Source organism: Eptesicus fuscus, chromosome 21, assembly GCF_027574615.1.
Source record: "Eptesicus fuscus isolate TK198812 chromosome 21, DD_ASM_mEF_20220401, whole genome shotgun sequence".
Classification (NCBI taxonomy): Eukaryota; Metazoa; Chordata; class Mammalia; order Chiroptera; family Vespertilionidae; genus Eptesicus; species Eptesicus fuscus.
The window spans coordinates 41,005,970-41,066,917 of record NC_072493.1 but is presented as its reverse complement, the minus strand read 5'-3'; the positions used below and the strand labels follow the sequence as shown (position 1 = coordinate 41,066,917).

The 60,948-nt window shown below is 51.9% G+C and overlaps 2 protein-coding genes across 3 annotated transcripts; both read right to left on the bottom strand.

Moving 5' to 3' along the window:
* Window positions 1-4,284: 4,284 nt before the first annotated feature.
* HIF3A (hypoxia inducible factor 3 subunit alpha) lies at window positions 4,285-33,698 on the bottom strand. 2 transcript variants are annotated; one of them, XM_054710808.1, is made up of 15 exons: window positions 33,673-33,698; window positions 28,052-28,242; window positions 26,904-27,049; window positions 25,395-25,479; window positions 25,005-25,117; window positions 23,875-24,083; window positions 21,911-22,017; window positions 21,582-21,729; window positions 16,742-16,860; window positions 15,387-15,577; window positions 14,394-14,498; window positions 11,681-11,949; window positions 10,350-10,467; window positions 8,415-8,493; window positions 4,285-4,476 (listed from the first exon to the last, which is right to left on the bottom strand). In XM_054710808.1, the coding sequence occupies exons 1-15, from the start codon at window positions 33,696-33,698 to the stop codon at window positions 4,379-4,381; spliced, it is 2,004 nt and encodes a 667-aa protein (XP_054566783.1). In that variant the 3' UTR covers window positions 4,285-4,378. The 2 variants fall into 2 exon arrangements, with proteins under 2 accessions (XP_054566783.1, XP_054566782.1); XM_054710807.1 differs by lacking the exon at window positions 33,673-33,698 and having other exon boundaries at window positions 28,052-28,325.
* Window positions 33,699-53,743: 20,045 nt separating this feature from the next.
* LOC129147696 (insulin growth factor-like family member 1) lies at window positions 53,744-55,362 on the bottom strand. The gene is made up of 4 exons (XM_054710839.1): window positions 55,261-55,362; window positions 54,715-54,768; window positions 54,343-54,604; window positions 53,744-54,090 (listed from the first exon to the last, which is right to left on the bottom strand). Exons 1-4 carry the CDS (start codon window positions 55,283-55,285, stop codon window positions 54,081-54,083), a joined length of 351 nt encoding a protein of 116 aa, XP_054566814.1. The 5' UTR covers window positions 55,286-55,362; the 3' UTR covers window positions 53,744-54,080.
* Between the last annotated feature and the right edge of the window lie 5,586 nt (window positions 55,363-60,948).

The window sequence follows — 60,948 nt, the reverse complement described above, 5'->3', positions numbered from 1 at the left end:
GATGAACAAGGGAAGAGAGGGGTAGAGTGAAAGCTATTTAGGGCAGAGGGAGCAGCAAATGCCAAGTCTTGAATGTGGTTTTTATCCCTTTAAAATATTCCTATGTGGAACGCCGGAGAGGGATTATGAGGGTGATACACAGAGACATGACAGAAGAGGCACAGCCGTCTGCACATGAATCTATAGACATGCAATCTCACACACACACACACACACAAGTACAGAAAATCATGTCACACAGATATCAGTACATAGAATTATAGTGTCAAACAGTTCTATGCATGTACACAGAATCTCACCACACACACACCAGAACCAAAAAATAAACAAAAACCAAACAAATCACAATACTCACATATTCAGGAACACAGAAACCCGAAGTAACTAGAAACACATTAGGCAAAAGTATTTCACTCATACTAATATATACATGTAGAAGGAATTACAATGCCCTCCTCACACAGGTTCATAGAATTATGTCACAAAGACACATACGGTATGATATCATCACCAGACACGTTACATAGACCCACATAGGAAAGAATCACATACATGTATACAAAACCACAAAGTGACGTGGACACCTGTCACCCAGGGCAACCACACCCCCTAAAGTAAACTCCACAGATGAGCCCACACACACAGTTCTGGTGCCCACCAAGGCGAGGTCTTTATGGTGGTACAGAGATTAGTGGGTTTCAGAGCCAGTGTGGCTGGCCCAGTCCCTTCCCGTCCCCCAGCCTAGCACAGTTTTATTTATTGAGGGCCCTGTGGGAGGGAGGGGTGAGTGAGACCCTTCTCCCCCTATAGCACCCATCTGGACAGGCAATTCCCTGAAAAACAAAGTGAAAAGTGCCCTTCAGAAAGGGGGTGAATTGGGCTGAGGGAGGAAGGCCTTTTCCTGTGGAAGACCAAGAGTAGCACCATCGTAGAAGGGGGTCTAGGGACACGAGTGGTGGCAGAGAACTGAGGAGTCTTAGCCTCACTCCCCACCTCGAGATACATGGATAGGGCTGTGCGTGTGCCTGTGCGGCTGGGGAAGTCTGGGTTGTGAACCCCCCAAAGGGTGAGGGAGCCCTAGGTTCCCCACATACCTGGGGTAAAATAAAAGTAAATGCATATCTGGAGGGCTGAGGTGGGGAGTCGAGAGAATTTAAGGATATGAGATTGAGAATGGAAAGGTTTGAGCATGAAGTCCACGAGAAGAGAAACCTGGAGTATAGGGATCTTGAGTGGGAAGACTTAAGAGAGTAGGGTCCTAATTGGTGGCTGGGTGGTAAGGGCATCAGCCAGGCACCTAAGGGGTTCTGTTTTTTTTTTAAATTCTATATATACTAGAGGCCCGGTGCATGAAATTTGTGAAAGAGTAGGTCTCCCCCAGGCTGCTGGCACTGGCTTCCCTCTGGCACCCGGGACCTGGGTTTCCCTTGCAGCCCTGGCCTTGTTGGGAAGGACCTCCGGTCTAATTAGGATAGTATGCTTTTATTATTATAATTGATTTCAGAGTGGAAGGGAGAGGGAGAAAGAGAGAAACATCAATGATGAGAGAGAATCATTGATGGGTTGCCTCCTGCACACCCCACACTGGGGATCGAGCCCGCAACCCGGGCATGTGCCCTGATCGGGAATCGAACTGTGACCTGGTTTATAGATTGACGCTCAACCAGTGAGCCACACCAGCCAGACTGGGGTTCAGTTTGATTCCTGGTCAAGGGCAAGTTACCTGGGTTGCAGGTTTGCTCCTTGCTCCTGGTCAGGGCACGTGCAGGAGGCAACCAGTCAATGTGTCTCTCTCACATTGATTCTCTCTCCCCTCTTCTCCCTCCTTTCCACTCTCTCTGAAAAGCCGTGGAAAGAAATATCCTCAGATGAGGATTAAAAGCAAGAAAGAGAGTAGGAATTGGGGCAAGTTGAGTGGAGTGAGAAGACCAAAATAAAGTGAGGTGGTTGGAGTCTGGAATCAGGGAGGCAGGAGTTGTAAGATTCAGAACTAGAGGAATCTATAGGGTGAGGTTCAGATTCTAGAATCAGAAGCATTTGGAGTCCGAGTTCTAGAACCAGAATTTGGGTCTGAAATCAGAGGCAGTTGGCAGCTGTGAGACCTAGCACCAGAAGAATTGATACTAGTAGAGTAAGGACTAGAATTAGAAAAAGCCTGAAGACCAAGTTCTAGAGGGGTTTTGGAGTCATACGATCTAGAATCAAGAGTTGGGAGTTGTAAGGCCTAGAACCAGAGAAATTTAGAAGGCAAGTTCTATAATCAGAAGATGTTTGAAGTCTGGGTTCTAAACTCAGGGTAATTTGGAATAATAAGATCTGGAGTGAGGGGGAATTAGAGACTGTCTAGGACCAAGGGACTTTATAGTATGAGGTCTGGAATCAGACACGTTTGAGGCCAAGTCCTAGAACCAGAGAAAAGGGAGATAGATAATCAGATCTAGAATCAGAGGGCCCTGGAACTTGCAATGTCTAGAGGTTGTGTGGTCTAGAACCAGTGAATGGTAAAGGTCATAAGATCTAGAATAAAAAAGAACTAGAACATAGACTGATGAACAAGAACAGAACCAGAAACAAGGAGGCATCGATCGGACTATCGGGCCTCAGAAGGAGGATAGGGGAGGTTGGGGGGAGGGGGGAGAGATCAACCAAAGGACTTGTGTGCATGCATATGAGCCTATCCAGCGGTTAAGTTCAACAGGGGGTTGGGGCATCCGTGGGGAGGGGTGTGGGATGGGAATGGGGGGATGAGGACAAATATGTGACCCCTTAATCAATAAAGAAATTAAAAAAAAAAAAAAAGAACTAGAGCATGGTGTCCGGTTTTGGAGGTATTGGTTTTAAGATCAAGACATAGAGCCCAGCCGGCATGGCTCAGTGGTTGAATATCCACCTATGACCCAGGAGGTCATGGTTCGATTCCCAATCAAGGCATATGCCCGGGTTGTGGGCTTGATTCCCAGTGTGGGGCATGCAGGAGGCAGCCAACCAATGACTATTTCTCATCAATGATGTTTCTATCTCTCTCCCTCTCCCTTCCTCTCTGAAATCAATAAAAAATATATATTTTTAAAAGACATACAACTCAATTTTCTTCTTTTTGATGAGAAAAGCAAATCTTGAGTGTAGAAAGTTTAAAGGAATGAGCTGGGAATCATGGGATTTAGAAATTAGAAAGTCTGGATTTGGCACCAAATGTGTTACAGATTAGGAAGAGTAGAGCCAATAGGAAGCATGGGGTTGTGAGGTCCAGAATCAGAGAAAACACAGTTGTAAGATCTGGAACCAGCAGGAATTGGAGAGTGTGACATCCAGAACAAAGGAGTTTACAGGGAGAGGTCTAGAACCAGAGAAAGAGCTTGAGTTCTAGAACCAGGGTATTCTAATGGTCAGAGGCTCTAGAGCCAGAGGGAGTTAGAGGTTGTGAGGTCTAGAATCAGACAACTTTGGAGACCATGGGGTATGAAAATAAGAGTTGGAGGTAATGAAGTCCAGAATGAGAAAGAGCAGAAGACAGATCTAGAATCAGAGGGGTTGGGAGGGTGCTAGGCCTACACCAGACCATGTTGGAGGTTGTGCAGTCTGGAAAGAGAAGGTAGGGAGTTGTGCATTCCAGAACCAGAAAGGTCTGAGGTTGTGCAGTCGGGAGCCAAAGACAGTCTGAAATCGTGTGGTCTAGAACTGGAGAAGGCTGGAGGTTGTTTTGTCTGGAAGCAGAGGAAGTTGGAGGCTACACCTAGAATAGATTCAAGAATAAAGTCAGTGACCAGGCAAGGCTGGGGGCAACAGAAGTCCAGAGTGGAGGAGGTAGCCAGGCAGGCAGAGCTAGGTGGCCGCTTGGGAGGCTAAGGGCTCAGTGAGAAATCACTGGGTCGCGGGGAGGTCTGGCCCCGAGGCTCCCCTCCCCATTGAACCCTGAGTGGGGGTGTGAAGATCAGAGTCCCACATTCTTATGGACTCCAGGCGATTCATAGCAATTAAAAACATAGCATGAAAAACAAAAATAACAGAAAGATGGGAAGAAATGTGATTGATTGTGGTTATCAACACACCCCAGGGCCTAGAAACACAGACCCCACCCCCAGCCTCCCACCCCTAATTACCCAAAATGAAGCCAAGAGAGTTGGAGAAAGAAATGAGGTAACCAGTATTAAGAACCCCAAGGGAAGTCCTGAGAGACAGAGGAGGAAGGGGCCAGAGACCGCCCTCCCAGAGGTCACTGGGCTGAGACCACCCCAAAGAGCCCCCGGCTGGGGGAGGGGGACAGGGGTGACGACTGAGGTAGGCCCGAGGTGGGCAGGGGCCACTGTTCATTGGCTGCCAGCTTGGAGTGTGGTTGAGGTCCTTTCTGGGAAGAAGAGAGATGGGAAGAGGAGCCGGCTCAGTGGGCCTGGGTCAAGCTTGTCATCGGCTGGAAGTGGCTTTTGGGTTGGGTGGCGTCCTCATCCGAGTAGAGACAGAGCAGTGAAGGGCCCAGGCCTGTGGCGGAAGAGAGAAGGTAAACCGGTGGGGAATTACCACCCCCACCCGTCAGCCCTTCTTGGCAGTTAAAGTGGGTGGTGAGGCAGGCACTCCTGGATTCAGATGGCAGTGAAGTCTTGGGCAAGTTCTGCTTCTCAGGTGTCCAGGACATTTAGGACAGTAGGTAAGGAGCCAGGCTCTACCTGAGTTTGAATCCAGGCTCTGCTGTTTACTTGCTGTGTGACCTGGGGCAAGTGGCTCGACCTCTCGGTGTCTCAGTTACCTCATCTGTACAATGGGCTCATAACAGTGCCTCTCTCCCAAGACTGGCGTGAGGAGTGAATGAGTGAATCCACGTGAAGTGCTCTGAACAGTAACTAGTGCTGTTGCTGCCTGGAAAACCGAGATACTTCTGTCTGCCTCATTCACTGAGCACTGGACAAGACATGCCTCTAAGGTTCATCTTCATAGAAAAGAAACAGCATGTGGCCAGTCGGTTACTGAATTTCCCCAGAGCAAACAGGATGTGGGGGGTGGGGAGAGGGTATGAGAGCTGTGCACGTGGCTGTGTTCCAGGAAGATCCCCCTAGCCTAGACAAAGGGAGGTGGAGACAGCTAGAAAAGGCCTCAGCCCATTTTTTTTTTTTTTAAATAACCCAATAGGAGACCATAAGACCCAGGCGACATTCGGAATAGGTTGTAAACTCCACAGTACTCAGCCGATGAGTACTCGCGCAATAGGATAAATACTGCCTGTGCTAGCGAATTCCAGTGTGCCTGCCTCAGCGGGCAGCTCCCCACCCTCGGGTCTGTCATCTGAATTCGGACAGGTGAGCACCGGGGACACAGCAGCGAACAGGATGGATGAAACGCCATAACCTTGTGGGGCTGGCATTCCAGTTCGGGGAGTCCATTAGGTCATGTATGTAAATTTAGCACACATCTTGGCAGGGTGAGTGTTAGATAAATGTTAGCTCTTCCTTTACAAATGTATACTGACGATCTGCTCTGGGCCCAGCCACTGGCCAGCCTGCCCACACAGCAGTGACCAAGACGGGCCTGGCCCTTGCCTTCACAGGGCTCACACCCACAGGCAGAGGGAGAAGGCGGCCGGTTACCAAATAGCTACCCAAACCCCTATGTAAATAGGGTCTGTGATGAGTGCTATGAGCCCTGAAAGGATGCAGTCAGTCCTGGCCTGTTTGGCTCAGTGGATAGAGCGTTGGCCTTCAGACCTCAGGGTCCCAGGTTCAATTCCGGTCAAGGGCATGTACCTCGGTTGCAGGCTCCTCCCTGGTTGGTGTGCGTGCAGGAGGCAACCAGTCGATGTGTTTCTCTCACATTGATATTTCTCTCTCTTTCCCTCTCTCCCACTCTCTCTAAAAATAAATGGAAAAAAAGAAGGAAAAAATCCTTAAGTGAGGTTTTAAAAATAATAATAATAATTTAAAAAAAACTTAAAAATAAAGGATGCAGTCATTAGGCAAAGAATAGATGGAAAAGCATTTCAGGTACCCAGATCAGCACATGCAAAGGCCCTGAGGCAGCCTCCACAAGCAAGATGATTTAAAAGTCATTGCAATGCCCCTACAGAGGCCCTGTGTAATCTGCCTTACACCTCTCTCCCCTCCTCTCTCTGTTCCCACACACTGGTCTTATTTCCCCCAAATAAGACAGATGCACCCCCACCCCAGACCTTTGTATTCACCGTTCCCTCCCTCTGGAACGCTCTACCCCCAGAAACTGTCACGGCTCCCTCACCTCCATCAGGATTTTGTTCAAACGTCACCTTCTCAAGGAGACCGTGCCTAATCATAAAATTGAAATCCCCCCACCCCGGACTCCCTTTCCCTTTGTATGCATTATTTTCTCCAGTAGCACTTCTTGTCTCCTGCACGCTTTACTGTATTTGTTTCTTCGTTCTGTGGACGGAAAAAGGCCACATGCTGACCTGACTAGCTCAGGGGAGGCCTGCATGGCAGTCTTGCAAACTCAGAGACCTAAAGTAACCACAAAGGATGGTCTGAAATGAAAACTAACTAAAAGCGGTTATGGTGGCTCGTCATGTCCTAGGCCTGTATCTTCCCTGACAAGGTCAACCTTTACCTTAACGGAGCCCATTGTCCTTTTGCATCTATGGTAACATATAAAGAAATGTCAGGGTAACTTGTAACTGCCCTGTTTTCCAGACTCCTCAGGGCACAACCTAATGCCCTGGGTGCCAGAACAGAGACCACAAATTCCTTCCTTGTTATTGTTATCACGTTAATTATTGACGGTTAACTATCCTGCACCCACCTAAGTAAAAGAAGTATGCCTATCATTTTACTTTCTATCCAATCCCAGAGGTGTTCCCCGCCCCCCCCCCCCCCCCCCGCGCCCCCTTTGCTTTCTCCTGCCTCTCTAATCTATCACCAATGGATTTCATGTAACCCACTTACACTCTTCCTTTTAATGTAATGTATAAAACAAGGTGGAAAACCACCATTCTCCGGAGCATTATCCCAATACCTTGAGATTTTGCTTCCTGGCAATTGTCATGAGTTTGGCTCAAACTCACAAAAATTCTTGACAGGTTTGCTCTAGCCCAGTGGTCGGCAAACTCATTAGTCAACAGAGCCAAATATCAACAGTACAACGATTGAAATTTCTTTTGAGAGCCAAATTTTTTAAACTTAAACTTCTTCCAACGCCACTTCTTCAACATAGACTCGCCCAGGCCGTGGTATTTTGTGGAAGAGCCACACTCAAGGGGCCAAAGAGCCGCAGGTGGCTCGCGAGCCGCAGTTTGCCGACCAAGGCCCTAGCCAGTTTTGCTCAGTGGATAGAGCGCCAGCCGGCGGACTGAAGGGTCCCAGGTTCCATTCGGGTCAAGGGCACATGCCCTGGGTTGTGGGCTTGATCCCTGGTGGGGGACTTGCAGGAGGCAGCTGATCAATGACTCTCATCATTGATGTTTCTCTCTCGCCCTCTCCCTTCCTCTCTGAAATCAATAAAAATATATTTTTAAAAAACTTGACAGGTTTGAATGTTTTTAGGTTAACAATTCGGAACCGTCTCCCTCACTAGAATGTCAGCTCTGCAAAGGCAGAGATTGCTGTGTTTTGTTCATAGCGTGTCTCTGGCTGCTAGGACCGTGTCCGGCATTTCCTGTGTGTTCTCTCTATATACACATTTGTTACGTGTATAAAAGGACAGAATGACTCAAAAGACAGTAACTGTGGCTGAAACAGAGGATGTGAAGCAGAGTGTGGTCTGGGATGAGGCAGCAGTCGGACCCCGGAGACTTGTCTCTCTGAAGGGCACTAGGGGGCCACGGAAGGATTCGGAGCAGAGGCAGCCAGGGTCAGCTGGGTGCTTTGAAAAGGCCTCTCTGGCCGATGCCTGGAGGTTTCAGGCGGAGCTCCGGCTGCTGGCAGCTGTGCCGGAAGATGGTGTAATAGTTCACAGGCCGGAGAGCAGGTTGTCCCGCTCGCTGCCCTCTGCGGAGGTGCGTGGAAGCAGCGTGGCACTGAGGCAGGCGTTTAAGTGTTTACTATAAAACAGGGCTCGTGCTAAACCTGTCCCGTGTCACGGGTCCTCCAGCCTCTCCCTGAGGTAAATGGATGGGGTGGGGGTGGAACTGAGACTCCAGAAGCAAAAATTGTTTCCCCTAACCACACAGCTGGTAATGACTGAGGTGTGACTCAGCCCCACCGCGTAATCAGACACAGGCCTCAGGAGGTCTAGGCGTGGGGCTGGGCCCAGATTCCATGCCTCCCTCAGGCCGCCCCTCCCACCTCGTCCCCCCCAGAGCCCCTGAGAGGAGGGAGGGGCTGCATATTTCCAGCAAGGTCACCTCCAGGCACTGACAGCTGCCCATCACCTTCAGGCTTGCCTCACCCCTTTTTCAGGCCCCAGGCACCTCCCCTCCCAGAGGGGACCCAGAGCGTCTGCAGAGCTGGGCTGCTACTCACCCAGGGGCTCATTCAGTTCCAGGAGGTGGGTGCTGGGATCCTGCTGCCTCCCTGGGGCCGGTCCTGTCAGGAGGAAATTCTGCAGGGCAGAGACAAAACCAGCATCATCATATCACTATCCTAGGAGGCAGGATGGTGCAGTGGTTAAGGGCACTGTGGGGTTCAGTGGCTGCTCATCAGCTGTGTGACTTTGGGAAGTCACCGTCCCAGACCCCCTCCGCATGTCCCTCCAGCCTCGTGGCCCCCTCTGTGCCCAGCAGGCTGTGTGTGGACTCCATCAATGCGCAACCGCGCTCTGAGTGTTCCTGTTGGGTTCATGCAATGGGAGATGCCGGCAGGTGGGAGGAGGGAGAGGAGGGTGTTTGATGTTCCAGCTGCTGGGTCATTGTGGGTTGGCTGTGTCCCTCCACAGAAGGTTTCTGCTCTTATGAGGCAGAGACCCCCTTCTCCAAGATCCAGTTGTTAGGGGCAAGAATAGGGTATTGGGGACTAGCCAGGGTTATTAATCATGCTCTGTTAACCATGATTGCCTTGTGTTGGTTAAAGAAAGGACATTCTGACCTGGTTGGGAGTTGTATGCCCCAGGGACCTGGGAGTCAACCTTGGAATGCGGTCCATTCTCATGGAAAGAGTAACACCCTTGTTGCCCAAACAGTGGAGTCCCACCCCAGCCTGCAATCCCTGCTTCCCCACGTAATCCTGTCCTACCCAATGTGAGCAGCTGGCTTAGGGGGGCTGCGGAGCAGATTCTTGTGGGTGACCTGCTGCTCCCCCATGCTGCCGGCAGGATTGGAATAAACACTCATGTATGTTCAACCCTGTCCCTGCTGAATTGGCTCAAGCAGCGACAGGCAACATGGACCCATTGATTGGACCCAGTGACCATCCCCTGCTCTGTGCCTTCAGGCGAGGGGTGGTGCCAGCTCCCTACACTGCACCAGCCCTTGCTGCCCACACCATTGCCAACAGTCCTGTTAGATTCTCCTCAACACCCCCTGTGAGCGTGCCGGTTCTTGCCCAGCCGGTAACGGATGCAGTTACCTAAACTCCCCATTGTAAGTGTGGGTGACGATGGTGATATTTCAAGAATGGTCATGGGGATTGAATAATTTAATCATGCAAGGCGTTAGTGCAGGCAGTGTCTGGCCTGGGGTAGGCACTCATAAATATAAGCTATTGGTATTACCCATCACACGCCTCATGTCCAAACAGCCCTGTTGGGCGAGGAGCCAGAGAGCTCTTCTGTGGGCAGTAGGGAGCCATGGACGGTCCTGGGGGGAGGCCTTGTGGAGGTCACACAGTCTAGGCTGGTTCTTAGAAAGGGTTGCTGTGGTGCAGAATTAACAACCAGGGCCAGACGAGGCAGGGAGAATGCAGGGGAAGGGATGCTGTTCTCGTGTGCTTTGCTTTTCTGTCCCATTTATCTATTGCCCGCTGAGGATCAGTGAAGGGCCTGGTTTTCTTTTGCTTCTCATGGCAGTCCTGTGAGATGTAACTCTCCCACTTTCCAGATGAGGAAACTGAGGCTCAGATTGGGGACATCACCTGCCCAAGGTCTCAGTCACTAGGTGGCTGACCGGAACCCAAGTCAGTCAGGCTTCAGTGTCTGTACACTTAACACTACACGAATCATCCAAGGCCAAAACCTGCTCTAGGTTTGAAAGGGGGCCTACAGGGGCAGATACTAACCCTTGTCATTTCCCCCTTCCCCTGCTTAAGTGTCTTCTTAGTACTTCCTTCCAACTTACCTAAATGTCCAAAGCCCTTTCATACCCCTCACCTGAGCTAAAATATCAAGGTCCTAGCTCCAGCTGGGTTACCGACCTTCTCTCTGACTATCGGCCCTGCCCCCTCTGGTTCTCCCATCCATAGAAGAGCAAGCTTAAGCCTGCTGGGTTCTGAGGGCCAGAGAACCCCACAAATCCCCACACATACCAGGCTGAGAGGAGGCAGTAGGAAGTTTTCGGGTCTTAGGCTAGGGGACCGTTTAGGGGGTCTCACCCCCAGCAGCTCCGCCCCCTCGGCCTCATCCTCCGAGCTCTGGGCCAAGGTCCTGGAGGAAAACAGGCAAGAATCTCAGAACACAGCAAACATGGGCAGGTGTGGGCCCTGGTGTGAGTAGATGGTGAGTATTCATTCCCTCCCCCAAGCACCTATTTATCTTCTCATCCATCCACCTGCCCATTCATCCATCCACCCCTCCATCCATTGATTCATCCATCCATCCACCAATCTATCTTCCCATTCATCTAGCCAATGATCCATCACCCACCCACACAACCTCCATCTATCTATCCTTCCATTCATTCACATATCTATCCATCCACTCACTCACCCACTTACCATCCATCCATCATCTATCCCTCCACCTACTATATTCATTAATTTCCTCCCTCCCTCATTTTAACAAGTTTTTAAAAATATATATATATTTTCATTGATTTCAGAGAGGAAGGGAGAGAGAGAGAGAGAGAGAGATAGAAACATCAATGATGAGAGAGAATCATCGATCAGCTGCCTCCTGCACGCCCCACACCGGGGACCGAGCCCACAACCTGGGCATATGTCCCGACTGGGAATCGAACCGTGACCCCCCTGGTTCACAGGTTGACCCTCAACCACTGAGCCACGCCGGCTGCGCTTAACAAGTTTTTATTAGGCACCCGCTGTGTACCCAGTGTTAAGCTGGGAGCCTTGGGGAATGCTGAGATGTATGCATAAAAGCCTCACATGGACAGTAGAGGCCACTCTGGAGACCAACTGGGCATGTGCCCACAGCGTGGAAAGCCAAAGCTTGAGTATTAGGAATCTAACGTCTTTGGAAGAGGGACACGGGCCCTCTGACATTACATGAAAAGTATGTGTCTCCATGTGTATGTCCATTTTCTTGGGAAAGAGTCCATAGTTTTCAATAGATTCTCAAAGGAATTAGAAACTTAGCTCTAGACAGTGTCTCTGACATTGTGGCGAGTCCTCTTAACTGTGACAAAAACCGTCAGGAGGCCAGATACAAATATGTCCCAAAGGAGGGGCCTGGTTGACGGGTGGGCTTGGACTAGACGGTGAGCACGGTGAAGTGCACTCCAGGGGGAGGGCACGGCCTAGGCAAAGGCATAGAGGCCGGGACAAGCATGCCACACGGGGCTCACTGTGGGTACGGCCTGGGCAGGGCAGTGTAGGAGGGCTGCTGAGAATGAGGCCGGAGCAAGACGGGGGCTCAGGGACCCTCCACTCTCCCTTGGGATCCCTCCTCTACTGTGGCTCACCTCTTCCGAGCCCCAGCCCTGGATGGGCCGGAGGTGTCCCTTCTGGAAGGGCTGGAGCAGCTCAGCCGGGGGTCACTCCCCCAGCGGGGCAGCAGGGAGGGCTCAGGAGTTGGGGGAGACAGGCCGTGGAAGCTCCGAGCGCGAGGCCGGGGGGCCACCCCCAGGGGTCTGTGGTAGAGCCTGGGCAGGTGCTCACTGGAGCTGAGCTGGAAGTCATCGTCCATGGAGATGTAGGGGGCCAGCATCTCCAAATCCAGGGCATCGACGTCCTGCGGAGGGCAGCGGGGGGTTAGAGCAGGAGCCGTGGCCTCGGATGGGCCTGGGCTGGAGTCCCAGCTCCACCACTTCAGAGCTGTGTGCCTGCGTTCTGAGCTTCAGGGTTCCCGTCTGTAAAGTGGGTATAAGGACGCTGTGGTAACCAGTCGCCAACATGGCCCCCGAGGATCTTCTCGTCTTGGTGCTCACGCCCTAGTGGAGTCCCTGGCACAGTGACTAGGGTTGCCTTGGGAACAATAGGTTTTTGACGAGATGAGGGTGTGTGACTTCCAACATTAGGCTATAAAGACACCATGGCTTTTGTTGCCCTCTCTTTCTCGGATCACTTGCTCTGGGGCAGTGGTCGGCAAACTCATTAGTCAACAGAGCCAAATATCAACAGTACAACGACTGAAATTTCTTTTGAGAGACAAATTATTTAAACTTGAACTTCTTCTAACGCCACTTCTTCAAAATAGACTCTCCCAGGCCGTGGTGTTTTGTGGAAGAGCCACACTCAAGGGGCCAAAGAGCCGCATGTAGCTCGCGAGCCGCCATTTGCCGACCACTGCTCTGGGGAAAGCCGTGTCGTGAGCAGCCCTACGGAGAGGCCCACTTTGCCAACAGCCAGCGAGTGACCTTGGAAATGAATTGTCTAGTCTAGTCAAGCCTTCAAATGACTGCAACCCTGGATGACCTCTTGACTGCAATCTCGTGAGAGACCCTGAGCCAAAGCCACCCAGCTAAGTGGCTTCCAGACTCCTGACCCTCAGAAATTATGTGAGGTAATACATGATTCCTGGGGTTTTTTAAAGTATATTTTTATTGGTTTCAGAGAGGACGGGAGAGGGAGAGAAGAGAGAAACATGAATGATGAGAGAGAATCATCAATCAGCTGCCTCCTGCACACCCCCGCTGGGGATCGAGCCCACAACCCGGGCATGTGCCCTGACCAGGAATTGAACCGTGACCTCCTGGTTCATAGGCCGACGTTTAATCCCTGAGCCACTCTGGCCAGGCACACAATTGGTTTTTAAAATTTCTAATGTATAAGGTAACGTGATCCAGAAGTAGATTACACGTAAGATCTTGGTACTGAGGGTGCAGTACTGCTGTAACAAAGCCCACGGCCCCGAAGAGCCCGGGAGAGAAGACCTAGGTTGCCTTGAAAAAATGTTAGTAAAAACCAAAGCCAGGAGGAGCGTGCCGGGGAGGGCTTCAGGGGAAGTGAGGGGCATGTTCTTTGAAAACGGAGGAGAGGGGATTTTTGATGTGTAGTGTTTGAAAGTTTAGCAACACTGCCACCTGCAGTTGTGTGGAAAGCAAAAAAAAAAACAAAAAAAAACGTAACTAGTGACCTGGGTGATCTAGCTAAGGAGATTTCTAGCCAGACTGTCGAAGGAGGTGCCCGATTTCTTCTTGCTACTTGGAGTAGAAGGCAAGAGGAGAGAGAAGTTAAAGAAAGAAATGTTGCCCTAGCCAGTTTTGCTCAGTGGATAGAGCGTCGACCTTCGGACTGAAGGGACCTGGGTTTGATTTCGGTCAAGGGCACATGCCAGGGTTGCGGGCTCGATCCCCAGTGGGGGGCATGCGGGAGGCAGCCGATCAATGATTCTCTCTCATCATTGATGTTTCTAGCTCTCTCTCCTTCTCCCTTCCTCTCTGAAATCAATAAGAACAGATTTAAAAAAGAAAGAAGGAAATGTTAAACATGAAGGAGCTGGGACTTGAAAATCTTGAGAATTCTCCATCTCCCTGCATACTGCAGAATTAACTTTACCCCAAAAGAGGTTTGGCCTTTGACCTGGCACCTGGGAGGTCACATAGAAACCAATGGAATTCCCTGAGTGATAGGTGTGTCTTTGCTGTTCATGGTGGGCCCCTGGGACCAGGACCATGCCTGATGGTTTACGCTAACACGATGACTCAGGGTGAGGGCTGGCTATGCCAGGAATGTCAACCAACAACCATGTGCATGAGTTTGGAAGTGGCTCCTCTACAGCCCCAGGTGCCTGCAGCCTTGACTGAGAGCTTGACTCCAGCCTCATGAGACACTCTGAGCAAAAACCACCGTCTAAGCAGCTCCCAGATCCCTGATTCTCAGGAACGGTGTGACGTAATAAATGTGAGCTGTTTGAAGGTGCTGAGTGTGGGGGCAATTGGTTATACAGAAACACATAATTAACACATCATGCCATTATCATTTATCTATCCACTCAGTAATTCAAACATTATCCACCCGTCATCCATCCAATGAACCAAAGGTCTTTCTACCCAACTACCCATCCAAACATTCCATCCATCCAAACATCGGTCTGAACACCACCCACCCATCTATCCACCACCACCCACCTAATGAATACAATGGCCAGTCCATCTCTCCACCCACTCATCCCTTCCACCACCCCACTACCTTTCTTTAAAGCCCAGCTATGTCGGCCCCCACGCCTGCCCTTACCTGAGCTACAGCTGGATCTGTCTCCACTGCCTCCAGGTCTTTCCCAGAGGCCAGCACTTCGTGTGCATTCCCCACGTCCACCAGTGGCTCATCCGGGAGATCGGCCTGGGAGGGGGCAGAGTAGAGACAGCGCTTGAGCCTGGGAGATGTCCACAGGAAGGCGGTCTAAACAGCTGGACACCAAGAGGGTCAAATAGCAAATGCAAATGAGGTCTGAACCTGGGTGTTCAAAGTGTCGGGAATAGGTCACCAGGAAAAACATCAAAGGTTTGAAAGACCAGAGCCCGAGGCCAAGACAGGCAGGCCCTCTGGGGTTAAAGGTCTTGGAGTCCGGGGGCGGGGGGGGCGGGGGGGACCATGCAGAGTACTGCTATCCCAGGAGCGAAGAGGGAGGTCCAAGGTCACGACCTAGTTTTGTGGTGGAGAGAAGATATTTGGGGGCAGAGGGTCGGGATGAGGAAAGTGAATATGGACCCGAGTCAAAGGTCAGACTATCTGGACTCTTATGTACAAACAGTAACCGCTGTGGTCTATTGAGCACCTACTGGGTGTCAGGTTCCTACTAAGGTCTTCCCATGAGCCCTCACAATAACCAGTGAGGCGGCTATTTGCCATGATCCAAACTGTGCAGGTGAAGAAACTGAAACCCACTTGTCCGGGGTAACACAGCTGGTAAGTGGCAGACTCAGGGTTTGAATGCAGAGTTGTGGAATTTAAGACATTAGGTGTTCTTGCGTCTTTGAAGGCCACGTTCAGAGGGCCTGGTGCTTTGTCACAAGCCAGGAGGGGGTCACCCCCGCCAATCCAAGCACATCCCAGGTTTTGGTCCAGATCACAGTTGAACAATCTGGAATCCAGGTCTTAAGGAAACCCATGTCACCCCAACCTGCCCACTACAGAGATGGAGAAACGGAGGCCCGGAGAACAGCAAGGTTCACGTCAAAGGACAAAGCAGCCTGGATCCTCAGGGCTCCAGTGTGAGGGATCGCTTACCGGCAGGGGGCTCGGGGGGCGCCGTGTGGCTGGGGGTGCGCTGGGGGTGGCAGCTACCGAAGTCCCATCGAGGATAGGTGCCAGGAGGCGACGGAGGTCCGGGCTGCAGAAGCGGCGGGGGTCAGCGGCCAGGGTGGCCTCGCTCAGGGCAGGGGGGTGTAGGAAGGCCAGGATCCGGGGACCAGACATGTCTGCAGGGCACATGGAGAGGGGGAGGATACAGGATGGTACCCAGGGCTGAGGGGCAGAGTCCTCCACCCCAGCCCCAGGGAGCATAGTTGACATCTTCAACAACCAATCAGGGTGGACACCATTCACAGCGCTGGGGAGCTGGGTCCTGGGAACCCTTGCTGGGCCAGGAGTCTTCCCTTTGGCTGTCAGGGGGCAACGTGGGGTGGGGAGGGCACACAGTAGGCCTGACAGAGTAGCAGTTGCCCAGTGGTGGGGAAATACTCGACTGTTTAAAATCGACGTGGCTGGCCCTAACCGGTTTGGCTCAGTGGATAAAGCGTCGGCCTGCGGACTCAAGGGTCCCAGGTTCGATTCCGGTCAAGGGCATGTACCTTGGTTGCAGGCACATCCCCAGTGGGGAGTGTGCAGGAGGCAGCTGATCGATGTTTCTCTCTCATCGATGTTTCTAACTCTCTATCCCTCTCCTTTCCTCTCTGCAAAAAATCAATAAAATATATTTTAAAATCGACGTGGCTGGACCCAATTCTCCAGCGGCACAGAACAGCATTCAGCCACTTGGCTCTGGAGGGAAAAGACTGGCCCAAGGCCCTCAAAGAGGTGCTAACGTCCCTGCAGGCCAAGGCATCGCCCAAGCCAGTTCTGAGCCAGAAAAGGAAAGGATGTTGCCCACCCCACACCACACCCAGGAGCCTGGTCCGCCAGCAACAGCTTGGAGCAGGTGAGGCCTTGAAGAATAAGCAGAGAGGGAAGCTCATCCCGGGCTGGGGGGACTTGGGCCGGGAGAAGGGAGAGGTAGAAGGGAACCAGATCAGGGAGGGTCAAGATGACTGGAAGCCAAAGAGCAGTGAAGCGGGAGGCGGGAAGGGAAGGGCGGGCGCAGTGGGGAGCCACAGCAGGTTTCAGAGCAGAGAGCACCAGACTGAAGCAATCATCCCAGGGGCACAGGAAAGGAGGGAGGACAGGAGAGAGCAGAGCTTTCTGGGCAGAGGAAACGGCATGTGCAAAGGCCCTGAGGCATGAAAGGAGAGCTGGTGTGGTCTTAAGGAAAGAAAAGGAAGGAGGCAGGAGGCAGGCCACACGGGGTGAACCATGTTAAGGCACCTGGGCTTTCTCCTAAGCATCCTGGGGACACCACCCCTCCCAGCCCCAGCCCTGTCCCATACCAAGGCTGCCCCGAGGATTAGGGGTGTCCTTCTGGGAGGGGGTGGCCCGCTGCGTGGGTCTGCGAGGACGTCGCTCCGTTTGCTCCAGGGACAGCACCACTCCGGTCTCTTCCACCCGGCTGGGTACAGGGCAGAAAGGGGAGTGGGAGTCAGGGGGGACCCGGCCCAGGCAGCCCCCTCGGATGATGTCCTGTCTTAGGAGGCAATCCCATCGGGGGCAGGAGGGCATCGTGCAGAAAATAATTGGCCACATTTACATGTTTCTGAATTTAAGGATTTGACTTGTCTCGAATGCTTTTTATTATAGTAGCGTTTAAAAGAAAGTTACGTGTGTCTTCCCAAGCTCCCTCTGTGGAAGGAACGACAGAAAAAAGAGTTGGCACTTAGTACAGCTTGGGTAGAGAGAGGAGGCCGAGGGGGGATGGGGAACTGAGGGGCAGAGACGGGGAAAGTAAAAGGCATAAAAATGAAATATCCTCTTTATAGATATTTATTCATAAACATTCATTAAAATGTATTCATGAAGAATATATATTTAACAGTCCTATGTTACCAAATATGAAGACTTGATAGGGATATATTTTAATGAATAAGATTTTATTTATGAAGATTCTATTCATAGACGTTCAAGGGAATGGCCTTATAAATACATCCTTCTTACGTCCCCCGTGCCTCCCCTCCCCGCAGACTCTAGCTGTAGAGACAATCCAAATGTTCCCCAGCAAACTGGCTTCTGGAGAATTGGTCTGTGGTCTGGTTGAGGACCAGGCCCTCATTTGCATCTCATTTGCATGACGGTCTCCAGGACACAATGTGGGTGGTCCTCCTGCCAGCTCTTAGGGCAGCTATGATCCTTTCCCCCCCTTACCAAACCCCTTCTGGGCTGGAAACATCCCCATGTAGGCTGCACCAAAGCCACCCATCCCCTTTGAAAAGCACAGGCATACACAGTACACACGCACACACACTCGTACACACAGGCACAAACAACAACACTCATATATGCCCATGGATGTACAAGGACAGATAAGTGCACATGTTCCATACACTCAGGCTGACACATGGAGTCCACTCGTTCATTCTTTCCACAAACATTTCCTAGACCAGTGGTCGGCAAACTGCGGCTCGCGAGCCACATGCGGCTCTTTGGCCCCTTGAGTTTTTAGCAAAGGCCAGCTTAGGAGTACCCTAATTAAGTTAATAACAATGTACCTACCTATATAGTTAAGTTTAAAAAATTTGGCTCTCAAAAGAAATATCAATCATTGTAGTGTTGATATTTGGCTCTGTTGACTAATGAGTTTGCCGACCACTGTTTGCAGGATCTAGATAATCAGTACTGCTTAGTAGTTAAGAGCAAGGGCTCTGCAGTCAGTATGGCCTGGGTTCAAATCCCAGCTCTGCCACTTATGAGCTGTGTGACCTTGAGCATGTGGCTGAACCTCTCTGGGCCTCTGTTTCCTCCTCTATAAAGATGGAATAATAATAGTACCTTCTCCCCAGGTTGCTATGGGGCTTAAATGAGTTAATATATGTACAAGGGGAGGGGAATAGACTTTACAAAGTATAAGCAACAATAACCACACAGTCGCGCGCTATACAATATGTACACAGCACTAAGGATGATAAACACCACATGCTCCTCAATTCACTGTTACTACGTAAACGCCTGTCATTCCTCACCCATTTTCTGCCGGTAAAACCGAAATCTCCAGGCCTGCTCTTTGCTTAGAGTGCAAAACTATGGAAGCCCAGCGCCCGGCCATAAAAAGGCGAATCTTCCTAATGAATCAAAGGAGTTTCCGGGAGAGATGGAGGCAGGTCTCTTCTCTTTCATTGTAAGTTATTCAAAGATTCTGCTTTGAAAAGGTGTTGAAGCGAGAACATTTGAAAGATGATCGGCTTGTTTTCGTGTGCAATATAAAGACATATACGAATACTCCTGTTACCAACTTCTGTTTTCTAATAGAATATCTCCTTGATCAAAAAGACCTGCAAAAGCCCTAGCTGGTTTGGCTCAGTGGATAGAGCATCAGCCTATGGACTGAAGGGTCCCAGGTTCGATTCCGGTCAAGGGCACATGCCCTGGTTGCAGGCTTGATCCCCAGTAGGGGACATGTAGGAGGCAGCTGATCAATGATTCACTGTCATTAATGTTTCTATCTCTCTCTCACTTTCCCTTCCTCTCTGAAATCAATAAAAATACATATTAAAAAAAACAAACCCTGGGAAAATTCCTAAGACTTCAGAAATTGGTGCCATGTCCCAGAAGGTTATCATCAAAGAAAAACTGTCATTCTCGCCTGGCTGGAGTAGCTCAATGGCTGAGCGTTGACCTATGAACCAGGGAGGTCACGGTTCAATTCCCGGTCAGAGCACATGCCTCAGGGTTGCAGGCTCAATCCCCGGTGGGAGGCATGCAGGAGGCAGCTGATCAGTGATTCTCTCTCATCATTGATGTTTCTCTCTCCCTCTCCCTTCCTCTCTGAAATCAATCCTACCTAATAAAAGGGTAATATGTAAATTACCATCACTCCGATACACCCATGACTGGGCCAGCGGGAGGCGCAGGGGGCGGGACTCGGGGTGGCCGGGGTAGCCGATTGGGCCGCTGCTGGCGACGCGAGCTCAGCGTCTGCGCCATGGCTGTGCTGCGGCACAGAAGGGGCCTCTGGGGCAGCGAGCTCATGTCCACCGTGGACCATCAAAAGCGTGGGAGCTGGGTGCGGCGGAGGCTTCCGAAAGGCCTGGTGCACCATCGGACAGGCACCCAGCTCCCCTGCGATCGAAAGCGAAAGCGTGTAGGGGACCCTACACGTGCATGATTCAATCATGCACTGGGCCTCTAGTAAAATATATTTAAAAAAGAAAAGGAAAGCTGTCATTCTCTCTGTCTTATGTGATTAACCAGAGGCCCAGTGCACAAAATTCGTGCATAGATAGGGTCCATAGAGGCTGCCAGCTGCTGGCCAGGGCCTCCCTTTCCCCAGCTGCCTGCTGCCTCCGACCAGGGTGGGGCTGGCTGGGGGGAGGGGCCATGGGCGGTTGGCTGGCTGGCCCCACCCCCTGGTCAAACTCCTGGTTGAACTCCCAGTCGAGGGGACAATTTGCATATTAGGCTTTTATTATAGAGCATGTGATATCTTTGTTACCACGTTGTTATGGTAGAAAACTTCTAAGATACACAATGGGGGGTGGGTATGGTTTACTATGACACTTCCATTAGAATGGTTAAAATGAAAACCAAGCAAGCTCTGACCAGAGTGGCTCAGTTGGTTGAGCATTGTCCTGTGCACTGAAAGTTTGCCAGTTTGACCCCCCAGTCAGGGCATATGCTCAGGTTTCAGGTTAGGTCCCTGGTCGGGGTGCGTATGGAAGGCAACCAATCGGTGTTTCTCTCTCCCTCCTCCTTCCTCTTTGTCTCAAATCAATAAAAACATATTTTCATGTTTTAAAAGAAAATTGATAAAACCAAACAAGACAAAAAGAGCCAATACTAAATGCTGTGCAGCTGTCAAGGATACAACTGGAAGCCTCCTACACGGCTGATGGGATGCAAAATGGTAAGCCACTCTGGAAAAACAGTTGGGTAGTTTCTTACGAGGTTAAATATACATTGACCACATGACCCATTCATTCCACTCCTCGGGGTTTGCCGAAGAGAACTGAAAACATATGGTTTCACAAAGTCTTGTGTGAGAATGTTTACAGTAGCTTTTTTCATAATCACCCAAAATAGGAAACAGCCCAAATATCCTCCAACCGGTGAATGGATAAACAGACTGGGGTCCATTCAGATTCAAACCACAGACGACTACTCAGCATTAAAAAGGAACTAGTCATATATACCACAACATAAATCTTAAATGCATTATGCTGCCTGGCTGGTGTGGCTCCGTGGCTGAGCATCGACCTAGGAACCAGGAGGTCACAGTTTGATTCACAGTTCTGGTCAGGGCACGTGCCCAGGTTTCAGGCTCGATATCCCCATCTGGGGGCCTGCAGGAGGCAGCCGACGGATGATGTTTCTCTCTCGTTCTCCCTCTCCTTTCCTCTCTGAAATCAATAAAAATAAATTTTAAAAATACATCATGCTAAGTTAAAGATGTTTCACCCTCATCAATGATTAGACTCAACAGGCTACATATTGTAGAATTCCATGTACATGACATTCTGAAAAAGGCAAAATTCTAGGGTCAGAGAACAGATCAGTGGTTGCCAGGGATTAGGGGTGGGGTGGGGTTCACTATGAGAGAATTTGTTTGGGCGATGGTTGTGGTAATGGTTACACAATCCCATGCATTTGTCAAAACTCATAGAACCATATGCCCCAAAGAATGAGTGTTCTAAATGTAAATGACGCCTCAATTTTTAAAATATATTTTATTGATTTTTTACAGAGAGGAAGAGAGGGATAGAGAGTTAGAAACATCGATGAGAGGGAAACATTGATCAGCTGCCTCCTGCACACCCCCCACTGGGGATGTGCCCGCAACCAAGGTACATGCCCTTGACCGGAATCGAACCCAGGACTCCCCTGAGCCAAAACAGCTAGGGCGACCCCTCAATTTTTTAAAAAAGCAAAACAAGTCCCCACGAATCTACTAGAATTCTTATTTTAACTTGAATATAGTCCTTTTAATTTAAGAGAATGGCATATGTACTTATGACATTCATATGCACACACAGACCCCTGTGGGTGTTCAGTCACACATGTTCCATATACATGTATGCGTGTACACTCACGCATGTGTGCACAATATACAGCCACACTTGTGCACGCACACATATACACACATACACCTGTTCACACACACAGACCAGACCCAGGTGCACTTACCTGATCAGGAAGTGGACGCAGACGATACTCTCAGACTGGGGGCCCCGGCCCCCTGACACCACTGTGGCCTGGGTCTGGGTCCACAGGTAGCCACCACTCCGTGCCAGGAAGCGATACCGCCCGGTTACTGCCTGTCCCTTGCTCAGCACTGGGGAGGGGGACGGGGAGGACTCAGGGCCACGGAAGGGGCAACCGGGGAGAGAAGGCTCTGGGGGCAGGGGGTTCGGTATGAGGAGCCAGGGAGGCCCAGGTTCCTTGGGGAGCGGGGAGCGGGGAGCTAGCTGGTATTGGCAGGCTCAGGCCCAGGGAAACAGAACCGGAACACATACAGGTGTGGATGCTCTGGCCGACGGCATCAGAGTCCAGCGCGTGGATGTACTCGTAAGCGGAACAGCCAATCAGATCATCGGGGCTGTAGCCAGCGACGTCAGCAATCCTGGGGTGGGTACAGTGGAGCCTGGTCAGTTCAACTCGCTGAGGGAAGGGGCAGGGGACCCAGGGACCAAGCCAGCAAGACAGACAGAGTCGGGCTTGTCATGTAGAGAAAGGGAGAGAGTGAGGAATAGAAAAAGAGGCGTGTGGCAGGCTGCCCGTCCTCACTCCTGAACCTGGGACTATGTGAGCTCACATGGCAAAAGGGACTTTTACGGGGGCTCTTAGAAGAGAGATGCAGGAGCCCTGACCGGTTTGGCTCAATGGATAGAGCAGGCGTCCTCAAACCACGGCCCGCGGGCCACACGTGGGTGTTTTTGCCGTTTTGTTTTTTTACTTCAAAATAAGATATGTGCAGTGTGCATAGGATTTGTTCATAGTATTTTTTAAACTATAGTCCGGCCCTCCAACGGTCTGAGGGACAGTGAACTGGCCCCCTGTTTAAAAAGTTTGAGGACCCCTGGGATAGAGCGTCGGCCTGTGGACTGAAGGGTCCCAGGTTCGTTTCCGGTCAAGGGCATGTACCTTGGTTGCGGGTACATCCCCAGTGGGGGGTGTGCAGGAGGCAGCTGATCGATGTTTCTCTCTCATCATTGATGTTGCTAACTATCTCTCTCCCTTCCTCTCTGTAAAATATCAATAAAATATATTTAAAAAAAGAAAAAAGAGGGATGCAGGAGGCCAGAGTGAGCACGGACGTGATGGTGGAGGAAGAGGTTGGCGTGATGTGCTTTGAGGCTGGAGAAAGGGGCCACGAGCCAAGGAATGCAGGGCCTCCTCAGAAGCTGGAAACGGCGAGGAGGCGGATTCCTCCCGGGAGCTCCAGTAGGAACACAGCCCTGGATTTTAGCCCCAAGAGACTCATTTGAGACTTCTCGCCTCCAGAACTCGCGATAAGGCCTTTGAGTTGTTTGGAGACACTGCGTTTGTGGTACTGTTACAGCAGCCACAGGAAACTAGTCCGGGGGGAGAGACAGGTTGGGAATGGGACAAGCAGAGCAAAGAAAAGGGGGAAAAATAATGTGAAAGAAATAGGAGAGGGGACGAGAGAGGATGGAAGAAAGTCACAAAAAGAAAGATCAGCCCTAATCGGTTTGGCTCAGTGGATAGAGCGTCGGCCTGCAGACTGAAAGGTCCCAGGTTTGATTCCGGTCAAGGGCATGTACCTTGGTTGCGGGCACATCCCCAGTAGGAGGTGTGCAGGAGGCAGCTGATTGATGTTTCTCTCTCATCGATGTTTCTAACTCCTTCTCCCTTCCTCTGTGTAAAAAATCAATAAAAAAGAGAAAGATCAGAAAGAATGAATAGAAATAGAAAGTAATAATGATGTTCATGACTTTAAAAAAAATAGACACTTCTGTAGTGCTTTGCACCAGGCAACTCACTGAGCGCTCAGAACAGCTGCGCACAGTAGGTTCTGTTAGCATTCCGTAGGGCAGGTGGCACAAGTGTGGCACAGAGAGTGAAACCATTTGGCCAGGGACACACAGCCAGGATTTAAACCCAAGCAGTCTGAACCCCGAGTACAACGCCAGGGTGAGGAAAAAGGGGGAAGATGCAGAAAAAATGAAGGGAGGAAGGAAGGAAATGAAGAGCAGAAGGAAGAGAGAAAAAGAGAGAAAGAGAAAGCTAGAGTGAGAACGAATGACAGCTTGTTGAGTGCTTACTGCCTGTTGGGCACGGTCCTAACTTTTTCACATGGATTGACCCGTTTCAGGAGAGCAACAGACAGGGAGGGAGAAACCAAGAGAGAGAGGCAGAGAGAGAATCAAAGATAAAGACTTGGGCAGACAGGAAGAGGAGGAGCTGGGCAGCAGGGAGGGCGGGGGGGGGGGGGGGGGGGCGGCGGGCTCCTGCCCACCTGTCATCGCAGTAGGTGAACTTCATGTCCAGGCTGTGGCGGCTGAGGAAGGCCCCCCGGCCCAGCGGGGGCTCCAGGCTGTCGGGGTGCGGGATGGCTTCACAGATGAGCACCAGGCACTGCAGGGGGGGCTCTAGGTGGGGGCTCCCGGCTGAGGAAGTCTGTGCAGGGGGCTTGTAGACCCTCAGGTGTCCAGAGCAGTGTAGCACCTGGAGGCGGAGGGGCGAGGCGTGATGCGCAGGGGCCTGGGGAAGCCACGGGGCTGGGAGGCATGCCTCTGTGGGCCCCTCGGGGAGCACAGCAGAAATCCCTGAGGACTGCGGAGTCCCAGCCCAGAGAGCTCTGGGACCCCAGCCCCAACCCCACAGGGACCCATCCTCAGGGGGTTCTGAAGAGCTCCAGATTTTAAGACGCAGGGAGGTCTGAGGGCCCAGATACCAACCCCAGGGAGACTCTAGGCCAGTGGTTCCCAACGTGGGGCACACGCCCCACAGGGGAGCAATTTGATTTTTAAGGGGGGCAATTCGAGAATGAGTTATTAACAGTGAATTTTTTGCATGTCTTATGGTTCGAGGGCCTCATGTACAGTATATAAATATGTATTATGACATATTTATGCATTTCGGTTCTCTATTATATGTTTTGAAACTTTACTATTTTTTCACATCACTTCATATTATTATTATTATTTTAAAACAATTTCTTCATGATTTCTTCCTCAGTCCTTCAGCTGTCCTTTCATTCTTTTATTTTTCTCTTTCATGGATGCCACGTTCTTTGGAAGCTTGTGTAGACCAAGTTCATGGCCTTTTAGGCTTCCTCCACGGGAATAGGAGCTCACTTTTTGAATAAGAATTACATGTCACAGGGGGCATGGCCAAAGAAAGGTTGGGAACCGCTGCTCTAGGCCCATCCGTCTGGGACACCCCAGGCCCACAGAGATTTGGGCTAAGAAGGGATACAGGGATCCCCAGCACCCCAACTCCACAGACACCCAACCTCCCAGACACCCAAGAGACCCACCAGCCCCACTCTGAGAGAGCCCACAGCATCCTCGGCCTAGGAGACCCCTGGACTCCAACCCCCGGCAAGACTTGGGGGTCAGCCTCGCCCCAGCAGGCCCTGCCCACCTTCCAGGTGGCCGCCTTGAGGTTGAGGGTGCGCCCGCGGCTGGTGAGGGTGCTCTTCATGCGCAGGGAGAAGCTCCGCTCCGTGGGGGCCTCTGGCTTCCGTTTGGACAGGCCTGGGGCGGGCCGCGGGGCGGGGAGAGGCAGGTCACCGGGCAGCTCCAGTCGGGGCCCAGCTCCCTCCAGAGTCCTGGGCGCTAACGTCTCCCAGCCTCATCCCCACACTCAGACCTGGACCCGGTGAGGTGGGGTCTGCTCCTGCCGACCCCAGGGCAGGGCCACAGCCGCTTCCCATTTTTTTCAATCCAACACCCCAGAGGCAGAGGGGCCGTGCTGAGGGCTGGCGAAGCCTCAGTTCCTGTAATCTGGGGACAGAGGCCTCCGGGAACTCACTGAGCCGGGGCATCAGGGCGTCCTGGAGCTCCTCTTGGTCGCAGGGATGGATGAAGTCAAAGGCACTGTGTCCAATGAGCTCAAGCTGAGGGCGGGAAGCAGGGCGTCAGCGGGGGGACATTTCACCAAGGCCTCCGGCCCATCTCCGCCTTCCCGGCTCACCACCCAGCCTAAATCAGGAGCCTGGGCTATGTCAGCTGTCTCCCTATTCCTTCCTTCCTTCCTTCCTTCCTTCCTTCCTTCCTTCCTTCCTTCCTCCCTCCCTCCCTCCTTCCCTCCCTCCCTCCCTCCCTCCCTCCCTCCCTCCCTTCTTCCCTCCCTCCCTTCCTCCAGCATATTGCTTCCCAGGCCCTCGTCTAGATGTGGCCTCATCACAGTGACCACAAAGACGAAGTCCCTGCCTCTCAGAGCTTGCTGGCTAGTGAGGGGAGATGGCCCAGCAGACAAAACAAAACACATATTTATAAAATAACGTAATAAGAAACATGAAGAAAAATAAAGCAGGGTAAGGTGATGGAATGAAGGGATGCTATTTTATTTATTTATGTTTGGGGGATGCTATTTTAGAGACAGTAAGTCAGGGACGGTTTCTTTGAGGAGGTAATATGGCCGAACAAAGCCAGCGAGGTGGTCTTGTGGGTCCCGGGAGCAGAGTGTTCTGGGAAGCAGAACAGCAAGTGCAAAGGCCCTGAGGTGAGACCCCATTTGAATCCCACCTGTTTGGCCAGCCCAAGACCCAACTCCTTTTTCCAGTTCAGACAATGAGCCTGGTGCTGGGGGTGGGGGTTGGGGCGTTGGGGGGGGTGAGGGGGTGGAGGGTAGGGAGGTGGGCACAGATGAAAAGGGAACCACATAGCTCATAACCCAGTGGCGATGGTGAACAGGGGTGGGTGAGACCTCCCTCCTCTGACAGCACCTCTTTTTAAAAAAATCACTTTTATTTATTGATTTAACCTTTTGCACTCGGATGTTGAGTGTGACTCGACACGGTTAGCATCGGTAGCAGGAATCGAGAAAAAAGCAAGCGAGTGCAAAGGGTTAATATATTTTATTGATTTTACAGAGAGGGAGAGGGATACTTAGAAACATGGATCAGCTGCCTTGCACGCCCCCTGCTGGGGATCGAGGCTGCAGCCAAGGTACATGCCCTTGACCAGAACTGAACCTGGGACCTTTCAGTCTGCAGGCTGATGCTCTATCCACTGAGCCAAACCAGTTAGGGGTATTCTCCAAACCTTTGACTAGCTTAAGTCCTTCAGATTTCAGCTCAGATGTTTTCTCCTGGAAACCCTAGCTTCTCCTCCCCCCACTCCACCCCCAGCAAGGTCAGGTCAGGTATGCACCCTCCCCGGGCCTGCCCAGACCCCTTGGCTGCCCCATCCCAGCCCTGAGCATTCTGAGTCTCCTGTACTGTGAGCCCCACAAAGGCAGAGCTAAGGCAGTCCTGGTCACCTCTGTATCCCAGCATCACCCGCACGGACCAGGCACAAAGCAGGCAGCGCGCCTCACCTGACTGAGGCCCAGGTGTTTGCTGACATTCTCCGACAGGTAGGCCATGTCCCCCTCGGCGGTGAGCACCATGACGAAACCCTCCAGGGCCTTCAGGTAGCAGGCGTCCAGCGGCTCCAGCCCTGCTCCCACCTGGCTCCACTCCCCTGGCGTCCAGGCCAGCATGGGTGGGCATCTCCCGTCAGCCATAGGCCCCCTGGCCAGCTCCCTTCTGCCTTCCCTCTCTCAGAGGACGTTAACCCTAACCCCCAGGTGAGGGGGACACACCCCAGTGGCTTGGAATCCCGAGGAAGAGGGCAGGGCCACCGAAGACGGGAATTCTTAGGGAGCAGGGCCTCTCAGGGGGACAGATTCTAAGGCGGTGGGGTCTCCCAAGGGACTGGAACTCTTAGGGGGACAGAATTCTATGGGGATGATGTTCCAAGTGGTCAAAATGCTAAGGGGCCAGGGCTTAGAGGGGGAGTCAGAATTTTAAGGGTGCCCGGATTCTTGGGGCAGGGCCTTCCGGTGGGCAGAGTTCTAAAGGAGCAGAGAGGCCCAGGTGACAGCATTCTAAGGGGGCAGAGCCTCCCAGAGACGTAAAGCTCTTCCGGGCACAGAAATGTAATGGGCGGAGCCTGAGAGGATGACTCCGCTTTCCACATAAAGCGATCTTTTCAAGGGCCCTGGGGTTCCCAGGGGTGTGTGTGTGTGTGTGTGAGCCTCCTGCAGAGCGGAATTCTAATGGGACAAGCAATAGAACTAGGGATCTGGGAGGGGGAGGGGGACTTTCTCAAGTAATTAAAAACTGGGCAGAGACGCTCCCAGGGATACGTATTATAGGGGGACGAGGCCCTGCCTAGGAGGTCTACCTGCAGCCCAAATCCTAAGGGCTAAGGAGCTTTAGGGAGTGAGCCCGCCTCCTAGTCCGCAGATTTCTAAGGAGGCAAAGCTTCCCACGGGTGCATCCCAGGGGGCGGGGCCTCACTAGTCATAGCCGTCTAAGGGAGCGAGCGCCGACGGCCCGCCCGTGGGGCCTCACCGGGGAAGTGAATTCCAGGGGGGCTGGGGATCCGCAGGGAAGACGTCAAGGGGCGGGGCCTCGCCGGGACCTGGCTTCCCGGGGGCGGGGCCTCCCTGAGGTGGGGATTCCCAGGGGCGGGGCTCACCTGCGGCGCAGAGGCGGTGCATGCGCAGGTAGCTGATGGTGAGGCGCATGATGGAGGCCTTGTCCAGGTGCGCGCTGACCCCGCGCGCGAAGGGCAGCGTGTGCGCCAGCTGGTACAGCACCTCGGTCTCCTGGCTGCGCCGGCTGCGAGCCGCATCCCGCGACTTCTCCTTGCGCAGCTCCGTGCTCGACCTGCGGGCAGGGGCAGCGTTCGCGGGCGGCCCCCCGGGAAGGGGAAGAGGTGGACGGGACAGGCACGTGGGGCGCTGCCACATGGGGCGCGGGCTCGCTGCACGGCCGGGGCCAGTTCCCGAAGCGCTCAGGGCCTGGAAGGGCTTCGCTGAGGGGCTGCTTCTAGCGGCGGGTTTTATCTGCCCTCCAGTGCCTCGCAGGCCCGTTTGGTCCCCTCCCAGATTATCTGCTGTTTCTTCCCCGGCCTGGGACGCCTGGGGGACAGGGAGGCCTCCTGCGGGGAGGGGGCTGGCCGAGCTGGCCCGGAGCCAGGGAAGGGAAGCCGCGGGAAGAAGCTGCCTGCAGCTAGCCAGACCCCCTGCCCTCCAGCCTCCCAGAACCACCTCTGCTGACCTTCCCCTCCTCAGCTGAGCTGAGTCCTCAGAATCTTGGAGAACACATCTCAAAGTCCAGGGACCCGCCAGCAGGGGCCCCGCAGGGCGGGCGACGCAGCACACCAACCTCCGTGCAGCCAGCAGCTCCCCGCTCCCCCCTGCCCTTGCACCCGCTTCTAATGCCTGAATTCTGCGAGTCGAGTGGGAGGGGGGGTAGAAGGATGAGCATGTTTCTGTCAGAAATATATGTCACTTATTCCGCTTCTACTATTATGTCAGTCCACACGCCACGTGTGTTACTTATATTAACCCATCTAGAGCTCAGACAACCCTAGACGGAAAGTCACACCCCCATCGAACAGATGAGGAAACCGAGGCGCAGAGCGGGGCGGCGTTTGCCCGTAAGGAGTGGAGCCAGGGTATTAACACTTCTGTTTTCTCTGTCTCTCTGGCTCTGGGTTTATCTCCAGGTTTTAGTGCTTCTCTCTGTGTCTACCGCTGTCTCAAACTCCAGGTCTATCTGAATCCAAACTCTATAGTTTAAAAAATATATATTTTTATTGATTTCAGAGAGGAAGGAAGAGGAAGAGAGGTAGAAGCATCAATGATGAGAGATAATCATGGATCAGCGGCCTCCTGCACACCTCCTACGGGGGATGGAACCTGCAACCTGGGCATGTGCCTCGGGAATGGAACCGTGACCTCCTGGTTCATAGGTCGGTGCTCAACCACTGAGCCACACCGGCCAGGCCAAACTCTATAGTTGTTATTTTTTTAAGTTGTAGAGTACATTACACATAGCATCTATAATTGTATCTATATTTATAATAGCGATAAAACCATTAATAATAAGCAGCTGTGATTTGCTAAGCGTTTCTGTGTCTGGCACTGTACTAAGTGCTTTGCCTGTCTGTACATATTCACTCCTAGGAGAGCTCTAGGCAGGAGGCAGCTTAAGCCTCCACTTCACAATGGGGAAACTGAGGTTCTGAAAGGTGAACTCCTTTGCTCCAGGAGTCACAAAGCCAGAAACTGGCAGAGCTGGGATTCGAACTCAGGCAGGGAGGTTCCTAAGCCTTCATGCTTCTACCAGTAATTCCTGCCGTGTGACCCACCCCAGGGGAGCAGGCCTCTAAGCGGGGAGGCTGACCTTCCCTAGAAACCAGAGGCCACTTCTGGGGGTGGCATCAACCTCACTCCCCAGCAGGAGACCTGCAGCCCCCGCCCCCACAGACACCCATCGAGCGGGGAGGAGACTGTCCTATGGACTGCAGAGGGCAAAGACTTCTCTGGCCGGGCGGGGGGGGGGGGTGGAGGGAGCCAGCGATCGCCCCCATCCCTTCCCTCCCAGCTGGTGGGGGGAGCAGGGGCCTCCAGTCCTGCTCTGCCTGGAGGACATTCCGTCCTGTCCCGTTGGTTCTGTTCCAGCCGTTTGTCATCCTGCCCTGGGGGTAGGGGTGGGCGGGCCTCACGGAGCTGGAGGCCTGGGGGAGGGAACAGGGGGTGGGAACGGGGTGAGGCCGGCCCCCACCGCCCAGGCAGCTGGGCTCTGTAATCTTCTCTATGGCCGACTTCTCCCTCCACAGAAGGAACCAGCTGGTGCTGCCGCAGACCCTCCTTCCAGCTCCCAACTGGTTCTCTGACAGGAAGTTGGGCCTCTCGGGCGGCTTCACAGATGCCTGGGTCCCCGGCCTCTCCCACGGCACAGAGTCGGGGCTAGCTCCTCTGGCTCAGGGTTCCAGCCTGGACAACATTACTAATGAGCTGTGTGGCTTCGGATAAATTGCACAGCCTCCCCGAGCATAATAACAACACCTACCTCACAGGGTTCTTGTATTTATTTATTTTTAAATGTTTTTATTGATTTAAGAAAGAGAGGAAGGGAGGGAGGGAGGGAGGAAGAGAGGGAGAGAGAGAGAGAGAGAGAGAGAGAGAGAGAGAGAGAGAGAGAGAGGACATGGATGTTGCCTCCTGCATGCCCCCAACTGGGGATCAACCCAGCAACCTTTGGGTGCATGGGATGATGCTCAACCAACTGAGCCACATTGGCCAGGGCCTCACATGATTCTTTTAAACATTAAATGAGTTAATATATATCAAGGGCTTAAAAGAGGGCCTGGCAACTGGTGAGTGCTCCAGTTATATGTATATGTGTGTATATATATATGTGTGTGTGTGTGTGTATGTGTGTGTGTATATATATATATATATATATATATATATATATATATATATATATTATCCCCTCCCCTTTGTCCACATCAGAGATGGAAGGCTTAGAAGCCTCTTGGGCGCAGGAGGAACTGGAAGCTTTGGTGCTCATTCCGAGGCGAGGTGTATGCACCATTACCTCCAGGACTTTCACACAAGCACTTTTGGGAAAGACTAAATAATAGCCATAGTAATACTATCGATAGTGTTGCTGTATTGAGCACTCATGGAGCTAGAGACCTCATTAAGTCCTTTCAACAGGCGGAGTGACCTCCCTGTCACAGGGGCATCACAGCCCCGGGGGACCCAGCTGAAATACCAGATCCTCCGCCAATGGCCAGCCGTGCTCCAGGTGGCTCAGTTAGTCGGACCCTGAAGCTACTAGTATTTTCCCTGAAAAGAAAGCAGGGAGGTGCTGGAACTCGCCCGGGGCCACACCGCTTTTAGCAGCAGCGCCACCTTAACCACCAGGGCTGTCTGTTTCCACCCAGAGCTCTGTCTGAGTGGAACACGGTTTATTGCATACCAATGGGGTGTCCAGGTCCCAGGATCTGTTCCCTCTCTGCTCTTCAGCTTGATGAGGGGTGGGGGAGGGGGGGCATGGCTGATATTTTTCCAGGATACGAAACTGAGAGGCTCAGAGAGACAGTCGCTGGCACAAAGCCACACAGCCAGGAAGCGGGGGAACTGGGATTTGAACCCTGGCTCTAGGGGCCTGGGCTCTTAAATGCCTGGGCAGGTGTGCCCACCCAAGGGATCCCTGCCCTGCCCCTCCGTTGCCCAGGGGCCGCAGTCCCTTCCCCCTGTCCCATCCCCGCTGCCTCCGGATTTCCCCAGCTGGACAGCCTCCCCAGCTGGCCCGGTGCCCGGCCCTGCTCCAGCCCCCTGGCACCCTGCCCAGCTTGGGACGTGCAGCTGGAACCCTGCCACCCTTCCTGTTCCAGCAGAGAACAGGGGGCGGGGCCGGGGCCTGGAGGCCCCAGGGTGAGGCCCCAACACAGGGACTGGAGCCCAGCACTCCGCCCCTCCTCCCCCAACCGGGAGAGGGAGAAGCGGATCTCTTCCCCGTCCTGGTCCTGGAGAACCGGCCCCCTGTGAGCGAAGGCCCCGAGAAAGTGGGGAGACCCTGCCCATAGTCAGGGCTGCTCCCGGGCCTCTCCTCTGACCCCAAGCTGGGTATTGGGGGTCTTGCAAAAAAGTGGAGAGGATCTGGGAGGTTTAGCCTGTATGTGGGCAAAACCTCTTGGCACTGCCCAGAGGTGGCCTGAGCGGCCAGCGTCAGGGGATGGATTTGAGAAGGGATTTGGGGTGTGGGCCAAGAGGAGTCTCCCGGCTCCCCGACTTGCTCATTCCCGGGGACACGGTAATCCAGTGGGGTGCCCATAGCAGAAGACAGGGCTTGTGGGCAGTGAGCCCATCAGGAACGTCCCAAAAACATCCCTGATCAAGGTGGATGGCATAAGCCCAAGCTGGAAGAAAGGAAGGGGGTGAGAGGCTGTGGGGGTCCCACTCACCATCACCCAGCCCCGCTTTGGCCCAAGAGCCATCCTAGGGGTGCGGAGGGGACGGAGTGTGGCTGGGACCCAGGTGCGAATTATGAGTGGGGGGTGTGCGGCGATGGGATGACACCACGGGAGAGAATTGGCCTTCAGTGGGGAGGGGAGAGCACTCCTGCTCAGCCAAGAGGGGCCCCACCCAGCTGGGAGGGGTAGGGCCAGGCTGGCTCATTAGGGATGGGATGGAGTTCCCTAATGGGCCCAGAGCCAGAGACTGGAATGGATTTGGGGTTGGGGGGAGGAGGGAGATTGCTTAAGGGGGAGGGTGAAAAACATGGGGGTGTGGACTGATCCAATCAGACCTGGGAATCCAGGGAGGAGGGAACGGGGTGAGGCTTCCCAGATGCCTCAGATAGGACAGGGGAAACCAAGGGCCTGGGGCACTTTCTGGGGTCCCCATGCAAACGTAGCCAGGTCGGCCCCTTGGCAGAGGACCCAGAGCACAGGTTCCCCCCCCCCCCTTCACCCCCTGTCCCGGCATATCTGCACCTGCTGGGAGCTGAACCGCCCTCTGCCCAGGATGACCCGCTGAGCAATGGTCACAGGAACTGGGTGGGTTGGAGGAGGGACAGGAAGGTCTTTGGCAAGTGGGTCAGGCTGTTCCTCGGTTATCAAAGGGGGTGACCCCACCTTTCAAAAGGCTACAGAAAGGCCCCTGCGGGGGGGGGGGGGTGTCCCAGGTAGCTTTTGAAAGGTGACCCCTTCTGAGTATTTCTAGGGAGCCCAAGTTTGGGAGACGGTGCCAGGAAGGGTCCAATTAAAGGGGAATCTCTCTTCTCTTGAACTCAGGAGCTGAGTCCCTGTTCCAAGGAATTCCCTGTGTCTGGGAAGGCTCAAGTTGTGTGTGCCCTATACCCCTTAGGATCTCAAGGATCTGGTGGCAAAGGACAACCTCAATGTTGGGGGTTCAGAGGCCAGAGGGGTCAATATGTGGAGCGAGAATGCCTTCCGGAGAAGCCCAGGAACCGCTCAAACAAAACACCCCCCTTTCCATGGGGACCCCGAGTTTCATCCCCAACCAGGAGGGGTAACGAATTCGCAGCAGCAAGAAATCAGGGATCGCGACTCTGAAGTCGCTCCTGGCGGCAAGAGAGGCGGGGCAGCCAGGGTCTTGGGGAAACCCCCGCACCCCTGCAACCCCCTAAGGTGGAGGGTGCGGCAGAGACGTGCCCCCCACCGCTCTTTCCCGGGCGTCCTTGTCTTGCACCCACTCATCCCCCACCCGGGTCAGGGGTCCCTAAAAGGAGAGCCCCCAATTTTCATCATTCCGGCCCCTGAAATCCCAGTACCTTGCGCGCTGCAGCCCCAGCGCCATGGCTCGCGCGTCGCAGCTCGGGCGCCCTCGGAGGCCCCTAGCCCCCTCCCCTGCCCGGCGAGCCCCCTCCCCAGCTCCTCCCCCGCCGCGGTATTGGCTGCCCTGCGCCCGGCTAGCGGCTCTGATTGGTCCAACAGTCTGTCACTTCCGAGAAAGAGGCGGGACCAGAGGCGAAGTCTTGGAAGGCCGGGGGGGGGGGGAACACACCCCCTCCCAACCACGCCCCTTTCTCGGCGGAGTCGCCTGCCGGGTCAGTGGCCGCGCCTCCTGGCCCAGCCTCCGTCGCGACGTTCCCACACCAATACTCTTCGGATGCACCCGGTTAATTCTGTTCCTCACACCCGAGTCCCCACCCTCTAACCCCACCCCCGCTCACCCCTCCATTTCCTCCCGCTCCCTCCGTTGGGCCCCTTCGACCTCCAGTCTCACCCCCTCCAGTCGCCCCGCTCTGCCTCCTCTCGCCTCTTCCTTATCCACTGAGTCCCCACTTCTCCCCGCCACCTCCCACCCCACCTCCCACCCCGTCCCAGTTCCGCCAACTCCCTCTGCACCTCACCATCGCCTCTCAGTCCCCAGGAGCTGCTCCCACCCCTGCATTCCGCCCCCACTCCTCCCCTTTGGCAGCCCCCGTGGCCCCAGCCCGACCTGCGTGCCCCTCTCACCCCCTTTGCAGGTTCCCACAGCTGAATGTGTAAAATTCAATCACTCACTTACTTTAAAGAGCAGAGAAATGGTCATTTCTGCCAGTGAATTAAAGAGGGAGAAGTACAAGGTCACCAAGGAGTGGGGGACGCGTTACAGTTGGATAGGAACAGGGGATGTGAGGGGGTGGGGTGGGGTGGGGTGGGAGGGGGTACTCTGCAGCTGACCAATACTATGGGTGCAGATTGGGGCCGGGAAAGGGACACTCTAGCAGAAGCCTGTGGGTTTTGCCCACCCCCGCACGCATCCCACTCAGCTTTCTCCCGGGGAATCACTGCTCTCCCCTCTCAGTCTAATTCCTTTGAACAGGGCTGGCCACAGCCCCCACCAGCCCCAGGGACACAGGACCCAGACCCAGCCAATCAGTTTGTTCTGCTTCCCTGGGCACAGTGACCGGTTCGGGGAAGGCGTGAGCCCTAACCTAGCTCGGGCAGAACCGACGTGGAGACATTTGATGCAACGACCAAGAAAGAGGTTTTCTATTTCTGCGGGCGTTGCCAAGCCAGCGGGAAGTGAGCCAGAGCCGATGGGCTCAGCCTGCCACCAAGAGAGGAGAGGACTTGGGAGACGAAAGTCAATACCGAGGAAAGCAGAAACGAAAGCGTGTGAAGGACATTCTCGACACCAGCACCTGGGTGTCTGGGTTCATCCATACCTGAACTCCAAATGAATCCTTAGAACATTTGTGTGTGTGTGTGTGTGTGTGTGTGTGTGTGTGTGTGTGTGTTTCATTGATTTCAGAGCGGAAGGGAGAGGGAGAAGCATCAATAACGGAGAGAATCATTGATCGGCTGCCTCCTGCATGCCCCCTACTGGGGATTGAGCCTGCAACCCAGGCATTGCCCTTGACCGGAATTGAACCTGGGACCCTTCAGTCTGCAGGCTGACACTCTATCCACTGAGCCAAACCGGCTAGGGCTGACCCTTTATGGTCTGTGTTTGTTTGTTGCTGTTGTTATAAGTATTGCTTTATTTATTGACTGCGTGCTTAGGTTGGTTTGAGTTGACTTCATCTGCTTGCACCCCAAAGAACCAAGAGATACTCAGAGAAGATATCTCCCAAGCCTCAGTGTGGAGGCATGCGGAGTGTGAGAAAACGAGAGGCCCAAATTAGAAAGGGCTGCAGGGGAAGCGTGTGCTATTCCGGGAAGCGGGGGCGATCCAGTCCTGGCAGGTAGCCAACCCGAGGGATTTACAGTGCCCAAGGAGAACGGGCAGTCGCTCTACAAACATTAAAGCCGAAGTAAAATATACATGCTAGTAGACTAGAGGCCCGGTGCACGACATTCGTGCACTGGGGGGTGGGGGGGTCCCTCAGCCCGGCCTGTGCCCATTCACAGTCTGGGGGCCCTCGGGGGGGATGTCCGACTGAGGGCTGCCGTGGAGGCAGGCTGCTGAGTTCGCCAGCCGTCAGCCCAGCTTGTGGCCGAGCGGCACTCCCCCTGTGGGAGCGCACTGACCACCAGGGGGAAGCTCCTGCCTTGAGTGTCTGCCCCCTGGTGGTCAGTGCACATCATAGCGACTGGTCATTCCGCCGTTTGGTCGATTTGCATATTGCCCTTGTATGGATGCACCAGGCAGCTGTGATCTGGGTTAGCATTAAACTGCCCCCTGGCAAGAGAGGCAGGGCAGCCAGGGACTTGGGGGGGGGGGGGGGCTCTAGCGAGAAAGTGACATCTGAGTTTGGTTTGCGTGAACTCCTCTGCCCCCTCAGGGGGGAAAGAACAGGAAGCTCTCTAGTTTACACAACAAACCAGCCCAATGAGAAGCTTTATCTTGCTCATGACCCTGCAACCCGGGCAGGGCTCAGGGGTGACCGCTCATCTCTGCTCTGCTTGGCATCATCTGGAGCAGCTTAAAGACTGTGAGCTGGGATCATCTGGAGCTTCCTCACTCCCCTGCCTAGGGGGTGATGCTGCCGGTCACCTGGGACCTCACCTGGAGGCTGTGGCTGGAACGTCTGCATGTGACCTTTCTATGTGGCTGCTTGGGCTTCCTCACATCATGGTGTCTGGGTCCCAAGGAGCAAGGAAAGGGAGCAGGGGACAGGCAGAAGCCATGTCTCCTTTGTGACCTAGCCTTGGAAATCATGCAGCGTCACTTTCATTCTTTCACATATATCACTAGAGACCTGGTGCACAAAATTCATGCACGGGGGGGGGGGGTTCCCCTCAGCCTGGCCTGCAATGACGCCAGCATCCCGCGCCCCAGTTGGCCTCTGGCCAGAGGCCCATCCACCCACCCTCCCTCCCTCCAAGGGCCAAGGCGTGCGGGTCGCTGGGGCTAGTCCCTGGGGCGATGCCGCCAACGTCCAGCACCCTGGCCACTATGGGCGCTGCCATCTTTTGTGATGGAATGACAGTTAATTTGCATATTACCCTTTTATTAGGTAGGATTGATTTCAGAGAGAGGAAGGGAGCGGGAGAGATAGAAACAGTAATGGTGAGAGGGAATCATTGATCAGCTCCCTCCTGCATGCCCCCTACCAGGGATTGAGCCCACAACCAGGCATGTGCCCTGACTGGGAATCGAACCGTGACCTCCTGGTTCAAAGATCAATGCTCAACCTCTGAGACACACTAGTCGGACTCATTCTTTTTTTCTTTTCTGTTTTTTTTTTTTTTTTTGTTGTTGTTGTTAATCCTCTCCTGAGGATATTTTTTCCATTGCTTTTTCAGAGAGAGTGGAAGGGAGAGAGGGAGGGGGGAGAGAGAGAGAGAGAAAAGAGAGAGAGAGAGAGAGAGAGAGAGAGAGAGATACATGTGAGAGACACATCAACTGGTTACCTCCCACATGTGGCCCACCAGGGAGCAAACCCACAACCCAGGTACATGCTCCTGACCTTTGGTGTGCAGGCCTATGCTCTAACCACTGAGCAACCATGGCCAGGGCTCACTTCATTCTTGTCATTAAAGGCAATCATGTTGTCCTGCCCAGCTTCTAGGGGGAGGAAAACAGTCTCAACTTCTTGATGGGGAGAGGCAAGCTTCCACAGGAAGAACAGGCGAGACCAGATATATTAATGTGGCCATTTTGGATAAATATCTGCCACACTCTTTTTTAAAAAATTGATGGGAGGGAGAGAGAGAGAAACCTCTATGAGAGAGAACCATCAATGGGCTGCCCCCTCCCCCGCACTGGGGATCGAGGCTGAAACCCAGGCATGTGACCTGATGGGGAATCCTATGGGCGATCTCTCACTGCCTGGGGTGATGCTCAGCCAATTGAGCCACACCAGCCAGGCCTCTGCCACACTCGTAATAGGAATATCTTGGAGCTCTGCCTACAAGCAGCACCGTGGAGGTGGATCTTTGACCTTGGGATACTGGAGAAGGAACAGTTGTCTTATCAACAGGGAAAGAGAGCTCAGCAACAGAAACCCATTCCCGCACGCACACTAGTTCTGGTAGGTCAGTGTCTCTGGTTACCGTCTCCTGAACATCTGCTCAGACGTTTTCCTTGCTGATGTTCACCTCTGTATGACTCACGTGCCCTCCTGTCCAAGGCTGGGGTAATTGCTCCAAACCTCTCTACAACTACCTTTTTTATTTTTTAAAATATATTTTATTGATTTTTTTACAGAGAGGAAGGGAGAGGGATAGAGAGCTAGAAACATCGATGAGAGAGAAACATCGACCAGCTGCCTCCTACACACCCCCTACTGGGGATGTGCCCACAACCAAAGGTACATGCCCTTGACTGGGATTGAACCTGGGACCCTTCAGTCTGCAGACCGACGCTCTATCCACTGAGCCAAACCGGTTTCGGTGTACCTTTTTTTTTTTAAAAATAAATAATATTTTTATTGATTTCAGAGAGGAAGGGAGAGGGAAAGACAGGCATTCATGATGAGAATCATTGATTGACTGACTGCCTCCTGCACACCCCACGCTGGGGATTGAACCTGCAACCCGGCCATGTGACCGGGAAATGAACCATGACCTCCTGGTTCATAGGTTGACGCTCAACCCCTGAGCCACGATGGCCAGGCTACAATTACCTTTTCTGATCTAATTTTATCTCTACTCTCCCTTCCCCTGACTCTGACTGCTCATCATATGGGTGTATAACAGCCAGCTGGCGTTCCTGGAGCACAGCCAGGGGCAGAAAATCCCTCCAAGCTCAAGCCAAGGCCAACCTGGAATTAGGTGATGGAAATAAACATCTGAGTCCTGAGCAGCACGCACGGGTCCCGTGCCAAGTGCTAGCCTACGCCCTTTGCGTGCCTGATCTTACTGGGACAGCAGGACGGCCCCGTTGGGTGAGCTCCATTATCTCCCCGGAGTGTAGCAGTTTCGGTCCAGGGCTCTGGAGGCAGCCTGCCGGGGCTCACATCATGGCTCCATCACTTGTCCGTGGTGTGACTTTGGGCAAGTCACTTACCTTCCCTGTGACTCAGAGAGTCACTTCTGAAAAATGCATTGGATAGAAGATACTGCTCTCTGGAGTATGTTGAGTGATTGTTTCCAAATCTCCACCCCCTCCACGTTCTAGAACTGTTCATCCCTGACTTGATCACCTGACTTTAGAGGCCCTCTGAGTCAAACACATTCTCTGGCCCATTGGTGTTGGGCTTGGCCATGTGACTTCCTTTGACCAATGAGATGAGAAACGTGCTGTTGTCATCTCTCTCTCACACACACACACAAAAAGACACAACCACGCTGGATGTGCCCCCTGGGAGACGGACACAACACCTATGAAACACTTTCACCAAAATAATTGCACCTGACTCTGATTAAGCTTCCAGATGTAACTACTAGCTTACACAAAAGACCATGAACAGGTTAAACAACTCCATGAAAACACAGTCAGCCAGATGTAGACTGTAGGAAAGTCTAACCAGTGCTGTCCAGTAGAGCGTTCTATGGTGATTAAAATGCGCTCTGTCTGCTCTGTCCAATGTAGTAGCCAGTGGTTCTCAAAGCATGGTCCCTGACCCCTGGGGGTCACCGACGTCCTTTCATGAGGTCCACAAGGTCAAAGCTAGTCTCATAATAATAGTGAGAGGTTCTGGTCCTCACTCTTCCCCCCCGTGTGAGGTGAAGTGTTCCAGAGGCCACGTGATATGAGATGAAGTCATTGCTCTGATATTAACATGGAATGGATTTATTGTTGCCATTTTTAGACAAATACATAAACCTCTAAAAAATGTCTCGGTTTGAATTTGTTTAAGGTGAAGATGAATAGCTATCCCATGGTGCACCAGTGCCAGCCCCTAGTGGACGCAAAGAGCCAAATGTTCAATTCTTTCTTAGGCATGTGAGCCAGTTGTTAAATCTTTGGTAGCTTGAGATGGGCCATGGTGGGAGTATTTACCGCACAGAAATACATAGCATGGGGTCACTTTCCCCTCAGAGAGCTGGTTTACCAGGACCCCTTACTGTAAATCACACACATAACCCAAAACACATTGGGGAGGGGGTCCTCAATAATTTTTTAAAAATATGTTTTATTGATTTTTTACAGAGAGGAAGAGAGAGGGATAGAGAGTTAGAAACATCGATCAGCTGCCTCTTGCACACTCCCCACTGGGGATGTGCCCGCAACCAAAGTACATGCCCTTGACCAGAATCGAACCTGGGACCCTTGAGGCCGCAGGCCGATGCTCTATCCACTGAGCCAAACCGGTTTCGGCCTCAATAATTTTTAAGAGCATAAGGAGTTTGATACCAAAACATTTTAGAACCACTGCTCTATTTAAATTACAACCAGTCAAGCCCTAACCTAAGGCTGATGCGCCCTCTGCTGGTATAAATTAGAATGGGTGCGATGTTATACACACAGACTTTCACAGCTGAAAATGTGTTTCTTGTGAAGAACAGCTACATACAAAGATCACATTGGTCACATGTTTTTAGTGTCTTGATATTGTATCATAACATCTTCAGATTATTGAAGGATTATGTGTCAAGAACTGTTATAAGATTTCACATCCTGTAATTTAATCCTCACACCTATCCTTTGAGATGAATATTATCACCTCATTTGTTTCTTAAACCATTTGAAAGTAAGTGGCCAACAGAATGCCTCATCACCTCACCTTTGCACCTGCTGGTTGGTGCAAACAGGGGCACCTCCCTACACAACCAGATCCAAGATCGGGAACTTAACATAGCACGTCACTACCATCTCATCCTCACAGCTCACCCAGGTTTCACCAACTGCTCCCAAAGCTGCCTTTAGAACGGAAGCGCCACATTCAGCAGCACACGCTGCATTTCATTGTCACGTCTAACTTTCACCTGCATGGTCCTCACACTTTTGGAGATGAGAGGCCAGTTATTTCTAGGACGTCCCTCAGTTTAGGTTTGTCTGATGTTTTCTCAGGATGAGCTTCGAGGTTTGCATTGCTTGTAGGAAAAGCACAGAAGTGACTCGTGTGATCCTCGCTGCATCCTCTCGGGTGAGATGGGATTATGGTTTGTCCATTAACCATGAAGTTCACGTCGATCACTTGGTTAAGGTGGTGCCTGCCGGATTTCTCCTCTGTAAAATGACTCTTTGTCTCTTTGCAATTCATAAATATTTGGTGGAGAGGAAATTTGACAGTATGCAAATATCTCTTCCTCATCAAACTTTCACCCCTATACAGTTTCCATTGATGTTACTTGGCTGAATTAATTAATAGTATGAAACGTGTCACATGATAATTCTCTAATTCTGTCTTTCTGTTGTTGTTAATCCTCTCCAGAGGATATTTTTTCATTGATTTTTAGAGAGAGTGGAAGGGAGAGAGGTAGGGAAAGGGAAAGAGAGAGAGAGAGAGAGAGAGAGAGAGAGAGAGAGAGAGAGAGAGAGAGAGAGAGAGAGAGAGAGAACAAGAGAGAGAGGAAGCGTTGTGATCAGTCGCCTGGACCAGGGATTGAACCTGCAACCCTGGTACCTGTCCTGTCCTTGACGGGGAATCGAACTCTCCACCCTTTGGTGAGAGGGCCGATGCTCTAACCACTTAGTTACACCGGCCAGTGTTCTAGTCCTTTCTTCTACATTTGCTAGTTGCCATTTCACTGTATTCTTAGAATACTGGTATTCATCTTCTCATTTGTTTTAATTCATTATTTATGTCATTATGAACTTCTAGAATTCTCTTTCATTCATTAGGTTACAATTAATATCATTATTTTGATTTTCTAATGGTCCAACATTTGGTGAGTGGGAGCCCTCACTAGCTGGCTCCTGTGTTGTTTTTAAAAAATAGACTTTAGCCCTAACCAGTTTGGCTCAGTGGATAAAAATTTGCGCATCCCACTGGGGCAGCTGATCGATGTTTCTCTCTCATCAATGTTTCTAACTCTCTATCCCTCTCCCTTCCTCTCTGTAAAAAAAATCAATAAAATATATATATAAGAATATATATATATTTTTTAAAAATAGACTTTAGTTTGTAGAGCGGTTTTATGTTCACAGAAGAACTGAGCAGAAAGTGCAGAGTTCATATGTGTCTCTTGCCCCCACACTTGTACAACCTCCCCCACGATCAACCTCCGGCTTGTTTGTTTCCTAATTGTTCCAGAACCAAAGGGTCTACCCACGCCGTGCACTGCAGCGAAACCAAACACTGAACACCAAGATTTTAAAAAAATTTTTTTAATTGATTTCAGAGAGGAAGATAGAAACATCAATGATGAGAAAGAATTGACTGGCCGCCCCCTGCACGCCCCCACTGGAAACCAAGCCCGCATCCCGGGCATGTGCCCTTGACTGGAGTTGAACCAGGGACCCCTCAGTCCACAGGCCGAAGCTCTATCCACTGAGCCAAACCAGCGAGGGCTGAACACCAAGTTTTGCAGTAGAGAATTAAAGCCATTTATTGGCAGAGTGCCAGGCCAAGAGATCTGGGAGCTCAAAATTCCAACTCTCAGATGGTTTTTCTTTATATCTATATTTTAACAATTGATTTTTAGAGAAAGAATGGAAAGGAGAGAGAGAGAGGTACAATTTGTTGTTGCATTTATTTATGCATTCATTAGTTGCTTCTTGTATGTGCCCTGACCAGACATCGAACCCACAACCGTGGCATATTGGGATGATGCTCTAACCAACTTTGCTCCCAGGCCAGACCTCAATGGAATATTTTAAAACAATATCTGACTCCTGGCCATCAACTTGAAGAAAAATAGTTAGATGCCAACTTCATAGCATTCATAAAACCACAACGTGATCTGGGATAGAAGGGTAAATATAAAAAAGCAACAAAATTATTAGAAGAAAATACAGGGAATGAGTTTAAGCAGGTTGGTAAAAATGCCTTATAAAGGCCTATGTGAAAAGGTTTATGAATCAGAGTCTATTCAGACTAAAATCTTAATATTTCGTGTGTAGCACTGAGCTACGTTGACCTGTTGCAAAGTGCCGTGGTTTCCTCTGTGGGAGAATGAAGTCAGGAACACGGGGGTGAGGGAGGATCTCGGGGGCAGTGGATGGGTATTGGGAGCCCTTCTGTCTCTAAAGACCCCCCACCCCCCCCCACCCGGAGGACCCAGCGTCTTGGGGAAATGGCTGACTCCAGGTCTGGGTAAGGAAGGACCAGCGGAGTCTGGCACATGCTGTTGATACAAAGAGTGAAGACGTTCCAGGAAAGAACTGGGACGTTTTGAGAAGAGAAAAGAGCCAGCACGAAAAGAACCCTTGTATCAACTTCGGGGACCTGGAGCAACCCCCCAAATGCACAGGCTGCATTGTCAATTTCGATAATGAAAAGGGAGCGGGGGAAGGAATATTTTGGCTACGGAGCAGAACGTCAACTCTACAAATGCAAATTATAAAAAAAAAATTATAATTGTGTAATGCGATAAGTATCGCTACAACAGCAATCACATTACAACATACAAAAGTATCAAGTAACAGGTCTACACTGTATATTTACGCAGTGTTATATGTCAAATATACACAATTAAAATAAAATAAATTATCTTTGGCAGCCATTATGAAAGATTGATTCCAAAAACAGAGATTGATTCAATAATTCCATTGTAGCTTTGGAACTCGATAATGAATCACTGTTTCTAATGTTAATATCTCGGTGTTTTTTTTCCCCCTTTAATCCTCACCAGAGGGTATTTGTTCTATTGATTTGTCTAGAGATGATGGAAGGGCGGGGGAGAGAGGAAAGAGAAACACCCACCGGTTGCCTCCCACAGGCCCGCTCCTGGGGCCTGGCAATGGAGCCCGCGAGGGAGTACCAGGTGCCCTTGACCCAGAATCCAACCTGCGATCCTTCAGTCCCAGGGCCGACGCTCTAACCACTGAGACAAACCGGCCAGGGCCTCTGTAAATGTCTGAAACCAAATACCTACCTTCTCGCCTTACAGTGTTTGCATTTTAGAATAGACTGTCAGGTCAAGGGAGCAATTTTCTATTGGGCGGAGTCAGCCTGACAAAACGGAATAACCTGGGGGTAGGGAGGTGTGAAGCCCCGCCCCCTCATCTCCCATGATCCACCGGGCTATTCTTTGGTTCCTCCTCCTTGTTCAGGTTGCATCACTCCACTTTCCCAGTTCATCTGCAGGCCTGAGAACATCTGGGGGAAAACATTCAAGGTCATTGGCTGCTTGTGATCTTGTGTATCACTGTCACATCCCGGTTGTATTTCCCTAGGTCCCTCTAGGAGGAGGGAGGGGGTCTCTCTTTAAACAGACCTGGGGCTGAGTTCAGGTTATGGCGAGAGTGGGCATCAGCTGAACCTATCATAATGTGGCCACTGCCAAGACACTTGCCCAAGGTCGTGACACCCATTCACCCCAGTTCCCCCACCTGGGGCCTCCCCACCTCCCCTGGTAGGTAACTGTGGCAGGTGAATCAGAGAAGGAAACCCGGGGTTTCCGCCTGTCACAGGCTCCCCACCCTGCATACCTGACGTGCTTGGAGCAGAGATGGAATTCCTCACATTCTTGTCTGCCCCCGGGAGGGGCTCCCTGAAGCCAGGTGGAAAGAACACCCCAATGCTGCCAGGAAGGAGACTCAGCCTGATTAGCTGCTGGGCCCCACGTGGCAGGAGGAATGACTCATTTCCTTGTGAACTTCTCTCTGGTTTTGCTGGATATGGTCCCGGTTTTTTAATATACATTTTTGTATTGATTTCAAAGAGGAAGGAAGAGGGAGAGAGAGAGAGATAGAAACATCAGTGATGACAGAGAATCATTGATGGGCTGCCCCCTGCATGCTGGACGGAGCCTGCAACCGGTAATGTGCCCTGACCGGGAATCACACCATGACCTCCTGGTTCAGAGGTGGACACTCACCCACTGAGGCCCACGGGCCGGGCCAGTCCAAGTTTTTTAAAGTAAAAAAATGTCAATCTTTTCCGTTTGACAGTGTAGCTCTTGGGCATGTCTGGAGTCTCAGCACGGAGCATGTTCCTCCTGCCAGAGGACTGATCAGCCGCCACCCCCTGTCCTAAAGCCCCTTGTGCTCACATGGGGTGAGTGGTTCCTGTTTGCTGGCAGGAGCCCTTTAAGCAGGAAAGGATGGGGAGCCCCTCCAGGCAGTGATCAGAACGCCCTGCTGCAGGGACTGCAGGCAGCCTGAAGCCTGAGGAGCGCAGGCCTGGGAGTCCCCTGCATGCCTGACCTGCTTGGCGCAGAGCTGGGATTCCTCACATTCTGGCCTGTCCCCAGGGAGGGGCCCCCTGAAGCCAGGTGGAAAGAACACCCCAATGCTGCCAGGAGGAGGCTCAGCCTGCTTAGCTGCTGGGCCCCGAGGAAGGCAGCGGGGAAGCCTGTGACAGGCGGGAACCCCGTTTCCTTCTCTGACTCACCTGCCAGCAGCACAGGCCTGCCAGCAGCACCTGGGAGCGGGGGCCGTCTCCCCTGGGGCGTGTCCAGCAGAGCCTCACAGCGGGCGGCTCCCCTTTCCGGAGGGGCTGGGCCTGGGACTGAGGGGGAGCCCTGGCTGGTGCTGGGTGTGTGAGTCCAGCCCAGACCCTGCCTGTAACTGCACAGGGGCCTCGCGCCAGGGTCTTCCTTCCGTAGAGGGAGCTGGGCAGAGGGGTGTCGGTATCTCTTATTTCCCACGAGACCCCGAGTGTCCTCTGGTCTTTGGAAGATACAGTGTCCCCAGCAACCGGGCCCTTGGCTGTGGCCATGGCAGGGCAGGACTTCCTAAGGGCTGACCCAGATGTGGGGCTGCAGGAGGGGGCATGGGCCCTGAAAGCTGTCAGTCAAACATCCAACAGGGAGTCTTCCTCTTGATTCCAGGGATGAAAGGGGCTCTGTAAGGGGTGTTTGTTTCCTTGGTTTCATGTCTCCATTGATGAAGTTCCTGCTGTTACTCCCGTGTTTATATCCCTGTATAAATCTGAGCTCACCCTCCTAATGGTCTAATAGTGACGAGTAGGCCTGGGGGTGGTGTTAGATGGTCAGTATTTCTTCCAGGTGCTACTGATTTGCCTCCCATGAGTCAATTTCTTCTTCCTCTTTTTTAAATCCTCAGCTGAGGCTATTTTTCCCGGATTTTTTTAGAGACAGTGGAGAGGAGGAGATGGGGGGAGGAGAGGGGGAGGAGAGAGAGATAAACATGGATGTGAGAGAGATACGTGGATTGGTTGCCTCCCGCATGTGCCCTGACCAGACTGTGTATCAAGCCTGCAACCAAGATAGGTGCCTGGACCTGGAATGGAACCCCGGACCCTTCCTCTGGGGGTTAACTCTCTAACCACCAACAGAAAGGAGTCAAGGCTGTTTCTTGTTTTTTATAAGATTTTATTTGAGACAAACTGACAACATATGCCAGGGAACAAAAATCTCAAATGTTCCTGGATTTCTTATTTTGAAACACACAACACTGGGAGAAGTAGAAGCCCATGTCTTCTTGTCACTGTTGTTTTTGTTAATCCTCACCCGATATTTCCCCACTGACTTTTAGAGAGAGTGGAAGGGAGGGGAAGAGAAGAGAGGGAAACATTAATGTGAAAGAGACCCATCGATTGGTTGCCTCCCACACACGGGATTGAGCCTGCAACCGTGGTGCATGCCCTTGACTGGAATCGAACCTGAGGCTCTTCAGTCCACAGACTGAGACTCTATCCACTGAGGGCCCACGCCCTCTTTGATGGTGCAGAGTTGTTCCCATGGAACCAAGACAAATGCTTAGGTACAATCCACAAAATAAAATGAGTTATTTGAACAGTGTTGATGGGAGTCCACACACATTTTAAGTGAATTCAAACTTTGTTTTTTTAATACTCACTCAAGGACATTTTCCCATTGATTTTTAGAGAGAGTGAAAGGGAGAGGGAAAGACAGAGAGAAACATTGATGTGAGATAAGCACATCTATTGGTTACCTCCTGCGTGTGCCCTGACCAGGGCCCTGACCGGGGAGGAGCCTGCAACCGAAGTACCAAAATCAAACCCAGGACCTTTGGGTCCTCAGGCCGACACTCTATTCATTGAGCCAAACCGGCCAGGGCCCAAATACTTTTTATTTCCAAATAAAGTCTTTTAAATTGATGCCCTTTTAAATGTCCCTCTTTTTTTGTGTGATTTTTTATAGCAAAATTGCCTTAAGGCCAATTAATTATGGGGCAAAAATATTTGCAGCAAAAATGCTTGCAGCAAGATGTCTATGCAAAAATACCAGGCACATTATTTCTTGACACCTTGGGAAGAGAGAGAGGTAGGGTTCAAACCTGGGCCCTCTGACCCCAAAGCCTCAGGCTGTTGAGTTCGAGGCTCTCAGTGTCCACACCTCTCAGGACCAGCCACTGCCCTCCAACCTCAGAGCTCCCCTGACCTCCTGCCCTGGCCCCGAGTCTGACTCAGCTGTTCTGGGAGACCAGGCTCCATGCTCAGCAACTCCAGCTCCAATCTTGCCCCAGGGAACAGGCTGTCTCTCACCCTGGCTCCCTGCTCCACCTCACCCTCTGCCTGGCACACACCCAGGCTGGGTGCCAAGCCTGCCTCCAGCCTCCCCAGAGGAGCTGGCTTGCGTTTTGAAAGCCCAAGGTTCCCAGCATCCTCATTCACTTTGGATTCTGAAAAAATTGCCAGCTAACATGGGTGACCGTGGTGGGGGGCAGGAGAGTGTCTGGGGTCCCAGTGAAGGGGCGGTGTCTCGGGAAAGAGAGACCCTTGGGGCAGCAGGACATGGGGGCCATGGAGGGTGATGGCGAGTGTCTGTGGGCCCACCGATGAAAAGTGGGTGTCTGAGGGGCTGCCGGATGGGGGTGAGGAATGTGGGGGCTGGCAGGGAGGCAGGTGGGTGTTGGGGGGCAGCAGGTGTATGCGGGCCTGAGGAAACATGTTCCATGTTCTGCTACAGTTTGTATAAGATGGCTGTTTGGTTATGGGTGCCCTGGGTTCTGGCAATCTTCCAGGATAGAAATCAAGTGGGGCGGGGGGATTTCACCCGAAACTGATATAGATAAAGGTTTATTTAAGCTCCTGCCCCAGAAAGCCAGCACCGCAAAGGGAGAGGAGACAGCTGCTTCCCGGCAGAGCCAGGGGAGAACTGTGAAGAGGCTCAGGCGGGAACAGTGACTGCCAAGTATGTAGAGCAGGCGCTGTGGGCGCTTGCACTGTGGAACTACATGCTTCTTCTTGCCGGGCACGTCCTATTAGCATGTTACATCCCCGCCCAGGGCGGGTGTTTCAGTAGTTAAATGAGGGGCGGTCACCAAAAGGACAGTGTTTGTTGCACGCAGAGCTCAGCCCCTGAAGTGAACCTTGGAGAGGGCAGGCTCCTTCCGTGCAGCCCCTGGTTGGCTGTTTGTCCTGAGGGAGGGAGGGCTGAGGGGAGCAGCCTGCCTGTCTCGGTGTTATTCTTAAGCCTTTGTAAGAGCTCACCGAGGATGCCAGTGGGCCTGGAGTTTCCTTGGTGAGAAGTATTTAAACGTGGCCTGAATGTCCTAACACCTATTTAAGAGACTATGGACATTTTATTTTTCTTTCTTAATCCTCACCCCAAGGAGGGGGTGAGATGGAGAAAGAGAGACATGGATGTGAGAGACACCCATCCATTGGCTGCTTCCTGCACTCCCACCCACCTGGGAGGGGTCCAGCCAGCAGCCCAGGCACATGCCCTGGACCAGGAAATGGGCATTCTTCCTGCCATCAGCCTCCTCACTGGCTTCCCCGTTTGTCCAGGACCAACTAGGCGGAGCCTCATCCTGGCAGCAGGAGGTGGTTATCTCCTTGGTCCCCAGAGGCTCTCCCAGGGGAAGCAGGAGTTGGGTGGAGCACCAGCTGAGGGGGGAAGAGGCCGGCGAGCAGGACGTCACTGAGCAGGAGGGGCTGGGACTCCAGTGCCACATGCCAGCCTGCACGGGCCGCCTGCTCCTGCCACAGCCATCAGGGAGCCCCCAGTCCACCTTCAGGGTTTCTGGCCCGATCCCTGCTACCTGCAACAGGTGGTAGGGGACCCCGACCTGGATGGGCACGCCAGACCCTTCCTTGCTGACCAGTTCCCTGGCAGGTGGATGTGCAGGCTCATGCTGGGGCTCCAGAGGGGCCCAGAGCAACACTGTGCAACTGGGAACTTCAAACATTTAAAAATTAGAGTGTGCGGCAAAAGCATAGAGAAGTCCCCAAGGGCATGAGCCATCCCTTCCCTGTGGATGGGGCGCCACAATTAGATACCAGGTGTGGTGGGGACCCTGGGGTGACCCGGGGTCCCGTCCATGGACACGGGTCTTTGAGGTGGCACATTATGCCCAAGTTCAGATGATGTCCACCCTCACTATAAACTGAACTAAGACCCAGCTCTGTCCAAAGAGATTTCAACTCCCTCCTCCTAGACTCTGGGACCCAGAGGGACATAAAGAAAGTAGGAGCTGAAACCGGTTTGGCTCAGTGGATAGAGCGTCAGCCTGAGGACTGAAAGGTCCCAGGTTCGTTTCCGGTCAAGGGCATGTACCTTGGTTGCAGGCACATCCCCAGTAGGGGGTGTGCAGGAGGCAGCTGATCGATGTTTCTCTCTCATCGATGTTTCTAACTCTCTATCCCTCTCTTCCTCTCTGTAAAAAATCAATAATAATAAAAAAATAAAAAAATAAAGTAGGAGGTGATGGTGATAGTGGAGAGGACAGGTAGATGATGACCTTGAGTGTGACCCCTCATCCTCTCAGGCCTGCCAGTGAGCGTGGAGAGTAGAATAGTGCTGCCTGGACAGGGAGGAGGAGCCACAGACACACAGATACATTGGAACCCAATAAAGTTAAAGCTTTCACTTCTAAAAGCACCACCAAGAAAGTGAGCCCAGCTGGTGTAGCTTAGTGCATGGAGCATCTTCCCCTGGAACAAGAGGTTCCAGGTTTGAATCTCATTCAGGGCACATGCCCGGTTTGCAGGCTTGACCCACAGTAGGGGGCATGTAGGAGGCAGCCGATCAATGTGTGTTTCTCATCGATGTTTCTATCTCTGTCCTTCTCCCTTCCTGTCTGAAATCAATAAAAATATCTATACTAATAAAAGCCTAGGTGGCCCTCAACGTCGTCACAAGATGGCCACCACAAGATGGCCACAGGCACAGCGGAGGCGGGATCCAGCAGCTGCTCTATGCGGTGAGGCCTGGGGGTCCCGCGGCTCCCAGATTAGAGATGGTGCAGGCCAGGCTGAGGGACCCCTCCCCATGCACGAATTTTGTGCACCAGGCCTCTAGTTTATGTATAAAAAAAAGAAAGTGAAAAGACAACTCCCAGTATGAAAGAAAATATTTGCAAATCATATGCCTGATAAGGGAATTATATCCAGAACATAGTAAGAACTCTTACCAGTCAACAATAAAAAGCCAAAAACTCAATTAAAAAGTGGGCAAAGGATTGGAAGACATTTCCCCAAAGATGACATACAGACACTGAACCCATGAAGAGATGATCGACATGCTGAGTCATTAGGGAAAGTGAATCAAAACCACAGACCTCTTCACACCCACGGGTACCAGGGTGTATTCATAGCACAATTATCCTTCAAAGCCTCAGGTGGGAAAGGACCCAAATGTCTATAAGCTGGTGACTGGTGATGTGGGGTCTCCGCTGTGGATGCCACAGGATAGGAATGCTGGGGCCCTGGCCTGGGCCACTTGTCCTTGTGGTGAGACCCACAGGCATTTCCTGGATTGCAGTCCTGTGTGGCTGGACCAGCCCTCGGAGTTATTATGATTGCAGGACGCACCTCCGCACGAGCCATTAGAGAATCTTAAGAACAGGATTTAGTACTCACAGATGCTGGAGGGCACACGGCAGGCCAGAGGGCCACACAGTGAGTGGAGAGAGGGGAGGAGGGTGGACCGGCGTGTCTGCCTTTATCAGGTCCAGGGGTGGGGTGTCTGGTGTTTGGAGGGTTCACTGTTTATTGGGGAATTTAAAGCAATAAGAGCAGGAATTAGGGCACAGGAAGGGAGGCACACGGGTCACCAAGCTGTCAGTTATCTGCTTGCCCAGGACTTTCTAAAGGGGATCCTCATGGGTGTGAGCCTGCTGGTTCCTTATCTGCTTGTTTTGCTGGTAGCTGCATCCTACATGTGGCAATTGCTCCTTGTAGATGACTGTCTGTGATTTGGGTGACATTTGCAATGGCCATCATTAACATTACAGTCAGAACACTAATACCATGCACTTGCACCACAATGAATGAACAAGATGTGGTGTGTCCATACAATGGAATATTATTGTCACTAAAAGAAGCAGAACACTGATACATGTGACATCATGGATGAACCTTGAGAACCTTACACTACATGAAAGACACAAATGGTCACCCAGCATATGATCCCATTTAAATGCATCATCCAGAATAGGCAAATCTATAGAGACAGAAAGCAGATCAGTGGATGTGAAGGGGCAGGGGAGAGGGTCATGGGGGTGACTGCTAATGGGTTTGGGCTTTCTTTTTGGGCTGATGGGAATGTTTTGGAATTAGTGGTGGTGGTTACACAACATTATACATACACTAGAGGCCTGATGCATGGAATTCTTGCACTGGGTTGGGGGCAGGTGGACCCTCAGCCCGGCCTGTGCCCTCTCACAGTCTGGGATCCCTCTTGTAGTCTGGGACCCCTCGCTCCTTACCGCCCACCTGCTGGCTGCTCCTTAGCCCTGCTGCTGAGGCAGGAGAGGTTCCTGCCACAGCTGCTAGACTCACCAGCCATGAGCCTGGCTTCTGGCTGAGCGGCACTCCCCTTGTGGGAGTGCACTGACCACCAAGGGGTAGCTTCTGCATTGAGCATCTGCCCCCTGGTGGTCAATGCATGTAATAGCGACCAGTTGTTCCACCGTTTGGTTGATTTGCATATTAGGCTTTTATTATATAGGATAGACATTTAAAATCCACTGACTAAAATAATTCAATCAGAAATTCTGTTAGGTGAATTTTACTTTAAAATATTAATGATAAAAGATTAAAAGTATGCACTGGAAAAAAAAAAACAGCCGTAGATTTATTGGCTACATGGCTGTCATTGAAGTACTGTGGAGTCTGACAGCCTCTTTGATTTGCTGGCCCTAAAACCCCCGAGTTACCAGAAGCACCTGTGCAGGAGTTTTTTAAAACTGGGCTGTGCTGGCTGAGTGGTTCAGTTGGCTACAACGTGCTCCCGATTTGCCAAGGTTTCGTGTCTGGTCCTGGATCAGCGCACGTACAAGAATCAACCAATGAATGCATAAATAGGTGGAACAATAAATCTTCCTCTTCTGTCTCCTTCCCTCTTTTTCCTCCCTTATCCTCTCTCTAAAATCAATGGGGAAAAACCCCACAGTGAGATAATGGTGTATGCAATTATGTATCTTAGTATTTTCCCCTTGAACTTTATGATGTGAACATTTTCCATGTCAGTAGAGTATTTGAAATATATTATTAAAAAAGACATTTGATTATAATCTTTAGACATTCAGGCACTGCACTAATTTTCTGCCATTAGAAGGTTTGAGATGAATCTATGGGTCCTCACACAGAAACATTTCTAAACTATTTTTATGTTAAAAAGGCAAAATAATTAAAGTAATGTATACATGTAAGCTAAAACAGAGAAAAAATGTTTACTTTTCAACAAGCACGGACACGTTTCATATACTCCAGGCATGTTTTGAAATCCTTTACAAATATGGATTCATTTAATCTGGTTTTCGTGGCCATTTTACAAATGGGGAAACTGAGGCACAGGGGCACTCATCACTCCCAGAATCACACACGTGAGAGCAGCGTCTGCCCTGGGCACTCCAGCTGCAGAGTTCCTCCTCCCCCAGCACCTGCTGCCCCATCATGTCCCTGCACACATGCTCTTCCAGGCACAGAACCTTCTGGAAGGTCACACTGACACTGTTGCTAGTGTGTCTTAGAGGAGAGGGAGACAAGGCTGAGGATGGGGAGGAGCTTTGCTTTGCATGTTGTTCCTTCCCCAGCTGCTTATATTTGCAACCTCATGAGGGAGGGGCAGGTTCCTCTGAGCCCGGTTTGGGGAGACCCCACTCAGTGACCCAGAAGTCCCTGCCTTTTCTGTCCAATTTGCATAAGATTGTTTACAAATAAGATTAGTCCACGGAAAATAGTCATTTCTTTCAGAAGTTAGAATCTGGAGAGGACAAGGCATTGGCAACCTCTGTCCAGGGTCCTGGACATGCCCCGTCCAGGCCCAGTCACCACCCTACAGGCTGAGGGGCGTGGCCTGGTCCCCTGTGATCCCCACCGGGTGCCCTGGATGCCGCTCCTCCCTGAACCCCTGACTCTCAAGGGAAGTCTGACCTCAGACATCACAGAGCCCGACCCTGTGACCGCGGTTCCCGCCCGTGTTTGTGGCTGGGTGAGCCCCGGAGCTCGGGGAGGAGTTCCCATCAGCGGTTTGGGTGAAAGCCAATGGGAAGTGCTGGCACCTCTTTGATGACGCCCAGACCGCCTTTGGGAGGCAGGTCAGTTCTTCCTGTGAGAGTGCTGGCCTCCCACACACAGCCCGCTGGCTGGTGGGGACACGTGGAGAGCCCCGCCCTGGGGTTGGGGTGCAGGAGAGGCACCTTTTCCTTCCCCAGCGCTGGGGGCTCCTCCCTGGTTCCCACTCAGAGCGCCTGACCGCCCTGCGCCCGCCTCCCGCCAGGGGGCGTGCTGGCCTCACCTCCCTCCACTGGGCTAGGCAGCTGGTGGGGGACAGATGCAGCGCCAAAGCCCTCCCTCCCTCTGGGCCGCGTCCCCCTCCCTGTCCTAGGCCCTGGGGGGGTGGAAACAAGAACTGGATCCCGGTGACTGGGATGCAGTTGTTATTCAGTGAAACCCGCAGATTCAGGGGAACACCTACAGTTGTTCTCACATGGGAAACGTGGACATTCCTTGTGACCCCGGGGAGCCAGAGAGAGGACCCCATGTCCACCACTTAGGACCCTTCCCAACCGTTCACGAGCCGGGACAGAACAGGTAAAACTGCAAAGTTTATTAAGTGCCGTGTGTTTGGTGCCAGGTGAGAAAGGAGCCGAAGGTAATGGGGTTCTGCCTCATGGTATTAGCTGTCGGCATTGGGGTACTTGGGACCTCCAAAGGCTAAACAATCTCTCAGGATTGTCCAGAATCATAGGAAGGGACCGTCACCACCTAGGACAGAGTTAGAGTGCTAGAGGAGCAAGCATCAGACGGGCACATTGACTCTGAGCGTCTCCTGTCCCCAAATATCCCCTCAGTCCCGGAGCTCAGTCAGCACCAGGGCCCCGTCTCCAGGCTCACTGAGGAAGCAGAATCCGCCGTCATCTGGTCACCCGTCCTGGTCAGCTGACACTGCGGAGGGAGAAGGCCAGAAATGCAGGGACAGACGGTTATGGACAGGGGAGTGGAAAAGAGGGACACAGGAGGACAGCAAAGAGGATGAGAGGGAAATAAAACCGAAAGGAGAAACAGGAGAGAAAAAGGGAGAGATTGACTAGAGCAGGTGGACAGGGGTAGGGGACAGCCAGAACAGGGCAGTCCGGGTTTCCACACCCTCCCCAGTCCCCAACAAGCCCTATTCCTGTGAAGGGGACAGGACCTTACCTGGAACAAACTCTGTCATCCATGGTCCGTGCCAAGGAGCACTCCTGGCCTCTCACTTTTACCACGAAGGCCTCCTGGGGTCTGAATGACCAGGGACAGCACTGCTCGAAGCAGACCCTGAAGGTGCAGTTTCCACACTTCCGGGTCCTGCTCAAGGGCACCACAGCATCGTCATAGCAACAGTGTTGCTGGGGGTCGTAGAACTTGTCCCCACATCTTGAGTGTGACTGGCACAGCATCAGGTGAGCACCCGTGGGGGACACTGGAGGAGACAGAGCTGGTGTCGCCCAGATGGCAGGGCAGGCAGCGCCCATGCGGGGGCCCCCTGGGATCCACCCACCACCCGAGTGTCCCTGTCCCTCCTGGGCTCACCTGGGGCTCCGTGTGAACAGAGGAGGCTGATGGTGCAGAGAGCGGTGGAGAAAGCTGTGGGGGAGGAGCTGGATGAGGTGTGGCTGAAGGGGCAGCCATGGGTCCCCCTCAGGGAGCCCTGCCTGGGGCAGGGGAAGGTCTGAGAGGGTCTCTGTCCTGACTGAGGCTCAGGACCGGTGGAATGTGAGAGGTACTGGCAGGATTCTTGGGAGAAATGGGTTTAAGGTTCTGGGGAATGTGGGTGTTTCCTGGGCAGGAGTTGAGAGCAGGAAGCCAAGGGTCACTCAGGGGGCTGAGCTGACTGGGTTGCTATGGAGATGACCCACATGAAAGTCTAGAAGACTGGGTTTGGAGTGGGAACGTGGGGTATGGGTGGCATTGGGCATGAGTTTCAGAGCCAAATCTGAGATGTGGATGGAGATGATATTGGGGAGATGGATCGGGTAAGGCCTGGTGCTGAGGAGGAGAAGTAGGTTGAGGTAGGGATGGGGTGGTGGCTGAGATTGGAGCTGGGCTCCGAGGGAATTGGGGCTGGGTCCTGCTTACCCAGGATGTAGCATCGGGGAGTCATGGCTCTGGGTTGGCTGCAGCGGAATCAGAAGAAGGTCTGCAGTTCCTGCAGGTGCTTTTATCTCTGATACAGGCAGGTGATGTCATCGGGACTCCTGCCTCCTGGCCAGGCTTGCGGAGACACGCGGGAACCCTGAATCAGGAGGATCTAGACATCATCTCTGGCACCATGGAGTCCTTTGAGAGCCAGGACCCCCCCCCCCTCATGAGACTTTCCCCAAATGCCTCCCACTCATGCCCAGCTCCAGGGCCTCCTCAGCAAGCAGGACACGCCTCAGAGACACCCCTGCTTTTCCAGGAGGAGTCCACCAAACAGCTTTTCCACTGCATCCTTTAAGTCTCTTACTTTCCCCACTGTCTTTTGCACATTGCTCACCTCTCACATCCTTGGGGTTGGGGGGCGGGGTGTGCTCTCCGCTCCCTGACCTCAGAGCCCTGACCAGGAGCTGCTCACTGAAGCACAGTTCAGGGTACTCAGGTGAAAGTGATGAGTTTTTACACTTGGAAATTCCAGGTTGAACAAGGTTGGGGAAACGGTGAAACAAGTGGGGAGGATTCAGGGGTGGCTCATGAGACAGAACCAGGGGAAAGGCCCTGGAGGAACCTTGTACTCACTGCCCCAGGGCCCTCTTGCTGGTCTCCTCTGTCTCTTCATTCATGTCAGTTATTAAGGAGCACACATCCACTTCGCACCTTATATGGTCCAGATTTTGTTTCAGACGCAGGTGACGAAGGGGTGAGCAGGCTATTCAAAGGTCATAATTTTCATGGAGTTCATGAGAGGGAGGTCAGGAGGGAAAGAAGGAAGGTGGGAGAAATGTAGGAAGAGGTAGAGAGAGAGAATATGAATTTTAGTTTGGTTGTTGAGGCCAACAGCATTATCAGTATTACTTGCCTGTAAAGTTCTGGGAGAGAAATCTCACCACCTTCAATAGACTCTCCAAGGCTTTGATCTTCAGGATGCATGTTCAGAGGGAGATGGGGGTGGGATCTCCCAGTGTGGGCCATGTTTTCCCTGGTTGAATTCACACGTAAGAGACCACCAGCTGCCTCAATTCCATGGGTTGTGGTGAAAGATGCTGCTCCTTTTGTAGTCAGACCGGATGCACGAGGAAGCCAATGGGAGGTTCCTAAGTTGTTCGAGTCCTGGGACCCACTGCCTGTTTTATTTTATTTTTTAATATTTTTTATTGATTTCAGGGAGGAAGGGAGAGGGAGCGAGAGATGGAAATATCAATGATGAGAGAGAATAATTGATCGGCTGCCTCCCGCATGCCCCACACTGGGGATCAAGCCCACAACCCAGGCATGTGCCCTTGACCGGAATCGAACCCGGGACCTTCAGTCCACAGGCTGACGCTCTATCCACTGAGCCAAACCAGCTAGGGCCCCACTGCTTGTTTTAAGGAACAAACCAATTCTTGATGCAGGAGCAGAGATTTCAGAGAAGCAGTCACTGTGCCGCTTGGTAACTTGGTCAACTCGAGGCAGGATGTCTGGCCTCTGCTGCAGGGCCGTCCTGGCTTTCACTTTAGAAGCAACTTTGAGGGAATAAAATCTTGAGACGAGTTGGCTCTGCTTAGCAGCTTCATGTGCCAGAATTGCTCTGAGTCATGGTCATTGCCTGCTTAAGAGAAAGCCGAGTTTCTCTCCCTACTCTCTTCACATGCATTCTGATCCTTCTCAAGTTTTCCGTTGAAAATTGTCACCCCCAAAAAACATGCCTGAACCCAGAGGCCTGAGGGAGTCGGGCCAGTCCATCCTGGTGGCACTTTGGGTGCCTTCTGCGGAGCACTTGTTACATCTCTCTTTGTGCTTTGCCGTCAAGGAAGACACTTGAGAATCAGGCGCAGTTGTGGTGTTTTATTGTCAGTGAGAAGGGAACGAGATGTTTCAGGGACAAATATATCAAGGGTTTTAGATTTAGTTGAACAGACAAGCCTGCACTCCACACAAGCAGGTGGCGGTGGGGCGGGAGGAGGGTCAGAATCACACTCTAAAGTGAAGATACAGAGAAAGTAACATTCCAGCAACAGAAATAATGAGACGGATCACAGTGGTCAGCACCAGTGGTGTGGACAGTTCCTTCTGCTCTCCGGACACAGGCACCCATTCAAATGTTCTTACTCTTCATTTTTATGTGTGTGGTAAAATTCACATAACCTAGTTTGCCATTTAACCAAGGTAAGTTCAGTGGCACTCAGTGCATTCAAGATGCTGTGTAACCATCACCAGAATATCTTCAACACCCCCTAACCCCCCCACCCCCATTGAGCCATCATCGCCCTTTCCACCCTCCTCCCAGTCCCTAGAAAACATTTATCTGCTTTCAGTCTCCATGTCTTTACCTATTTTGGATTTTTCGTATGGATGGAAAGGTACAATATGTGCTGTGTGTCTGGCTTCTTTCACTTATCTCAAAGTTCCTGAGATTCATCCATGTTATCCATGGATCAGTCCTTCAGTTCTCATGAGATATAAAATTGCATTATATGAATATACCACATTTAGTTCATCGATTTATTAATTGATAGACATTTATGATGTTTCCACCTTTTGACTCTTGTGAATAAGGTTACTATGAACATTTGTGTACAAGAGATTTTTGAAGAGCTGTTTCATTTATTTGGGTTCTATTCCGAGGAGTAAAATTGCTTGTTCACCTGCTAATTTCATGTTGATTTTTGGAGGAACAAACAGTTTTCCAGTTTTGTACCGCATTACATTCACACTAGCAAAGTATGAAGTTTACAATTTCTCCACACCCTTACCTCATCATCGTTCTAGTGAATGTGAAGTTGTAAGTCCTAGTAGTTCTGATTTGAATTTCCCTTTCAAAATGACAGGGATTCAAGCAGATGACACAAAAGATCTAAACTCATCTCCTCCTATGGACACACCAGTTAGCTATGAAATACACACACTCAACAAAACATATGAAACATCAAAAACATAAAACACGGGGGAGGGAAATAAATATGTAGATTTAGAGCATGTTCAAACTTAAGTTGCTATTTACTTAACACAGACTTGGTATACCTATGGGCTGATACATGTGAGCCTCATGATAACCTCAAAACAAAAACATAGATAGGTACAAAAAGATAATCTAGTAGATGCAGCCAAATCAGCTCTGTGCCCAGATCAAAGTGATAGAGAACTGGGAAAGAAGAAAGAAACAGAGAAGAACTACAAAGCAACCAGAAAGCAATGAACAAAATGGCAAAAAGTACATCCATAAGGGCTTAATGCCCTCTCATCCTCCAGTAATAGAGCCACTTGAGCAGAAAGGAGGGGACCTTGGATCCATCCCCACTTTCCCAAATTGAAAAATCAAAACAGGCCTTATCCACCCAACCCCACAAGTCTTCTACTTTCCCCAAGTTCTTTTGTAAATTTCAAACTCTCCTGAGTGAGCTCATCAACAACCTGTCCTACCTCACACTCCCAACCTAAGGACAAGGGGGTAGTCACTGTGCACCTGACCACAGTGGGTGTTATTCCGGTGGAAGAGACCGTGATAGTCAGTGACCTTTTATTTATAGATTTGGAAATTCTAATTTGAGTAAGTGAGCAAAACGAGAAACTTGCCAGATTTCTGGAGTCCCTCCTGAAACCAAGACAGGAACTCACATACCAGAAGGATGCTAAGTCTACTTCGGTTTTGTTTTTTTAGTTGTCATTTATTCAAGGACACGCAGCTTGTACATCTCAGGCACAGTTGCAGGCTCTTGCTGAGGCTGCCCTGCAAAGGCCACTGTTTTCCTTTGGTTCCCAGAGAGGGAGAGAGAGGAGGGGAGGGGCAGGAAGAGGAGAGGAGACTCTGAAGGAGAGAATGGGAGAAGTTGTGCAGGACACTTGGTAAGCAATTGATGACTTTAGAAATGATTGATGTAACCCACGGCAATATTATACTTTTTTGTATCATTGACATTCTGGACAAAAGAATCCAAAGACTCTCCCGAGGATCATGACCCTGTAAGAGTGATGGCAACAGGACCAGTGAGAGGTTCCCACTGTCTCCTTCACAGGAATTCATCTTCCCTGTGCTGAATATGCTTGCTCTGTAGGGGAAGGGAGAGGTTTGTCCTCTGAGAGAGCCACGGGGGATCAGGAAGGAGGGAACCACTCCCCCGAGGGAGGCTGAGGATGCACTTTATTGCCTATTTTTCTTTCGCTTTCTTTTGAAAACGTGTGTTAGCTGCATGATGCAATATCTGTTTGTTCTAGTAGATGCAGCCAAATCAGTAGTATCAGTCATTATTAAAATCAGTAATTAAGAAAGCTCTGTGCCCAGTTCCAACAGGCACACTCCAGGCTGGGTCTGGATGAGGGCAGCCTAGATTTCTAGCCTGGATTGGGCCCCTGTGTGTGGGATGGGGTGCAGGGGAGATGATGCTATAATCAGTTGATGCAGAGAGCTTATTCTGCACAGAGGGGCCCTTAGGCCTCCCCAGCCTATGAGATCCAGACTTCAGCTGAACAAAAGCATTACCGGGGGGACATGGAGGCTGCCTGGAGGAGGAGAGGTTTGAGCTTCAGGCACCAATTCTCAGAAAGTCGGTATGTCAGGACAGACATGTTGAGTTAGATACACCCTGGACACAGTGCTTTCATTCAGTCATCCACTGCTTCATCCATTCACTTATTAATTCATTCACTCAGTATTCCCTGAGCACCTGCTCTGTCATCAGCCTTTTGCTGTTGATGCTGAGGACACAGGGGTGACTCAGTCCCGGGCCCTGTCCTTCTGGTTCTCAGGTCCATTGGCGGACACAGACCACCCCAAACAATAATGACCCAGAGTTTGAAGGGCTGGGAAGGGGAACCAAGGGCACCAAGAGTGGCTTCCTGGAGGAGGGACATCTGAGCTGTGATTTTAAGAGTGAGCAAGAACTGTGGCTCTTTCAGTGGGATTCAGCCCTGGGAGAGCAGAGGGCGGGGCAGGGTCAGTCACCTGTGGCCTTGGGAGCCACAGCCGGGTCTAAACAGGGGATGAAGGTGGTGAGATTTGAGTCTGTGGAAGATCCCAGTGTCTGTCTCCTGTGAGGGAGTGGACAGGAGGCAGGAGACTCGGGAGGAGGCATCCGAAAGCAGAAATACCAGAGTCTAAATGTCTGTGCTCTCCCAAGGGGTGGGGGCAGCACACTCCTCTCCCTGCTCTCCGGCCGACCCCCTGCCCCTTACACCTGCTGGTTAAAGAAATATTCCCCAAACTGTGAGTCATGACACTCTTTCAGGCTATAAAACCAATGAGTTTGTCAAAGCAGATACTTTAAAAATGAAAATAGTTTATTGGAAATAGAATGTGAACCATTCCTGGGTAATTCTATCTGTTTTTGAACTGTCTGTAAGTGACAAAATGATGTAGCATCTATTTTTTCCCAGTGAGTCATGTACAGATACTTAGTAAACATGAGAATGGAAAGGCTCAGACTTGCAGTCTCCTTTCCAGATTTAACTGCCCCCGCCACCCCCAAAAAATAAGAGGGTTCAGCTCTCACGTCTTCAGTCCCAGGTGTTTCCTGTGGGAATCCAAGGTAGGCTCCGCACCCTCTAGGTGCCTCTTCCAAAAAGAGTGTAAGGTTGGCCCGGACACCATCCAACCTAGAGAGAAACAGGTTCCCTGGGGCAGAGTTGGCGTTGGCGTCTCTCAGCACAGCC

What these genes read in the sequence shown, in the direction of transcription:
- HIF3A (XM_054710807.1), bottom strand. Translation starts at nt 28,325, where the DNA reads ATGTGGCAGCGCCCCACGTGCCTGTCCCGTCCACCTCTTCCCCTTCCC. An exon ending in CAGATCCAGCTGTAGCTCAG is followed by an intron (nt 11,950 to 14,393) that starts GTAAGGGCAGGC and finishes TGCCCTCCGCAG; the next exon opens with GACGTCGATGCCCTGGATTT. An exon ending in GGAACTGAATGAGCCCCTGG is followed by an intron (nt 4,477 to 8,414) that starts GTGAGTAGCAGC and finishes CTTCCGCCACAG; the next exon opens with GCCTGGGCCCTTCACTGCTC.
- LOC129147696 (XM_054710839.1), bottom strand. Translation starts at nt 55,285, where the DNA reads ATGACTCCCCGATGCTACATCCTGG. An exon ending in TCCCCGATGCTACATCCTGG is followed by an intron (nt 54,769 to 55,260) that starts GTAAGCAGGACC and finishes CCTCCCCCACAG; the next exon opens with CTTTCTCCACCGCTCTCTGC. An exon ending in CTGTTCACACGGAGCCCCAG is followed by an intron (nt 54,605 to 54,714) that starts GTGAGCCCAGGA and finishes TGTCTCCTCCAG; the next exon opens with TGTCCCCCACGGGTGCTCAC.